The sequence below is a fragment of the Pinus tabuliformis genome, chromosome 5_1 (assembly GCF_031772625.1).
Source record: "Pinus tabuliformis cultivar Carrire ecotype Pingquan chromosome 5_1, CPIR1, whole genome shotgun sequence".
Lineage (NCBI taxonomy): Eukaryota > Viridiplantae > Streptophyta > Pinopsida > Pinales > Pinaceae > Pinus > Pinus tabuliformis.
This window is the reverse complement of record NC_142305.1, coordinates 545,920,079-545,992,167: the sequence shown is the minus strand read 5'-3', so window position 1 is coordinate 545,992,167 and position 72,089 is coordinate 545,920,079. Positions and strand designations below refer to the sequence as shown.

General features: G+C 38.1%; 1 pseudogene; it reads right to left on the bottom strand.

Annotated features, from left to right (window-relative positions):
- Positions 1 to 22,233: 22,233 nt before the first annotated feature.
- Positions 22,234 to 67,108, bottom strand: LOC149165958 (3-ketoacyl-CoA thiolase 2, peroxisomal-like; annotated as a pseudogene).
- Between the last annotated feature and the right edge of the window lie 4,981 nt (positions 67,109 to 72,089).

Below are 72,089 nucleotides of genomic sequence, written 5' to 3'. Positions count from 1 at the left end.
CTTCAAACTCTAGGTGTAAGGCAAGCAAAAAGAGTGAAATTTGCTACTGTGAGGGAATGAGGTGGTATGATGGACTTAGGAGTTCCCGAAATTTGTAAGGAAATTTAGGAGGGTAGGGGATGATGTCAATGAGTAGGGGAAAAAGTAATTTTGGAAATGAGTGAGGGGAGAGGGTGGAAAAGGCCAAAGCATAGGCCTATTCTAGAAAGAGATAAGGTAGATTAGGGTTTAGAGGCAAATGATAGAAAATGAGGGGATAAGGCTTTGTGATGGATGGAAATGGTGTATTAGCTACAAACAAAGGTGTAGGGGAAGGGAATCTAGGATTTAGGGTGGCAACGCATCATTTGAGGATCAAAACCTGAAAATCATGTAAACTGTAGAAGGAGTATTTGATCATTTTCTTGACATATGAGGCAAAGGACGGCATGAAAATGATTAGACTTAGTTGTTATAGAGCCTGGAGGACGAAATGACTGAAGAGGAGCTTTGAAAAATGAATTTTGGTTGTCAAACAACAATTTTGGACAACTATGCCTTGTGCGCAACGAAGGCTTCCTGTGAGTAGCGTGTTGTCTGGGTGCGCAATGAAGGTTCTCTGTGTGTAGCAAGAGTCAATTTTTGCTAGTGAGGGCTATGGAATCACAATTTTTTGCAAAAGAGAGGGGGAACCTAGATTATAGGATGGTGGATAAGTGAAAATGAGTGTGAATGAGCTCCTCCATGTGATTTTATAATTTGCTTTTGGTGTCTAGGTGATTAAAGAGGTAGGATGGCCCACCTCACCAAGTCACTTTCCTTTTGAGTTTTGTACCCTTAGGACCTCTTCTTGTAACTTTAGAACCTTAGGAGCATTATTACATCTAAAAACATAAATAAAATTGGAAATCAAGTGTTATTTCAAAAATTTACCTATTGCTACTCCTCATTTGCCGAATTTATACATGAAATCACTGATTTTGTGACCTTAACCCTAATGACCTAATGGTGTCACTGAGCTGAATCGAGACCATAATGATGTGACTAAAGTGATATTAATGATTTTTTCATGATGTTAGACTCAACTGAGTGATGAAAGCGACTGGCATATGAAATTCTTGAGAGAGTGGAAATAGCCCTAGACACACTAGCCAGTGACCAAATTTCTATTTGTAAGACTCAGCAAAATGATAAAAAATTGAATTCACACCCTAACAACACCTTGTAAGAGTTATTTGATCACTGGTGATAGGCTAAACTAACAGAAACTAACACACTCACAGATAACCTTACCTTTTCTTCAACTTGAGATCCCAACCAATTCATTAGCAAAACAATATTGTGCCCAACCCAAAGTCTCCCTTTCTCTAAAATTGTTTTGTCCATGCATTATCAAAACCATAGGCTTTCCTCCTGCAAGTCTTATTTTAAACTTCTCCTAAAACGCTTCATCCTCGGGACACCTGGAATTCACTTAGACTCCTTGGCACACACTCTTATTTGTTCATTTCCAATCATTTTGACCTAGTTATCCCTTGTGTTCCCCTGACTCTTCCTAACACTCCTCACCATCCATTGAAACTATCTACCATGTGTTAGCACACCTTTCCTTGGCATGCCCTGGCACTCCTTAGCTATCATGTCGTCACAACTACCCTCACTTCTTTTTAGACTTGGCTGGAACCCAACCAAGTCCTGCCCTGACTACAATAACTTAACCTAGTTATAGTTACTACAAATAGACTATGCCTTGTTCACCGAATAACTACCTATAACACATCTTAGGCTACTCATGTCTAATCTCAACTCATCCCACCTAACAAGTTACCAATTCAAGTCTCACATCCAACCATGGCCATAAAACAATTAAGAAACACAATTTATATCTTGGCATGCCATAACACATGGCACATCTAACAATTCGTTAGCCCTATGTGGCATGTGTTAGCATCCCCTACATTTGTTGGCATGCTTTGTACTCCCTAGCACACCCTAGCACTCTCTGACATGCCCTAGCACTCTAGAATGCTTTGGCACTGCCAAGCATATAACCTTGTCACTCCCTCAGAACGCTTGGAAGTCATTGACACTCCCTATCACACAAACATATCTCTTCATTTCCATGCATTTTGAACTAGTTCTCACTTGTGTTTCTTTGGCACTCCCTAACATTCACTGGCATGCATTGACACACCATGGGACATGGCACATCTTGGTATGTTGCCTTGGAACTCTAGAACTCCTTGGAACTACCTAACATATCTTGTCACTCCGTCCTTACCACACCTAGAAACCATTAACACTCAATGTCACACACTTCATGGCAATGCCTAGAAGACCTTGGCACTCCCTAGTTATCATGCCCTCATAAATAGCCTTACTTTTTTTCCGACTTGGGAACGTAACCAAGTCATCGACAAAACAATGTTATGCCCAACCCAAATTCTCCCTTTGTCTGAAACTACTTTTTACACACCTTATCAAAACCATAGGCTTACCTCCTTCATGTAATATTATGAACCTATCCTTACACACTTTGTCCTTGGGACACCTGGAATTCATTGACGCTCCTTGGCACACTGCACTCTCATTTGTTCATTTCCAAGCATTTTGACCTAGTTCTCCCTTGCGATGCCTTGGCTCCGGCTAGTACAACTTTTCACTCCCTCCTTATCACACTTGGAACTCACTCAAAATTAATTTCCATGCATTTGAAATTAGTTCTCCCTTTTGTTTCCTTGGAACTTGGCCCTCACACTCCCTAGCATGCATGGATAAAATATTTTCAAAATTTTCCCATATCCTAATATACAAGGTTTGGTTTTTGACTAACTAAAAATGTTATAACTAAATATCTAATCATGGTACATAATAGAAAAATCCTCCAAATTCATTATCCAAATATATTTAAGGTCAACCATTTCAAGTTGGAGGTCCACCGAGTCAAATTTCAAAAAGTTCTAGAACCATGTCAGCAATTCTAGCCTAGAGAAATTGTGAAAAATGGGTCTCAAAGTGCCACCTGTAACTCCAAGACATTAACTATTGTGTAAGAAATGAGTGGGGATTTTTTTTTTCGGTATGTTATGAGTGAAAACCTCTTCCCTTTCTCAAAAATACTTTCCCATTTGTTCAAAATCCAATCTTGAAGTTGGTCACACAAAAAAGCAACAAATCCCAGCAGAAACACAACAAAAAATTGACTTGAAATTTTGATGACTGGAATGGGGTTTTCAGTGTTGTTGAATACCTATGAGTCAACTTGGAGATTTACAATACACCATGAAACCTTTAAACCATGAAAAAACATCATTTTACCCTCTTCAAACCTGATTCCAAAACTGACCATCCAGAAGTGCAGGGAAAAGAGCAGCAAGGAAGACAAACTCATATCTCTTTAACCATACCACATGTGAAAAAACTGAAGTAGGTTATTGTGCCTGGTTCCATGATCAGCAAAAATCTCCTTTTGTTTTCCAAAATTCATCTCCATTGGGTCATAAATAGCTTTTGAAAATGATGATAAAAACAGAGTGAAAAACACAACAACTCTCCTGTAGTAATTGTATTTTGGGAATATCTCCCAAACAATAAATCGCAATGGGATGTAATTTTTACAAAAAGTTAATACAATCATAATTAACCTCGAAAAATACTTTAGGCCCAATTAGATTCACAAATATTGACAAAAGCCGAAAATGGTTGCAGATGATGATGCCTTGTTTCTCGAAAACCGTGCATCATTTTGAGCTGAAATTGAGTGGGTGTTTTCATTTCATCCCCATGCATTTCCTGTAATAATTGAATGTAAAAATAGTATGAGGTTTAATAGATATGATGAGAACATGGCAACCAGGTAAAAGCGTCAGGTAAAAGAGCAACAACTTAGGGGAAGGGAATTAGACTGAAGGAAGGTAGGAAAAATTATGGGAAAAATATGGGGGATAGGTATGGGTGTTAGGAAAATACTTGAAGTGGAATTTGTCAAAATTAGTGAGAAAAAGGGGGGAAAGGGTCGAAACATAGACCTAGGGTAAAAGTGCAACAAATTTCTAGGGTTTTTTTTTAAAAGAAAGAAATGAAAATATTTTGATGAGGGGAGTGATGGAGAATGGTAAGTGAAGGATGATGAAGGATTTATAAGATTAAAATGAAGGCCTTTGACTCCTAAATGAAGCTATGAACCATGGAAAAGGGAAAGCACAGCAAAAACCCTAGTAACAGAATTTTGACTCAATCTCTGAGGAAAGAAGGTGCCAGTATGATTGGTAGGGTTTGATTGACCATGATTAATTAAAAGACTCATGAAATATGGAGATGACCTACCATGATGAAATGATCTTCATTTTTGGAGTGGCAGTAGCAACGACACCTATATAGTGACTCATACTCTTTTCTTTATAACTTGGCAATTTTTTCTAGTATAGGACAAAATTTGACTTTTGACCTTGATTGACTTGAAAGATTAAAAGAATTGATTACTATGGAACATAGGACCCTAACAGAGACCATATCAAATGTTGATCAATATCACCAGGTTTTATGCACAACTATCATGCTTTTATACTTCGAGTACCCATATGGAAGAGTCCTTATTTCATCTAGTATTTAACCAAGACATACCAAGCACATGATTACAAATATATTTCTTCATCTAACTCTTGCTACCATATCTCTGAATACATGAACTCTACTTTCTAAAGAAGAGCGCTTATCTAAATATGTGGATACCTCTTTCCTTCATTTTGTCATCTAGTCAACTTCTTTCATGAATTGCCTCTTTCTTTGAAGAAAATATTATGAAACCAACTCACAAAAAGATAGAAAAGATAGATCAACACCTTATAAATAAGCCTCTTCGAGGGGGCAACCTCATTTACATTACACAAATGAACAATTCTTGGATGATACAAATGACAAGACCTCCTTTCTATATATAGGAGTCTAAGGGGTCATAATATAATTAGAGCCAACATAACAATAATAATGTAAGGGCACAATAATAACATTAGTGGGCTTCTATGGGGCACGCTAATAACAATATGGGGACTACATGGGCACAACAATATAATAAGGGGGTTGTACTAATAACAATAAGGGGTTATACTAGTAGTATAGGGACCTAACATGCCCCTCTCCTTCAAAAAGTGTTATCCTCAATGCTTGAGTAGTTCTCGATGCTTATGTATAAAATTCTTGTCCTCCCATGTGGAATATTCAGTGGGTCAGTTCTTCCACTTGATGAGATACTTTGAAATTGATTGATTTTGTAGCTATAAGTTTCTTCTTTCTGTGACTGCTCCAGGCTCCAATATGATTTTTCCCTCCTCGTAAAGTTTTGGAAATATTGTGTGAACTGGGATCTTCTGCAACTTTTGAAAGTGTGGCCACACTTCTTCATCCTTCTTCCATTCATCCCTTGCTTCGTTTATCGAATCTGGTTGGATGATAGAAATATTACAAAACAATGCTTCCACATCGTCATCCTTGCTTGAGAGTGCATCTGTGACAACATTTTGCTTCCCTTTTTTGTAGATGATTTCAAAGTCATAACCCAACATATTTGTGACCCATTTTTTCTGTTCTTCTAAAGATAATCTTTGTTCTAAAAACTATTTAAGACTATCATGATCCATTTTTACCTTTAAGTGTCTTCCCATTAGGTAAGGTCGCCATTTCTTAAGTGCATGTAGTATTGCGAACATTTCCTTCTCATAAATAGCTTTCTTGAGATGTAGCCATAAAAATACACAATCGCCTACATCAAAACTTCTTTCACTACGACGTTGATTTTCCTATTGTTTCATTTGATTCTAGACCAATGTGGCATTATCCTTTAAAATTTGGAGAACTTGTTGTTGATGTTGGATGTGATCTTTCACTACTTGAATATTTTTCTTCTTGATATGTCCTTCTATATTGAGAGTTTGAGAAGTTGTCATTTCTTCCAATGCATTACAAGATATGGCTGGATTCATTTCTTGATGCTCGATGTGATCTTTCACTTCTTCAACATTTTTCTTCTTAATATGTCCTTCTATCTTAATAGTTTTAGGAGTGATAATTCTGGCCAATGAGTTACAAGATATTGTCGGATTCATTTCTTCTTTCTCGATGTGATATTTGACTTCTTGAACCTTTTTATTCTTGATATGTCCTTCTATCTTGCGAGTTTGAGTGGTAATTCTTGCAACTGCTTTACAAGATATGGTCAGATTCATTTCTTCTTTCTCTAGGGTTGGTTCCTAGTCTATATCCTCTTCTTTTGATGTTTCTTGACCCTTTTCTTCCTCCTCTTCATAATCTATGTAAAATAATTTCTTCTCAGCAAACTTATGACCTTTAGTGTATTTGCTATCACTAATGTAACAAATCCCTCTTTCTCTTTTTTCTTCAAATTGTTATGCTCTAAACCTTGTAGGTTGTGGAAAGCTAGGACAAAAAACACTTCCATATTTATAGTTGTGAGAGGTGGGCTTCCTTGTTTCCATAATTTCGCTTTCAATTTTTGTTGCCAACCTGAATGCCTTCTCTAATGAGTCAGGTTCCCAAAGATGAACCTCATGTTGAATGTTATCCTTTAAAGTCGCTATGAAGACATCAATCCCTTGCTTCTCCGGAATATGATTTACCATTATATTCAATTTTTCAAAGTCCTCAATGTGCTCTTCCATTGAACCATTTTGTTTGAGATTTATCAATTGGCTAAAGAAGGTGTTTCTCTTTATATCCTCATAATGTGCTATCATTTCCTCCGTGAAAATTGACCATGTAACAAGTGGTTTACGAGAACAAAGCCCTTTATAACATAAAAATTGATTCACTTCTAAATAATTAGATTCAATATGTACCTTTTGTAACAGTGGTACACCATGTAGATCAAAATATTTCTCCATCTGTAGTATCCAATTTACCGGATCCTTGCCATCAAAGTTCCTCATCTCGTTTTTTCTTGATTTTAGGAAATCGATCTTGAAAAAACTAACTCTGTAATTTTCGATCTTTAAGTTCTAAAATTTCAACTTGTAATAGCCCTCTGAGGCCTCTTTCTAACTCTGCAAGTCTGATTTCAATTGGATTCCCGAAGGAAGATTTATTCCCAATATCCAGCGATGACCTAATTATATACTAGTTTAGTAGAGTGAACTTGTACGATGTTACACGTGTCATTGTTTCAACCTTAGGTTATTAACATTATACCCAAACATAATACAGTCCATCCTCTTTTTGTAAATTCTTATGAAATTTCAATCTGATTCTCAGAGAGAAATTTATGACGATTTTCCGAAGGTCACATGTTTACGATGTAATTGAAGAGTCTGCAAGAACCCTAACTTCAAAAGATCATATATCTGAAACTATAGCGAGACAATATCTAAAACTCGGATGTGAGCTTTATACCGATTTCATCTCAAATGGGTTTTTTCTTTAGCTTCTGAAACATCGTAGCAAAAAACGTATAGCAAATATTCCACAATGACCTGTTTTAGATGAAATTCTGGAGCTTGCAAAAACCCTAACTTCTGCAGATCATATATCTGAAAATATAGTGAGACAAAACCCAAAATTCAAACGAGAGACTCAGTATGACTTCTTCTCAAATGGGTTGTTTTTATAGATTTTGCAACATCGCAGAAGAGAAGTTATAGCAAAAATTCCATGCTACTATGTTTTGGAGTAGCAAAACCCTGGAATCCAAAGCTCTGATACCAAATGTTATCAAACCAACTCATAAAAGACAGAAAAGATAGATCAATGCCTTATAAATAAGTCTCTTCAAGGGGGAAACCTCCTTTAAATTACACAAATGAACAATTCTTGGATGATACAAATGGCAAGACCTCCTTTCTATATATAGGAGTCTAAGGGGTCATAATATAATCAGAGCTGACATAACAATAATAATGTAAGGGAACAATAATAACATTAGTGGGCTTCTATGGGGCACACTAATAACAATATGGGGACTACATGGGCATAACAATAGAATAAGGGGGTCGTACTAATAACAATAAGGGGTTACACTAGTAGTAGAGGGACCTAACAGAAAATGTCTATGATGAGGCTCCTTTCTCAAGATGATAAAATAATTCAATTATGCCTTCATGCTGCAACTAAACTAGTAAACTTATTTGATGGTTTCTTCCATAATATGCCAAACTACATCCACAAACATCTAGTGGAATATACTCTTTCCAAGATTCTTCCATATATTGAAGAACCTTCTCATTAAGGATCATTGTGATCCTTTCCTACTAGAAGACTATTTCTATAACATGCCATGACTACAAGAGGACATCTCTGAGGTAAAAAATATTTGTCAATGTATCACCAGTGAGCAATTCAGCTTGTTGTAAACAAGATAACATGCTTGTCACTGCTACAATATTCTTTTATGCCCAATGTTAATGTTAGATATTTCTTAGTTGGAATTATGAGTTTTCAACATGGAGGATATAATCATGTTGTAGACATAATAGAGAGTTTTTGGAATTTCACCCAAGAGCATGTTAATGATATTCCTTGTGGTAGCGATAGAGATTGGTTGGAGATGGATAAACAAGGTAAACCTTTTATTATATTGAATCAAAACCAAGATCACATGGAAAGATGAATCACATCATATATTTGGAGGAATTCTAACATGTTGTGTGTAGATTATGTATATTGGTCATTGATGTTTTTGAGATTGATCTTAGCTAGAGTTGGTACTTGGGAGGAGTGTTGTAATAATATGCGACATTATAAAAGCTTCTACTCATTTCCTGCATGATATGGAGCATGTAAATAGTATGTAACCATATATATCTATGTATTATGTAAAGTGCATACCATTGTATGGCTCCTATAAGAAGGCATACCCATTATCCATGTGTCCCTGATGATCGGGATAACTCTTTTAGCACAACCTCTTATAGAGTATGGGTCATGTGTCAATTGAATTCTCTATCAGTGGATTATGTCAGTTGTAAACTCTATGGGGAATGATAGGTATAAAAACCTGAAGTTTCCTATACATTTAGGTGGAGTTCATTGAGAATATGAATGAACCATGTACTCGAGGGAGATCTTAGTGGGTTAGTTGTTGCAATAGTTAGGCACCCATGTATTTTGGTGGATTGTCACTCCCTTACGTGGATGCTAACAATTTGGTAATCTATACATGATCAAGGAATGAGATGAAAATTTCTTGTTAGATCATATATATACTTTATTGATCAAGACTGCCTTTGATGCATTGAACCAATGGAAGATGATGGTGAAGACTTACGTAACAAAGATAAAGACATGTGCAACTCACTAAGGGTGAATGTTGGGATTATTAACTCCTCCCTATTATATAGAATATTATGTGATGCTTATGATCGTACATGAAAGGGTTGTGGTTTGTTAATGTATTCATCATTGTGATGTCGAGTTGGTCTCAACATGTGTATTCTTCTTATGTGTTTTTAGGAGGTTGTTGGATCATGGCTTGATGAAATTTTTTTGTCAACAATTTTTTTTTAGTTGGTGCCTAATTGAAATTTCCTCAGCAAGTTTTTAATCTATGAAGATAACACATCTATCTCAAATCAAACTCTTATTTATTTATATATTGGCTATTAAATTGTTAAATAAACTGAGCACACACAATTTTGGTGTATACAATATGTTAAATCTTTTATTATTTGGATTAAAATTTCAACTTTTTATTTTTAAATATATATAAAGTAAAAGGAGACAAATTAATCCTACATGAATTATATTCTATCACATGTATCCATAGGTTATTCATCCATAATACCTATACAAACCCATGAAAAGAGAACTTTATGGTTAGATATATCATGATCTAGATAATTTTCCTCGTTAATGCTCAAACAAGCCATGTTGGGAGAAATAATTGGGAAATAATTAGGGTAGGCCCACAATCCATATGGATCCATATGTTTAGTGATTTGGTTCACTTTAACATCTTGATGTCACTTTTAGAGATCGTGTACGAACTACCCTCTATAGAATAAAGTTTAAAAATTTAACCACCCATAGGTTTTTTATGGTTTTATCTAGATGGGAAAAGAGAATTACTTTTTTTGTGGCTTGAGAACCCAACCAAGCCATTGGAAAAATAGTATTATGCCCAACCCAAAGTCTCCCTTTGTTTGAAACTACTTTCTCTAGCCCCTTATCACAAACATAGGCTCACCTCCTGCAAGTCCTATTATTAACTTCTCCTAAAATAATTCATTCTTGGGACACCTATAATTCACTAACATTCCTTCACACACACTCTTATTCATTCATTTCCATGCATTTTGATATAGTTCTCCCTTGTGATGCCTTGGCACTCTCTACCACTCCTCAATATGCATTGACAATGTTCGACATGTGTTAGCATGCCTTTTCATTTCAGGAACGCCTTGACACTCCTTAGCTATCATGCCCTCATAACTACCCTTACTCTTTTTTGGACTTGGGAACCCAACCAAGTCCTTCCTTAACTACAACAACTTGACGAAGTTACGATTACTACAGCTAGACTATGCCTTGTTCACCTAAGCGTTGGGAATCACTATTTCCGTTAGACCAAAACCTACAGGCATTAGTCAACGATCGCATCGCCAAAGATAAGGATCCACAAGAGGCGGTTAGTCCATGTCGTGAAACACACGGGGATCATTATTTTATCCGATGTCCAACAATATGCCCCCCAACATGATTCAGGTGTGTATTGAACTCATGACCTTCACTCTAATACCACATGTTGGGAATCACGATTGTCGTTAGACCAAAATCCGCAAGCATTAGTAACAGTCGCATCTCCAGATATAAGTATCCACAAGAGGTGGTTAGTCAATGTCACAAAACACACGGGGAACATTGGTTTATCTAATGTGCAACACTATGAATTGCCTATAACTCATCTTAGACCACTCATGTCCAATCTCAACTCATCCCACTTAACAAGTTATCGAGTTAAGCCTCACATCTAACCGTGGCCATAGAACAACCAAGCAACATAGTTTACATCTTGACATGCCATAACACCTAGCATGTCTAACAATCCCTTGGTTGTGGCATGTGTTAGCATCTATTGCATTTCTTTGCATGCTTTGACACTCCCTAGCACACCCTAGCAATCCTTGACACGCCATGGCACTCTACCATGTCTTAGCACTACCTAGCATATAACCTTGTCACTCCCTCCTTAGCACATGTGGAACTCGTTGACACTCCCTATCACACACTCTTATTCATTCATTTCCATGCATTTTGAACTAGTTCTCCCTTATGTTTCTATGGCACTCCCTAGCATGCATTGGCACATCTTAACACCTGGCACATCTTGGCACGTTGGCCTGGAACTCTAGGATTCCTTGGTACTACCTAGCATACCTTGTCACTCCCTCTTTACCACACCTGGAACTCGATGACACTCTCTATCACACACTCTTATTCATTCATTTCCATTCATTTTGACCTAGTGCTCCCTTGTGTTTCTCTGACACTTGCTAACACTCTCTTGAACACGTTGGCACACCCTAGCACATCTTGGAATGCCTTAGTAGTTGGCATGTCTTAGCATGCCTAACATGCCTTTGAACTATCTAGCATGTGTTAACACTTCCTGGGATTCCCTAGCACACCTTCGCACTCCCTAGCTATCATGCCCTTATAGATAGCCTTACCTTTTTTCATGACTTGAAAATCCAACCAAATCATTGACAAAACAATGTTCTGCCCAACCCAAATCCTCCCTTTGTTCGAAACTACTATGTCTACCTCCTTGTTGCAACCACAGACTAGCTTCTTGTCATTCCTATTTTGAACTTCTCTTAGGACACTCAATCCTTGACACACTTGGAACTCATTGACACTCCCTACAACACACTCTTGTTCATTCATTTCTATGAATTTTGACATAGTGCTCCCTTTTGTGGTGCTAACTGTTATAGACATTTTTGTGCCTTACAGCATTGAGCATAAAATGTCAATAATCTAAGGGATCCAAAGTCACTAAACATGTTGTTCCTACCCCTAGAGGAACAAGGCTAACAAACCACAGCAATTCACAGAAGTTCTCCACCTGAAACTGCTCAAAAACAAGTCAATTCTGGATCATGTCAACTGCTCCACTGAGCATCTGCGCTGAATGTCAACTGCTCCACTATCTACCTGCGTTGAATGTCAACTGCAACAAAGGCTACCTGCGCTGAGCGAGTTTGGACAAGTGGTAGGCTCATTCCTCAAGGTGTCAATGCTCAGGAAGCTTCCAAAATGACACTTGCCTCAGGGAATTCGACTAGTGATGAGTAAGAGGTTCCAAATCTCCAAGTGGAAGCAAGAACCTCCAAGTGGACTCAAGAACTGAGAGTGGGAGAGGACACTAGTCAGATCTCAAGCTGACTCATCCTCTCTCCAAAATAACTATATATAGATCTCTCCTCCATGAGATCTAGAAGCTGGAATTTTGTTATTGCAAAGAATTACTGTTGGTTTGAGACTGGAATCATTGGGTGCTTAATGCTTTGAAGGGAGGTGAAGATAGGAATTCCATTCTGCTGGGAAGGAGATGCTGGATTGGAGCCCTCTGGGTTGTATCTCTTCCTGAACCTTCTTATTTATCAATAAAGCTATCTTGGTTTTCTCCTATATACTAATGTATCTTTGATGTATGATTGCATTAGTGTATTTGATTTATCCTCTAATCCTGAATCTTTTATGAATATGAATATCTGCCTTTGTGTTGTGTTCTTCTCTTGTCTCAAGTAGCTGTTCTCTTGTGATCTCGCAGGAATCAAGTAGCTGTTCTCTTGGACGAGCGAGGAGGCAAGTAGCTGTGAACACCCGAAGGAGAAGAGGATCTAGATCGAGGGACAAACGGAAGACACCGGTAAGTCCATTGATCTCTCTTCTTTCCCATTTCATAAAGGAAGAAACCAGAATAGCTGTCTCTGTTTGTTGCTAAGGCACTGTCACACCTTAGGTGGATAGGATCGTCCTGCATAGGCATTTTTCCCCACACAAATTGGCGACTCCACTGGGGAGATCTGTTTTAGTCATTTTATTTGTGTTTACATCATTGTTTGTTTCATAGACTCAACAACAACGATCGAACTACTTTTGCAAAGTAGACAGTTGTTGCCTTGATCCTTCACTGGATTTTGTCTATGATCTGAAAAATGGACTCACAAATGATTTGATGATCCTTTGTGATAGATCTTAGTACCCTTCCAAACCATCCCTTTGATTATACCTTGCTTGTGTTTCTGATTTGGCCTGAAACAGTTAATTTTTGAGCATTTTGTGACCCAGAACCCAGGGGAAATGAGAGTTTCTCCTTCAGCGCAACTGCTGTGAAGGCAGTCTGCATTTCAACACAGGTCCCGTGAAGGCTACCTGCGCTGAATGTCAAACCCACAGTGTTGGAGTTGCGTTGAACCAGTTTAGCCTTGTGCAGCTGGGGTTCTCTGCTCTCTGTTGCCCTATTTTGATCTCTGTTTTTTGCAGCCTGTAACCAGCATAGGTACCAGTCTGATAACTCCTTTTCTCTGCTTAAATTCCGCCTCCTTTTTGACAAAAAGACTGTGAGTGTTTTTATGTGTTTGTGGCATCATTTACAGTTTTCCTTTGCATGAGTGAAATAATCATCCTGTAGCCCTTGGTTCAGATCTGTTGATAGTGATCTTAGGAGAGAGTTCATTGGCTGTTTGCAGATTGATTATACATTTACTTTTGCTTATTGGTTTGAATTTGTCTCTTTTAAAGTGTCGAAACAAAAGTTTATTTCGAAAATCGTTAAGTGTTGTAATCTCTTCTACCCTTTCTGATTTCGAGAAAGTAAACTTGTTTGTATCTGTCATTTAAAAGCAAATTCAAAGTTGTACAAAAAGCTTTCTTTGTAGGCATCAATACTAAGAAAGCGGAAAACAAACACCTGCATTGTGCATTTGCATTTTGATAAGTTTGCACGCTTGATTTAGAAACAGTGCATTAGAGTGTGGTGATTGCTCTTTGAGAAAAGATGGTGTCTTTCTTTTCCCTTAGTAGCTAGGATTTTCAAAGTTGAAAAGATATAAAGCTTGCTTATCATCTTTAGACTGCATTTAGGAATTTGTATCATACATCTCGTGGTGAACCTTGAAAGGCAAACTTCTAAAAAGATCAACTTAAAATAAACTAAATGAACCTAACAACGCTTTGCAACATAACGCACAACATAGAGGTCTAGGCTAGAGACGTGTTCCGGCATCGTTAAGCCTAGTGACTGTCGATCTCGTGGAAGGTGGGTGATTCCTCCTGAGGGACGATAGCGCTAGTACGGATTGTGCTCCCACGTACCATCTCGTATATATTGGGAGACCCCTATAGGCATATATTCTTTATCCTTAGGAAGCCGTGTCGGCCGCCCTACTGATCGCAATGCAGTGAACACAGCATTCACGAAGATCGACCGCCCGTACCCTAAAAAGTATTCTGCGGTTTTGCGAAAGGTTTGGCACACCCTCTGCCTAGATCTCCAGAGCAGTTTCTTTTGGCCTTTTTCAGACTCTATAACAGAAAAGGTCCATCCGAGCATTTGTCACTTCGGGCTCGTTAAAACATCGGAGGAGACTAGAGTCATCTTTAGCTTTTTCTCGACTCTTTAAAAGTGAAAAAGCAAGTTGTGTCTAAAGCGTCTAAAAAATTCATTCAATTCGGAAACACACTTTCCCCTTTTGTATTTTAGTTGATCGAGTAATCTGCAATCGTGGAAGAAAGTCAATTGAAACCCCGTCGTTCGCGGAGGCTTGCGAGTCAACCGTCTTTGTCTCCGGAATCGAAAACAGTACAGACAAAGCGAACTCGTTTAACCGGTTCGAAATCTCCTATCAAAGTTAGAACAAGTGTTCCGATGACATCTGAGATTCCGGTTACTCCAAACATTTCTGGAAACCCTGCCTCTATTGAAGAAGTTCAACAGCCACAGAGGGACAGTGACACTGATCCTAGTCTGAGAACAAGTACTTGTGTAACTGAACCAGTTCCGTCTGTGACCGGTCCAGAGAGTCTTGTTCCTCAAACAATTGTCGCTGTCGATTCAACCACTTCTTCGGCACCCGAAATATTTTACGGACCTGACGGTCTTCCTCTTCCACCTGGTCTGATTGCGATAGAGGAAATTGTAGAGGATCCGCAAGCAAGTACTCCAACCCATTTTGGAGTAGGGGTCACTCTATTTCCTTCTACATCAGAAGTTAGTCCATCACCAGTGGAAGTTCCTGTAGAATCACTAGGCAATCTATTGGATAGACTCAAAATGTCTAAGCAACCATCAACATCTAGGACTGTGTCAAATGACACAACGACAGCAGAACTCCCTGCTGTCACTCCGACGATGTTTGCTGGTGTACCATCTGTCCCAACTAGCTCGCAACCGCTAGAAGGAGTCCACTCAGGGACTATTTCGACAGTGTGGTCTGTTCCAGTTTGTTCCTCCGGAGTAATATCCGGTAACTCTTATGTCGAGACTCGACAAATTGATCCCTATGGAGGTCAATTTGGGCCATCCAATCCCCAAGGGCAAACAATCCCCTTGAGTTCTGGGTTGCTACCGTATGGGGGGCAGTATGCCCTTTCATTACCCCCTTCGGGAGGATATCCATACGGAAGTTCTCAACAATACTCAGGTTATACTGGAGTTACGACAAGTGGTTGGGTACCTATGCTACCCCAACAGCCAAGAGTTGTGTATTCTATGCAACAATGTGTACCTGTGTCGAACATCCCGACAACGCCAGCTATTGTAACAGTGTCGCAAGTTCAAACGATGCCTGTCGTGTGTCAACCTCAGATTTCTCAGGTTGTAATGCAACAGCCCCTTGACCCTGTGACACAACCATAATCGCCAACTGGTGGGGCAACGCAGGTCCAAACGGGTACAATTACCCCACATCTTGGTCCGTCGGTTAGAATAGCACAACAGAGCATGGCTTCACAACCATGGCTGGTGCAATACCAACAACCACAATTCCAGCAAGTGTACCAAGGTTCTGAGCAGCAGATCTTTGCGAATAGTGGACAACCGTATATTCAAAACGGTCAAAACCAACCACTTTACAGTGGTCAAGTCCACCAACCATATCAGTCATACCAACATCAATTACATTATGCTGGTATGCAAAGACCAACTGTTCAGGTGATTCCATCGTATCCTGGGTACGCCTCACCTAACCTGAATCAACAGTTACCATTTGTGGAAACTTTAGAATTACCGGATTTACACCGATTAACGAACGATCCAATTGCTTACGCCCCTTGGTGGCCAGCGATTCCTCACAAACTTCCATCGGACATTCCTAAATTTAATGGAAATCCAAGCGAAGATCCATCGAATCACGTGATGACATTTCATCTGTGGTGTTCATCAAACACCCTGAATGATGATTCGATAAGGCTTCGCCTTTTTCAGAGGACATTGACAGGTCCAGCGGCTAAATGGTATATTGAATTACCTAGAGCCTCTTTCGACAATTTCAGTTCCCTAGCCACGACTTTCTTAACCCATTTTCAATTACCAATAAGGTATGAAACGGGAACGGAAATATTAACCAACTTCAAGCAGATGACGGCAACTCATATATCCGATCATATACATGAGTGGCGTCGTCGTCGCAGGATGGTGAAGACTTACGTTCCCGATCAGCTATTAGCTGAATGGTTTATAAAGTCGTTACTTCCTGCCATAACGGAAGATGTGGCCAAGGGGGGAGTCGTAACAGAGGAGCAAGTCATTGCTCGTGCACAATATCTAGACTTAGTATACACTCAGTCTGGCACGCTTTACGACAAAATACCTGACGCCACTAGATCGGAATTTTCAATTCCTCCTCCTCCTAAATCAAATAGTGACTCTCATGCCGGCGACGGTGTGATTGGCACAGCAAACGCAAAGTCGACAAAGGCTTCGTCTAAGAAAGCCCGTAAGACTTCGGATCAAAATGCAAATCAAGAAATTCTTGCTTCGGAAGTAAATGCCATATCAGCAGATAAAGGCAAAGAACCCAATCAACCAGGAAGCAAGAAGAAGCAAAACAAAGGGAAGAAGAAGAAACAAGGCGAGTCATCCCCTCAAAAAACTTCTTCAAACCCTCCTGCGAAAGGGAAACCAAATTATCCATGTCAAATATGTGATGAGGATCATCGGACAAGAGAATGTCCGTACAAAGCTGAGATTAAAAGATTTTTTAAGAGTCCGAAAACTTCAGCTGTGTTAACTGATCCGTTTTCCAATCTAGGTCAAAATCTGGTTGATGGTGGAAATGCTTCCCCGTTGCAAGTGCTAATGTTGTCGATCTCCAAGCAACAAAATGATGCTTTGATTTCGACAAGGAACAAAGATTATGGGAATCTGCAGCTGTCGAACGACAAAGGTAAAGATCAACCAAATAGTTCGACAACAACTTCGACAGAAGTTGTCCCACCAATAATTCCTGAATTAACAATAAAACCGCCGAAGGGAGTAGTACACAAGTCGACATTTAATTCTCGCGCCAGAGCGGCGCAGCATTATAACATAGTGGAAGATTTGGCACAATCGCCATCCGCTATGTCGACTCTTGAGGTACTACAAAATTGTCCATCCCAAAGGCAGGCATTGTTATCGACTATTGGTGGGGTTGATCCTAAGGATTCCAATCTTGTATCCTTCGACCACAAAGGATACGATCCTCAGTTACCAGCTCAACTAGCTTTCCTTATTCAAGTGAAAGCCCTCAACAAAACTGTTCACCGAACAATTATTGATGAGGGGGCATCTACATGTATCATGTCGATGAGTTGCTGGAAAACTCTAGGATCTCCAACCTTGTCACGATCTTCGACAACACTGAAAGCATTCGACGGAAGGACGTACACCCCGTACGACATCCTAAATAACTTGGAGATTGAACTAGGAGGAAAAACAGTGGAGATAGATGTCGAAGTCATCGATGGGAATCTTGACTACAACATCCTACTGGGAAGACCGTGGATATATGCCATGCAAGCTGTAGTGTCGACTTATTTTAGGAAGATTGCATTCCCTTTTCAAGGAGGGATTACGGTCGTCGACCAACAGAACTTCCTCCTTAACGGTTCACAAGTTACTGAAAGCATTCCCATGATCCATGAGAGCAACCATTCGCTTCAAGATATCGGAGTAGGCCTATTGAAAGACCCCACATTGATGGGAACTTTCGTGCTTCCACCTCCTATTTATATAGGAAATATAGCGTTGGTAGCAACCTGCAACATGATATCTTCCACGAAGGTAGCAGAAAAACAAGACATGGATCATACAATGGTTTTGCCCCCAAGCCCTATAGAAATATTGTAGCAATCAATGTTTCAGGCATGGGAGGTAGACCCAAGTCAACGCTCGTCAAGCGTTTGGGTAGATAGGTCTAGAGAATATGGTACCCCATTAGATCCTTGGTCGAAAGTGCATGGGACTGACGAAGGAATCTTACAATCAATGTTGATTGAGGGGGCACCATGGAATGATCACCACCATCGTTCCCTTCTTCCGAAATACGAAGAAGATACTCAACAAGACCTTTATCACCCTTCAGTTTTTGAATTCCTATCAAATACTGTAAAGACGGTGGATTCCGAGCGAAACTTATCCAATATTGAAGAGACTATAGCCATAAATATCTCGACTAAAACAAATGTTGTAGAGAATATTTATGTCGGCAAAGGATGTTCTCCTTCAGAACTGGAAATATATAACGCTCTTTTCTGCGAATTCAGAGATGTCTTTGCTTGGTCATATGATGAAGTGCCAGGCATTGACTCGAGTATAGTTGAACATGAAATTAAAATGTATCCTGATGTCAAACCAGTAAGACAACGGCTTCGGCAGGTGCACCCCAAGAAAGCCGCTGCCATTAAAGCAGAAGTTGAAAAGTTTCTCCATGCTGGTTTCATCTACCCGGTTCCTTTAACCGATTGGGTATCGAATATTGTCCCTATTATGAAGAAACAAGGGACGATTAGAGTGTGTGTCGACTATAGGGATGTAAACCAAGCTTGTCCGAAGGACAACTACCCTACACCCTTCATCGACCAGATAATTGATGAATGCGCCGGATGTGAAATCTTTTCATTTATGGATGGATTTTCCGGGTATAATCAAATAAATATCCGCCCACAGGACCAGTCAAAGACTGCATTCATTTGTCTGTGGGGCACGTTCGCTTATCGAAAATTACCCTTTGGTTTAAAGAACGTAGTGGCGACGTTTCAGAGGGCAATGAATTATGCCTTCCATGACATCAAGAACATCGTTCAACCATATGTCGACGACCTTTCGGCTCATTCGCGAAAGCGGACTGATCATCCGCAACATTTAAGAGCGATATTTCTACGTTGCCGACACTACAAGATAAGACTCAATCCACATAAATGTGTGTTTTGCATCAGTTCTGGTCGTTTACTTGGCTTTGTAGTCTCCAACGATGGGATTCGTCTCGACCCTTGCAAGGTTCAGGCAATCATTAATTTGCGTCCACCTTCAAATTTGCTTCAGATTCAGAAACTCCAAGGGAAAGCAAACTTTCTGAGGAGGTTCATTCCAAATTATGCAGAACTTGCTAAAGGTTATACTCGTCTTTTGAAAAAGGATGTACCTTTTGTCTGGGATCAGGTAGCGCAAGCTTCCTTTGATGCTCTAAAAGATTCTCTAGTAAAAGCATCATTAATGTATGCCCCGGACTATCAAAGAGATTTTAACCTGTATCTGGCTGCAGCAGATACAACCATTGCGATGGTTTTAGTTCAAGAAGTCGATGGAATTGAACATCCTATATATTATTTGAGTAAGAACTTAAATGATACAGAAAGCAAATATTCTTATGTTGAAAAACTAGCGCTTGCAGCTGTTCAAGCGATTCAAAGATTTCGACATTATGTCCTCTTTCGGAAAACTACCATTTTATCAGATTGCAACCCCATGACTTATATACTGTCGCGACAGTTGCTGGGGGGCAAATATTCAAAATGGATAGCGATCCTTCAAGAGTTTGATCTGGAATTTGTAAAATCCAAATCAAAGAAAGCTCTAGTTTTCGCAGAATTATTGTGCGATCTCCCATCGTCGTCCAACGATGAAACATCCGAAGAATCAATCGTGGACGAGAGTTTGTTTCTGATATCTACAAGCAATGAATGGTATGGAGATATCATAATTTATCTCCAAACCCAAAAGTTCAGGCCTAACACCTCTAACTCTGAACAGAAACGTATACGATACAAAGCGAAAGACTACATGATCGTCGGTGATACACTTTACCGTCGTGGTATCGATACAGTTCTGAGGAGGTGCCTTACCCATGAGGAGGCCGAAAAAGCCCTGAATGAGTGTCATTCAGGTGCGTGTGGGGGGCATCAATCTGGATATGCAACAACACAAAAAATATTACGAGCAGGATACTTCTGGCCAACCATGTTCAAAGATTGCATAATCGCAGTCAGGAGTTGCCATGCTTGTCAAATGTTTGATAGCAAAACCAGAAGACCACCCGCACCTTTACAGCCAATAGTTGTTGTTGGGCCTTTCTCCAAATGGGGCATCGATTTCATGCAATGTAACCCCACCTCGACCGGGGGGCATGGGTATATTATAGTCGCCGTTGACTATTTTACCAAATGGGCCGAGGCAATGCCTACATTGGATAACACTGGTGAAACAGCTGCCCTTTTCTTTTTCAATCATGTAGTCGCCAGGTTCGGCGTTCCACAGGATATAGTTACAGATCATGGATCGCATTTTCGCAATCACATGATGGTTGAATTAGCTGCCAAGCTAGGGCTATCTCATAACAGCTCTACCCCGTATTATCCGCAAGCCAATGGATAAGTTGAAGCGATCAACAAGGTCCTGAAGCGTATGTTGCAAAGGATGATCGGAGTTCACGAAAGAAGGTGGCACCTAATCCTGTACTCAGCCTTGTGGGCTTACTGAACATCGGTAAAGAATGCGACTGGGTTCACACCTTTCCAACTGGTGTATGGCCTGGAGGCAGTCTTACCAGTCCAGTGTGAAATTTCGTCCCTTAAACTCGCAATCGACCTCCTCCCCGGAACTTCAGAAGAAGAGGCCCATTTCTTGGAATTAATCGAATTGGATGAAACCCGTCGTGACACTGGTTTGGCTAACGAATCCCATAAGAAACGAGTCAAGGCGCAGTTCGACAAAAATGTCAAACCCCGTGTCTTCTCAGAAGGTGACTTGGTCTTGCTTTATGACCAAGAATCCGACAAATTGGGAGAAGGTAAATTTAATTCTTTATGGATGGGTCCCTATATTGTTAAACAAGTGTTAGCAAAAGGAGCCTACGAGTTAATGGATTATGACGGAATTCCATTGGCGCAACCCTACAATGGGTTATACCTCAAGCGTTACTATGCCTAAATAGTAACCTGTGTGCTTTTGTTGTATTTTGTTTTCGCTAAAGTGTTTGTTTTGGTCGAGTAATCCACCTTTTTACATTTATTGCAGATGTCAAACCTTTCCGAGACATGTGTGGGATATGCCGACAGAGCGAGTCGTAGTTCGCGGAACCTGTCCTCCGCGGCCTGGGCCATTTTTGATCCGAGCGGCGAGTTAGTGAGTTTCAGAGGTGTGTGTATTGGGCAATCAACGAATAATATCGCTGAGTATAGCGCATTGATAGAACTCCTCTCTGATGCCATCACCCATGGTATACGCCGACTAATCGTCAGGCTAGACTCACAACTCGTGATACTACAACTCAATGGTATATATTCTGTCCGCAATCCAGCTATTTATCGCATGTTTCTAAGGGTTAAGATTTTGGAAAGACAGTTTGATTTAATTCAATACCAACATATTTCCAGGAACTTAAACACATTAACCGACTCATTAGCAAACTATGTGTTAGATAGACATTTGCGACATTTATAAAAAGAGACACATCATCAATGTTGTACATATGGATCATATAACTCAACCAGAATAAACCCCGAAAATCAAAATATATATATAAGCTGTTTATCGTTCATACATAATGTTCTATAACCAAGACAAAAATCGGTCGCATGACCCAAAAACCCAAAAATGCTAGGGGGCACCCTAGCCTAGTGATGCTCATGATAGCACGTCACGGCCTGTGCAATCATGCGCAAGAGACAAGTCCATCATCTAGGCACACCAGTAGTATGCCACTGCAACTGTAAAGGTAACCCATCAATCCTCACATCGAGAATGCCGAGAGTAAGGCTCTCAACCTACTCCTGCACAACTGTAAGGGTCTCGGTCACGTCAAGATCGCGGAGAATAACCCTCCCAGCAGTCTCTCCTGTTGGGGCAGCGACTGGCACTCTCGGGCGAATTGCTGGACGAACAGGACCAACATCTGCATGCACACATGAGCTTGATTAAAGTCTTGATAGAATAAAGCACAAGAACATTATAAATAAGAACAGTAAACAGTAATATGGTCGAAGATTTTACCAATAGCGCCCCACTGTTCGCCATCCGGCAGTACCAAGTTCGGATCACCTCGGAAATCCATACCAACGTATGGATACTCGGAATAGACCATCTCCTGACGCTCGAACCACCTGAAGAAGGTATCAGTGAAAGAAATCTGAGATTGACCAGCATGCCTAGACATGTGATCAACCCATCTCTGCATGCGTGGCTCGGTAGGAGAAGGCAAGTCGAGTGCGATATACTGAGGTTGCATCAGTGGTATTTTCTCCAAGGCAAAGGCAGTCAGAATAGAACCAAATCCAAAGTTCTTCAGCTTCCCGTCCTTTACCTTGTTCAACTAAATTTTCATCTGAAGAAGTACTGCATCACACCAGTTGAATACTTTCGGTTGAAGACACTCCAAAGCGTGCTGCACATAAGATCTGTTGGCAACATGAAGAGATGCACTGTCGGCCATCCTACCAATAGTATACAGAATGGACCTGAGAGACCTGTCGGTAATCTCACAGATAACAACCTTGCCGTCTCTGCTTGGCTGGGAACCTTCCCTGCAATACTGGCGGACATAGTCTCTCACGGAGTCATTCCCTCGAGCCGAACCTGACAAAGAAATGGGGGCACCCCGCCTTGACAACCTAGTCAAGAAGTAAATGTCTACGATGGTCAAGGGGATGGATTTGCCCCTAATCTGAAATACTTGGTTGATAGGATCCCAAGCATCAAGCATATACTGCAATAAGGAGATCTGTGCTCTCATACTAGAGATACGGAAGAACTTCAGCAAGCCACAGTTCCGCAGCGCGTTCACCGTGACAGGGTCATGGAGGGCAATCATGTCCTCCTCTTCATGTTCTCGTTCTCGCCATGTGAGGGTCATTTTGCTTAAAAGTCCCTGCAAAACAAACAAGAGAAAGAGTAAGCTCCTGGATTTGATGAGAAACTGGCAAAATTTCATCAAAAACTGTGCAATAGAACTTCTTTTCTATGATCAACGCAATTGGCAAGTGTCCTACCTGCGTTGAAGGTCAAACTGCCTTAAGGCAGCTTGACATTCAACGCAGGTTTCGAATGGACTGCCTGCGCTGATGGCAGAGCGCCCTAGCAAAACCCTAGGGGCTCAGGAGAACAAGAAAACAGGCACAAAATGGGAAAAGGAAACCATGAAAAGAAAGAGCTAGAGTTTAGCTCCTACCTGGTCCAGACGGCGCCAAGAATCGTCCACAGAATCTCCCGAAATCAGCTGGTGAAAATCAAGGGGGAAGAGGCACCTCCAAAGCTCCAACAAGCCAAGTTCAAATGAAATGGTAAAATGAGAGGTAAAAACACTTTTTAATTGCTTTTTACATAGTTCAAAGCGAAATATTAGGGTTTTAATCTCATTTTCAAGCAAATGTCATTCATTTCTAACTAAGTTTGATGCAGCAATTGAGAATGCAGTACTATCCTTGAAAAGAGGAAAAACTAGTTATGGTAAAAAATCAAAATTTGACCATATAAACGAGCAGTTTTAGCATAAAGTTCATGCTCGTTAAAAAATAAATGCAAGATCCGAGCAGTTTTAGCGCATAGTTCATGCTCGTTAAAAAATAAACATAAGTTTGAGCAGTTTTAACGCGGAATTCATGCTCGTTGAAAAATATACATAAGCACCACCCGGTAAATAACCACTATGAATGTTAACCTTATCAGCCATTAAAGCCTTGGTCGTGTTTGCACCGTCACCTCCACTTTTCATTTGGCCGTTCGTTCACCTCCATATGATTGTTTACCCATTTTGAGGAACAGCTGCGAAGAGTGATTTCACCTAGCCATCCTTGTGACACTGCCATGATTGGAAAATTCCAACCTATCCCTGGAATCAGCTGCTAACCCTGTTTATCACTCGTTCCTCAAAAGACGAGTGTTCTTTAAGCTCTTTTCAACTGACTCGTAAAATATGAAAAGATTGCCGAGTTTTGGCCTTCCAGCTCGTTAAAGCGACCGGAAGTGCTATCCCTCCTCTAGATTTTAATCTTTTTGGGCCTGAGGGATTATTGCACAAAAAGATCGAGCGCTTGTTTTATTCGGCTCGTTAAAACAATCGAAAACTCATCCCTTCTGTATTGTTTTATACTTTTTCGGACTTAAGGGATTAGATGACGAAAAAGGAATTTCGGAGTTAACTTTATGTACCTTTTCAGACTCTCTAAAAATGAAAAGGACCGAGTTATCCTTGTCGTTAGACTCGTTAAAATCATTAAATAGCGACAAACTTGTCTTTAGACGAGAACGAGTTTCACTATCACTAGACTCGTTAAAACATAGCGATGGGCTTGCCCGAAGGGCAGGTTATAGAACAAGCATATGTTATCCTCCTCAAGCTTGAAAAAAATAAAGAGGTACTGGTCAGCAATGATTGGGGAAAATTGGGAGAAAACTAAAGAGAACTTTGATGGTAGCAGGTCGCTCTTGAACATGACACTTTTCCTCCGTACCACAATCGGGTTGGGTTGTTTCATTCACCGGTCACATCACCATGGTCTCGCCATACCATCCATATTTGGGGTAATGCTACCGATCCATCGCATCAGTGTCGCCATATGTTCAAGAGAAGTCGTTCAGAAAGAGTCAACCGGGTCCCATCCACTGCCATACATTATCCTTCATCCATTCATAATCGCCACCCTGAATCATATGTCACAGATCGTTTTCACCTCCATCAAAATCATTAGCTCTGTTCCGTGTCACTGATGTGGGATTCATTAAGGCCCTCCTTTGACGGATCGCTTCTTGTGAACATCAGCTCATTATCCAAGAAGTTGATCTAGGAACACCCCCTCAGTACTTTGAAGCTTGCATGCCTCAATGGCAATTTTCTCACTTCCGGCGACAAGTATACATCAATGACCTTCGACCAGAAGATTTTGCGTGGTGTTCGACGCCAAGTCCTTTATTCACACCACGTGAATTTTACTGCAGTACCTTGAGGGTCATTGTCATTATCGGTGATTCCTCTCGCGCTTGTTAACGGTTTACATCATTGACCGGTAATCAAGCGATGTCTTTCCATGTTCGACTTCAGCGCAATTCTCACATGGATCGACTTGTACTTAGAGTGAAGATCGAACGAGTTTGAAGACCCCGAATCTAGTTTCATCCATCCGGGCTGCGATATATATTCAGGAAAGATAAAGACATTTGTCATGTACATCATTGCAGCAGATGATCATCCTACTCAAAGGATGATAATTTCGCCAAAATTATCAGTCTACCATCAGACGATTGTCTGTGCTATGTACAAAAATGAATTTATAAAGCTGAGCATGGGAATGCCCGCCTCAGCTAGATCATGAAAGCAGTATGAATCATAATGTATTGTATTGTATCTTATTACAGGTCTCCTCCCAGCAAATGGATGAACTTCGGACCCTCTTGGATAAAGCATTTCACCCGATAAACGGCCTCATACTTTAGGGGGCAACTGTTATAGACATTTTTGTGCCTTACAGCATTGACCATAAAATGTCAATAATCTAAGGGATCCAAAGTCCCTAAACATGTTGTTCCTACCCCTAGAGGAACAAGGCTAACAAACCACAGCAATTCACAGAAGTTCTCCACCTGAAACTGCTCAAAAACAAGTCAATTCTGGATCATGTCAACTGCTCCACTGAGCATCTGCGCTGAATGTCAACTGCTCCACTGTCTACCTGCGTTGAATGTCAACTGCAACAAAGGCTACCTGCGCTGAGCGAGTTTGGACAAGTGGCAGGCTCATTCCTCAAGGTGTCAATGCTCAGGAAGCTTCCAAAATGACACTTGCCTCAGGGAATTCGACTGGTGATGAGTAAGAGATTCCAAATCTCCTAGTGAAAGCAAGAACCTCCAAGTGGACTCAAGAACTGAGAGTGGGAGAGGACACTAGTCAGATCTCAAGCTGACTCATCCTCTCTCCAAAATAACTATATATAGATCTCTCCTCCATGAGATCCAGAAGCTGGAATTTTGTTATTGCAAAGAATTGCTGTTGGTTTGAGACTGGAATCATTGGGTGCTTAATGCTTTGAAGGGAGGTGAAGATAGGAATTCCATTTTGCTGGGAAGGAGATGCTGGATTGGAGCCCTCTGGGTTGTATCTCTTCCTGAACCTTCTTATTTATCAATAAAGCTATCTTGGTTTTCTCCTATATACTGATGTATCTTTGATGTATGATTGCATTAGTTTATTTGATTTATCCTCTAATCCTGAATCTTTTATGAATATGAATATCTGCCTTTGTGTTGTGTTCTTCTCTTGTCTCAAGTAGCTGTTCTCTTGTCGCAAGTAGTTGTTCTCTTGTGATCTCGCAGGAATCAAGTAGTTGTTCTCTTGGATGAGAGAGGAGGCAAGTAGCTGTGAACACCCGAAGGAGAAGAGGATCTAGATCGAGGGACAAACGGAAGACACCGGTAAGTCCATTGATCTCTCTTCTTTCCCATTTCATAAAGGAAGAAACCAGAATAGCTGTCTCTGTTTGTTGCTAAGGCACTGTCACACCTTAGGTGGATATGATCGTTCTGCATAGGCATTTTTCCCCACAACACTAACATTCCCTAACATGCATTGATAGTCTCTAGCACACATTTTCACTCTTCAACGTGTCCTATACACTCCATAGCATTCTATATAACTCCCTGACACATATTGGCTCTTCGCACTTGGTGGAACTTGACAATTCTTTGCATACATTGGGATTCCCTAGAATGCATTGGCATGGCTTAAGATAAAATTCATTTGAGGTCAATTATTCAGAATTAATAGAGAAGTAATAGAGGATGATTTGGCACTTAAGACACACTAACACTTGGCCCTTGGCATATATTAACACTAGTGTTGGTATGCCTAGCATGCCCCTCTTGAAAAGGTAAGGTGCCAACTTATTTACCCTCTTATGTGTTCATTTCATTGCATTTTAACTTGGTTTTCCCTTTTGTTTCCCTAACATTCCTTGACACACGTTCACATACCCTAACACCTGGCACATCTTGTCATGCCTTAGCACATGGCATGTCTTGGCATGCCTTGGAACTATCTGACACATGTTAGTAGACCCTGACACTTCTTGACATGCCTTAGCATTCCTTGGCACTACCTAACATGCCTTGTCACTCCCTCCTTGGCATGCCTGGCACTCACTAACACTGCTCGATACACCCTCTTATTCATTCATTTCCATTCATTTTGACTCGATGATTTATGTTTAATGGTGCACATCTCTAGAAAGAGTTACTTTAAGAGAATACAAAAATTATCACACCATTAGTGACATAAGTAATTGTGATATTTTACTTGAATGAAATTAGGAAACTACACAAGAGATTTTAAGAACTAGATTTTTAGGGTTTGTTTTATGGTGTGGGAATGGTAAGAAGTGAGTGGTTAAGATTGTGATTTTCTTTCTCATTAATGTTCTTATCCTTATGAGAGACTTGTCCTGAGAAAACGACACCCTTGTCATGCTTACCCTCCAACTCCTAATCTTCTCAAAATAAAGGCCAACTTACATAGTGAGGGAAGGCATGTTAGTCTTCGGTGTGCTAAATGACTGGGTGAGAGTGTTAATGTAGTATGAGAGGGACAAAACAATTTACTTTCTGTCCTCTATGGATGATATGTTTTAGGAGTTTGTCATGGGACTACAGGGCCACTAGAATGATTTTATAAGATATAACCCAACATAATCAATGCCTTGAGAGAAATCTAAGGAGAGGTAACAAAATAAATTATATTGGTGAGTCCACCAAAAAATATTTACAAGAGAGATGCCATGTTGATCAATGCCACACATGGAGTCTTTTGATCTAGGCTTTTCTTTTTCTAAAAATGTGTTTGGAGTGTCACCGAATTGGTCAAATTTTCAAATTCATGACATTGTAGATTATTTAGGAACTTTGTTACTTTTGTTATAAAGGCTAAGGTTTGTAAGGATAATATAGGGTTTGTAGGGTCTTAAGGGAAAAGAAGCATCAATTTCAAGCTCTTTGATATACTAGAGAGTTTCTAATAATAATATTTGGTCAAGTCTTCCATGGCACTAACTAAGGATGACAGATAGCACCCTAAGTTGTACTACTCAATTTCCTTGTATGCAATATTGATCTCCTCAGATGTTTTTCTTGATGTATTATAATAATATGGTTTATAGGATTATGTTATGCGAGTTTCATGTCTTCTTCAAGGTCTTCCACTATCCTTAAGGACATGCGTAAGACAACTCTATATACAAGTGTTGTTTGATGGAAGACTACTTTAACACACACCAGCAAAGGTTAAAAGGGTGTCCAACCAAGTGACGCCAACAAGATGGATGATATGATTGTGTTTTGTTGGTTTCAAGTGCTCCTAGGTGAATTCCGATTTTCTTGACGATATGTGGAATACAACTTCATATGCAAGTGTTTTCCGATATGATACTATGCAAAGGGGTACTAATAGAGCTTAGAAAGGTGTCCAACCAAGTCATGTCACTTGTATTTTCTATGTGTATTTTTCCCCAACAACCGTTTTACTTATTAAAAAACAACACCATGATATTTAGAGACATCAAAAAACATCCTTGGTCTTTTTCTTTCTCTAAACTAAGAATGCATGCTAGCAAAACAAAGTGCTATGATACCACTTGTGGCGTTCCTTTTTTGTTGAAATATAATAGTTAGAGAAAAATATACATAATATAATTGCAATAAGTAAGTAAACAAAACCAAAATTTGGAGATAAAAATATTAAGAAAACCTTTATTAATATTAAAAATTGAGTGCAATGTTCAATTTCCTCCTATAGGGGGAAATCCCAAACATAATTAGAGCTCCAAATACAATAGCATTCACATGGAAATTACTTACATAGCTTCTACTAATATATATACTTTCTAATTTAGCAAAACCCCAACCACTAAGTGGAATTCTCTTAGTGAGGCCTCAACCACTAACTAGTGGACCTTCTTTAATGAGACCACTTACAATTATTTATTTTAGACTCTATTACCTCATGGGAATTATTCAATAAATATTACCCTAATACATTAACTGATATTCTATTCCCCTAATTAGGGGAGTTAGCGTGGGACGCTAAACATGTTCTAATCAACAAGTCAAAATTTCCCAATGCATAAACAATATATATTCTTTAACTTTTCAACAACTATTGTACATATGCTTCATGCTATTTATTACTTTGGTTCATAATCAAAATGCCAAGAAAAAACAGATAGCCAAACATAAGAACATCCACACATCACATTACACAATATATAATCTTTTCACTGGAGATCTCTCATAGGTAGGAAACTCTAGAACATATTATGAGTTTGTCAATCCAATGATTGGAAATTAATAAGAACAATTTCATTGATCTTTAATTTGTTGTGGATATTCTATTGGAAAAGTTTGTCACACTATTTCTTATAATGTTTTGAAATATTTATTATTTAGTTTATTATCTTAGATCTTAGATTAAATATTACTAGTGTAGCACTCCAAATTATGGATATATTTGAAATCAAAATGGAAGAAATGAGAAAATAAACAAACCATCCACACAAATGAATATAACATATTACTTGGGAAACCTAATACGAGAGAAATCCTAGCTTGAAGGTGAGGCATATGCTCTAGTATCTCTTTTTCAATTATGAAATATAAGTACAAAGAAAGGGGCACTCGCTATAGAGTGGGCATGGACATTGGGGCATGAAAAGGTTACTACAAAAATCTTCTACCTCCTATGTTATGCTCAATATCTCATTCTTTGATGGCATGCTCTACTATGGAATAATAATAATGCCAAAAGAATGGACTCCCGTCCTTTCCTAGTAACCTGGTACAATATAACCTATCGTCATTCAACATCAATGTTAAGGTTTTTGCATGATTCAACCCTTAAATTTTTTTATATTTTTGAACACCTCCACATGTGTGAGTAATGGGGGTTGACATGGCATCCACTTAGTTCCATGTTGGTCAATAAGGTAGGTAAACTTGTGAGAGGCATAAATTCCGAATACGAACTTCGCTTGGGGTGATTTTCAGATAGTTGGAAAGATTCCAGTGTCTTGAGTAACATCAAATGGATGGAGCTATGCAAGAAAAATGGGCTCTCAATTGAATCTACAAGACCCCAAATCAATAATGTGGAACCTAACTCTAAAGTGGGCCCTATCGGCCATTTCCTCCATTTTTTCCACCTAGAAAGTATCAAGATATATAACAAAATATATCATGATCCATTTTGGATTATGAGTTCCATGGTACATAGGAAGAGTTTGCAATGTTTTACACTATAGACAATGGAGTTAGAAGGATTTTAAGCAACAACCCTCTTATTCTCCTTCTCCATAGATTACATTAATAATATCTATATCAACCAGTTTCTTAATGTTTAACAACTCTACCTTATATCTTATTTGTCCAAGAATAGGTGCTATAAATGTTAGTGATGTTGTTCCTCGTATACTTTGGGTTCCAAATCATTACTTGGATTATTCGAAAACAATTTAATCTACTAGTTGTTAGATGTATGTCCTACACTAACATTCCAACTCAATTTCGTGCCTTGCCCCTTTGATTAAATTCCAATAGTAAGCAAAGGATCATGTCTTGAGAGTCTTAAATTCCTAAGAAAATTCCTAACACAATACTCAAGAATTTGTTGTTATTGATCGAAGAAGGGAAGTAGTTGTGTTTGTGTCCCCTCCTTTAAAAAATATGTCCATCGACCATGTGACATAACCTATTATCACCACATTAAGAAAAGTTTGTCTAGGTGGTAAAAGGGCCAAGGGGCTCCTTACTTGTGTTGCAAGGGGAAACACCCTATAATTATAGTATTTTCCATAAAACCCCCCTTTTATCTAAATCCTTTGGACTTGCATTATAATCTGCAAGAGTAGGTTCATACAAATCAATGTGTTATCATACCATGAGAATGTTTATGAAGGATGTTTATCATAAACTAAGATTTCATTGCATTTCATTCACAAAAATAAAAACACTTTGAAATGAACAAAAATCCAAGAAGAATGAAACTCTGTGTCCTAAGGATGATGTTTGCCTAACAATATTGCATTCCATCTATATTGGAAAGGGTGACTGGAAACACAAAGACTTTTCCCAAGCCCATGTAGATTTAGCCAAGGGACAAAACTAGAACATATATTTTAGGGTTTTAACTCATCTATAATGGAAACACCATGAGTTCCAAACTCTCAAGTATATTAATATTCTATTTAAAAGTATATCCCCATCATTAACAATCATACAAAAAGCACTCTCTATTGCCTTACCATAGACTTTCATAGGCTTCACCAAAGGGAGGCCTAGGTTTTTTCTTTGGACATAATAGTTTTTTCAAATAACCCTAAAGGATAAAATTAAAATTAAGCCACATGCAATACATATTAGGTTCATGTTTCATGAACATTATAAAACTACCCCATTTTCAATCTCACCACCAATATTTAGGTGATTGAATTATTAACATGAAAATGAGATCAATTAAATCAATTTATGAACTTGTTCAAGATAATATTATTAGGGTTAGCTAACATGTATGTAAGATTAAACCACTACTATGGAAGCCAAACACTTAGATGCTAATTCAAGTACACACCAACATTTATTTTAAAAGAATAATAGCCAATAATTGGTTTGTAAAAAATTTTAGTGGAAATCAAATGACATTGGTTTATTCAAGATTAAGTGAAAGTCTTGGTGCCAATTGATTCCTTAAAAATTCTAGTTGAACTCATAACATTGGATATAGTTTAGCTATTATCAAAAATCCAATAATATTTTCACCAAAATTTCAATGAGGTTTTGAGTCTCTTAATTAAATAAAAAAATTAACCTTAAACGATACTAAGTAAATGAAAAATATGTCATATACTAAGTAAATGAAAAGTATGTCATATTTCGAAGAGGATGAGATTTTCTAATTTATATGAAATAATATTTATTTTAGATAAAAATTTAATAAAATGCATCATCTTATTCCATATTTTTTAATTAAAACTTAATTAAATTTAGTTATACATTATTGGATGAATTTTGTATTTGTAGGTTTTAATAGTAGATTCATTATTTAGGCAACATGATTTCAACTAACCCAACATAAAAGGTCACATGAAAACCCAAGTGACTGAGGGAAAACAAAATTTCCTCAGCCCAAAACGTAAACCCTCATACTTAGTTCAGTCATTCTAAAGTTCATCTCTGAACAAAATCATGTCCTGGAAATTTTTTGACAAAGGTTCCTTCCAAAGCTTGGCATCATCAAGCGAAGACTTAGCACCGTCATCTTCAATGATCTCTTGATTTTCATCTTAAGCTTCCTTACAATGCTCCCAGAGTACCCTACATGCCTCTGAGCATGCCCTCTTTCTCCGTGCGCTCAGTCACGACTACCTTCTCCTCATCTTGGCCACCTATTTCTTGTTGTTCTCCAACTTCATCTATCATATCATCGTCGAGCTACCTGGCATCAAAAGCACATAGGATCCTATCATAGGGAACATAAAACTGGTGGTCTTTCTCTCTGGAAGAGTGAACGAGAAATATATTATGATCGGGGTTTATGTTCTTGCTTGGTGATGTGGGGATAATTTTTCTAGACTTAGCCCTGGACAAACATAGAGCGAGGAATTTCAAGGTCTCTTTTGCGATGGCAAGGGTTTCTTCTTTTGCGATCGTTTATATCATGAGTATGATACTCGTTCACATCAAAATTATATTTTATTTGAGTTAATCAGGGTTTTGAATAGCAGATATAGATGTTTTAGGTCCATTGCGGTTTTACTAAAGCATCTGTACTATTATTTTGATTTTATGTTGTAGACTATGAGACCTCTTCATCCCTCACCATGTTCTTATTTATTAGTTGACCTTCCTCTATTAGGTAGGTTTTATTATGAGACTTGGGAATTATAATAATAAAGAAGTGTTGGGGAATGATAAGCTTAAATCGTTGATTAATTTATCATTTGATTCAAGTTTTCTGTAGGAATCTGCCAATACCACCTTGACCTCGAGTGTCTAATTCTCCATTTTTTCGACTACTTCCCGTCCCCTCCATATGTCGTCACACTGTATGTTTTCACCCCGTATATGGTGTTGTTGTTGTTCTTCACAATCTATAGCACCGATCATGCACCTATCTTCCTCCTCTCAATCTTTCATAACCTCTTCTTTCTCGGGTTCCATTTTTGATAATTCAGGAGTACCACTATTTTGGTTAGTGTGGGAATGAGAATCCATTTCAGGGATATTCTCATGATTTTTCTACAATTATGGCATCGACTGTCTCTTCTAGCTGAAACACTAGAGGTATACAGCCTTCCTTGACTCCTGCACAAATGAATTCACACCCTATATGGAAAGAAGAGCATATATTATTTAGTTAAACACAATGGTAAATCTCATGTAATAATTAAGGTTTCATGCCCCATTATTAAGGGCAAAGGTAGTCAAAATAAATACCTGAATCGCATCAAGTCTGAGCAGCAGAGACATGATCTGGGAATTATAATGATCGAGATATTCTCTCAGTTTCTTTAATTGTGTTCAGAGTTTTCTTTTTTGGGCGAAGCCCCACCTACCAGATATATAAATGTAATTTTGAGTTTTATAAAATTCAAATGAACATTTATCCTCTGGATGAGTATGATTTTAAAATATTTATGAGATCTTGTCATCCCCAAAACCCCATAAATTTCTCGCCAAGATGGTAGATAAAATTTGCAAGGTCCTTTTTAAAGTATCATGATATGGCCCTCACCTACATGCTCTTAAGATGCCACTAGAAATATGCATATTTTCTGTAGCACATGTCACTCTATCAGATAGTGTCCAATATCCAGAAAGCATAGTACCCAAATAAAGAAAAAGTAAGCTGAAAAAGATTGCCTCCATCAATCCTCAAAAAACTAATAATTTATATTACAAATAAGAGTAACAGAGGACTGATAACTCTGGAAAAATGATGACAACAAGGTTGCATCAATATGATAACTACGTAAGGTAAACATAGATACTAAAAATAGCATATATCTTGTCTAGGTTAGAGCTAGTTTGTTTGTTAAAAAATGTCTTACAATAACAAAATCCAAATAGAGACTAATGCTTAGATACATACAAGAATTATTTATTGTGAACCCTGTAAGTTCTAACTCAACTAGAGAATCAAAGCATTATGGCTTAACACTTGATAAGAGGAGCTAAAACATTTTTTCAGATGAAATGAATAGAATTCACATTCATTTAGGATTTCGATCACTGAATAGATTCAATGTTGCTCAATTGTTTTTCTTTCTTCTCCAAGGAAGCCATGTCTCGATAATCAAGAACAATCCATATAAGACATCAACAAAGTAGGATTTGGTTCATCCAAAAAAATCAGAATCTTCTTTTTCACTGTGGATATATGACTTCCCCATCCAAACAGCTTCTCATCACAATCTCTAGGCTATTGTTCACGGAAGATGGTAGAACATCACAACAATGTCTCCTAGGACACTGCAAACACAGATCCACATTTTATTAATTCTTATAAAAAGGAGTAGAAAATTCCTAATTTACTCACTCGAGCTAGAAGTTAAGACAAATCATAAAAACAAGGATGTAAAAGTTCACATACTTTCTTCCAATTCAATTGTGACTTCCATGACAGAACTCTAATCTATTACAGAGCCTATAATGTAGTTTTACCCAGTTGGAAACTAGACCCAGTTTTTCTTGTATAGGTAGTGGTGATTCCCCTAGATCTAGTGCTAACACTTTCCAAAAATAAGATAGCAGGCCTCAGGTAAGAATTTCTGAAAACATTATGAGTGTTGAACATAAAATGATATGTCATCATTTTCCTCCAATGCTTGAAATTATGCTGAGGAGATTCGAGTTCATGTGGGAATTACAAGCTATAAAAAACATGTACAGTGTATCCTTGGCACAGTCTAGCATAGTAGATAGTCTGTTGAATAATCCTACTAGAATCAACCTTCACTGCCTCAGAGAGATATCCAAAGGCCTGTGTTTGATTCATATTAGGGAATATGGGTGTCATTGCATCTAAATGATGAATTGATACCAAGGGTGTCAGTGTGTGAGTGGAAAACTAGCCTAACAAGTTTTTATGAACATCGACCTATTGATTGCAGAAAAATATAACTCAAAATCCATGACCATGTATTAAGTTTTTGGTTGCAAGTTTTGAACATAAACTGCTCTGTCATAGTTTTACTCCAATGCATGAAATTATGTTGAGGAGATTTGAGTTCACACGGGAATTGGAGGCTATCAAAAACATGTAAATTGTAGCCCCATGACACATACAATGACCCCCGTCATAATCTATCATAGGAGATAATTTGCTAAAGAAACCTACTAGAATCAACCTTCACTGCCTCAAAGTGATGTCCAAAAGCCTGTGTTTGATTCATATGAGGGAATATGGGCACCATTGCATCTAAATGATGAAGTGATACCAATGGTGTTAGTGGGTGAGCAGACAACCAACCTAACAAGTTTCCACGAAAATGAACCTAATGATTGCAGAAAAATATAAGTCAAAATACATGACCATATATTAAGTTTCTGATTGCATAAACTGTCACATGGTTAATTTTTCTCACTTATAACTTCTCACTTATGTGCTCAGATATGCCAGATGGGCTTTCCTCCTTCGGAATCTTTCTTCATCTATGTCAACTCCAAACTCAAATATGGATACTGTTATTTTGATTTTTTATTTTTTTTTCAACCTGAAGAAACCAAATATATTTTATTAATATGCAAAAGGTAGTTGCATTCCATAGATAGGTGTAACTTAGGTCTTTAAGAACTTTTTCAAGAAATGCATGATGCTACTCCAACTGGCAGAGTTCGAATAAGGAGATGTTAGCCCTTGTTCTCTTCATGTCCTTAGCCAAATTATAATTCATACCCAGTGAGAGCTCAGGACTAGAAGCTTTATTCTACATGATCATCTTTGGTGCAGGAGTGGGACTTGAATGGTTTGGAGAAAAGAGCATGCGATTTTGATTGATTTAAAGGACCCATTTGCATAAGCTTGTACTACTCCCTCATTAGCATAACATAAAATTCTCAAGGAATGGCATCTTATAAGCAGTTTTGAGTGCAGTCTTGGTACCGTGGAAGGTAGAAATGAAAACAAAGTAATCAGGTATAAGTTCGGTAAGAATGGACAAAACCAATTGGCTTTCCTCCTTTTCAATCCAACATAGCTTAAAATGTAGCCTTAGATACTTTAACATGGTGAGAAATTCCTATATAGAGTTATAGCTACCCAGGCTCAAGTTGCTGAGCTCATTCTCTAGTTGGTGACCTCGGCTAATGATCGTATAAGTGCGTATAAGCCCTGACCTGTACTTCATCAAAACAAATGTAGGTTTTAAACTCATACAAAAATTACCTGCATGCAACTTCTAAAACATAGAAAATAAACAATGTGAGGGAAGAACACATAAAACACATATACACAAAGATTTCCCCTAGATCCCAAAACTAGGACTACCAACTTGAATTTTCATTATATTCCTTTCAATGTTATAATACATATTTATACATGACGAAGCATCCAATACCATGGAATGAAAACCATCGCATCCGAAGCCATGGACCAAAAACCATCGTGTCCAAAAACATGTGCGAAAATCATGAACAAAACCATAGGTGGGTCCGTCTAACCTAACATTGGTTCCAAAACCAAAATTTTCCAAGGCGCTACCCTAGAACCCATAGAGTGGGGTTACCTGCACCCCTCAAACCCCCTGCAACCCCTCCGCTACGCAATCGGTGCAATGAAAGGGGGCCTCCGCCCCACCTCTAACCACCCAGTTAACTACATGGGCTAGTCGTGGAAAGAATATAACACAACCCAACATTCTCCCACTTGTTGTTTTCCTTCCACAGGGGGCCACAAGAGAGCTTGGTCATTTATCGAGCCCTATAATGCCCATTGTTTCTCTACACCCTTAGATCTCATAGATTTTTTCAATGTATCTGCAGTATTCTTCAAAGTGTCCACCTTTACCAATAACACCTTTGGTTCTTCTATCATATCCCTCACAAAGTGATACTGAACATCAATGTTCTTTGTCTTTGAATGATACATAAGGTTCTTTGCCAAGAAAATTGCACTTTGGTTGTCACAATCTATCCTTATAGCTCCCTGTACTAACCCCATACTTGAACACAATCTCTGCAACCAAACTGCTTCCTTGCTTGCATAAGTGGTTTCCATGTACTCTGCCTCTATAGTTGATAGTGCCACTACAAATTGTTTCTTACTCATCCAACTAACTATACCTCCAAATAGGTTAAACGCATACCCACTTGTATATCTTCTCTAATCTAGATTTGCAGTCCAGTCTGCATCAACAAAGCCACGGATATCCAACATTTTGTCCAATCCTGGTCTTCTTTGGTAGCAAAAACCATAATCACTAGTGCCACAAAAATACCTGAAAACCTGCTTCACTGCTATCCAATGCTCCTTTCCTAGTTTTGACATAAACCTACTCAATACTGCCACTGCATGTGCAATGTCTGGTCTAGTACAGGCCATTGCATACATCAGGATATCGACTGCACTTGCATATGGAACACGGGACATGTCCTCTTCCTCTTCTTATGTCTTGGGACACTGTTTAGCATATAACTTTACACCTACAGGAATAGAAACCTTCACCGGTTTACTATCCTGCATATTAAATCTCAACAATATTGTCTCAACATACTTCCTCTGGTTTAACCAGAGCTTCCTCTTTGCCTGATCTCTTTTAATTTCCCTGCCGAAAATATAGTTTGCAGCACTAAGATCTTTCATGTTGAATTTGGAGGACAATTGGGTCTTCAAATCTTGCATAATTTCTTTATCATTTCCAACCAGCAACATATCATCCACATACAAGACCAAATAAATAACACGGTCACCAATTAATTTAAAATACACAGTGCAATGATCTACTTTGCTTCTGGTGAAGCCAAGTCCCCATATAAATGTATCAAATTTCTAATACCACATCCTTGGTGACTGTTTTAACCCATACAAACACTTCTTTAAATTGCATACCAGTTCTTTCTTACCCTTCACCGCAAAGACTTCACGTTGCTTCATGTAGATCGCCTCTTCCAAATCCTCATGAAGAAATGTTTTTAGATAGAGGAGGAATAACCTGTTGAAGAGTTTTGTGAACATCCATCTGTTCTACCTCAAAATCAAAAGTAGTAGCAACAGATAAAAGTAATCTATTAGAAGCTACCTTGGCAACATGAGAAAAAATATTACCAAAATCAATTCTCGACACCTGGGAATAACCTTTTGCTACCAACCGAGCTTTGTATTTCTCTACCTTTCCTTCTGCATTTGTCTTCTTCTTGAACACCCATTTGCTACCAATGGGTTTCCTTCCAGCCGGAAACTCCACCAGATCCCAAGCCTCATTTTTGTGCAAAGATGCCATTTCATCAACCATGGCCTCTTTCCGGAGTTTTCCATCCTTTGAATCTAGTGCTTCCTTCACAGTTCTCGGATCATCATGAGTAATAGATAAAGCAAAATTTGAATAGAAAGAAGATGGACTATACCTTTCTGGCTGCTTTATTTCTCGATCTGATTTTCTCACACCCAGAGTTTGGAGCTTTTCATCTTCATATTTGTCCTCTGCTGTAGAGTCTGATTCTTCCTCCTTTAGCTCAAACTCTATCTTCTTAGGTTTCTTTGGTTGGACTTCATGTTTAATAACTTCTTTCACCTCTCTGAACACCACATCTCGGATGTACAGAACCTTCCTTGTCACTGGGTTCCAAATCTTATAACCCTTTAAACCATCCTTATACCCAATAAAGATGCACTTTTTAGATTTACTATCCAACTCGGTTTGTTTCTCCTTTGGAACATGTACATATGCATCACATCCAAATAAACTTAGATGTGAAAGAGATGGTTTCTCACCAGTCCATACCTCTTGTGGAGTTTTATCCTCCAATGCTGATGAAGGTGATCTGTTGAACAAGTAACATGTTGTCTCCACCGCCTCTTCCCAGAATTCTTGTCCTAACTCGGCACCACTGAGAATGCTTCTTGCCCTTTCCATCAACGTCTTGTTCATTCTTTCTGCAACTCCATTTTGCTGAGGTGTATATGGAGTAGTCTTCTACCATGCTACACCACACTTTTTACAAAATTCTTCAAATTCCTTATTGCAAAACTCTCCACTATTATTTGTCCTCACCACCTTTATCTTCTTCTCTGTCTACTTTTCCACCAGAGCCTTGAATTCTTTAAACCTGTCAAAGACTTCAGATTTATTCTTAAGGAAATATATCCATGTATTCCTTGAGAAGTCATCTATAAATGATACATAGTAAATAGACTTACCCAATGATGGAACCTTCATAGGTCCAAACTCATCACTATGCACAAGCTCTAATATATGTTTTTCCTTCTTATTACCAAGGGGGAAACTCACCCAATTCTACTTCCCATATACACAATTTTCATAGAAATCAAAATCCAGAGAGCTATTACTCACACCTTCTACCATACCTTTACCATGAAGTATTTGAAGGCCCTTCTCTCTAATATGTCCATGCCTTTGATGCCACAACATGGTCTTCTCTCTAGAGACCACTAGATTTTCTGGTCCACTTTCAGGAACCATAGAACTGTTGCACCCGTCAACAACCATGCTACCTTGGAGCTTGTAGAGAGTTCTAATCCGAACTCCCTGCATCAATACTAGTGCTCCTCGAACCATCTTGCATGTATCCTTCTTGAACACTATTTTTACACCTTCGTCATCCAACTTGCTTACAGAAATTAGATTTCTAGCCAATGCAGGAATATGAAGAACACCTAGAAGTGTTCTAACCCTTCCACCTTGCAACTTCAACTTTGCTTTTCCACGACCAACGATTATATCCTTCCTATCATCCATTAAGAACACATCACCACCATCATATTTCTCATACTCGCAGAACCACTCTCTATGAGGAGTGAAGTGAAAGGATGCACTTGAGTCAATCAACCATGCCTCATGATCTACATGTGTACTTAAAGAAGCCAAGTACACATCCCCACCTTCATCTGAGGTGGTTCTTGCCAATGTAGAAGGAGCATCATCAAATCCCTTTCCTTTATCAAGAGCTTTAGATTTACAGTCCCTTTTATAGTGCCCTTCCTTTCTGCATTTCCAGCACACCACCTTTACAGGTTTTCCTAGAGGTTTAGATCTCCCTCTAGATTTATATTTCCCACTCGATGACTTATTTTTATTTTTGTTCTAGGACCACCCTCATACAAACAAGGCATCACCATTCTGGCTCTCCATATTTTTCCGTCTCATCTCCTCCGTCAAGAAGGATGACACTATTTCATCAAACTGCAAGGCAGTTGTATTGCTACCTATTGCAATAACTAGACTATCCCACAAATCTGGTAGAGAACACAACAAACTGATGCACTTATATTCAACTGAAATTTTAATATCAACAGATGCTAACTGACATACCATAGTATTAAATGCGTTTAGATGCTCTGTCACCGAATCTCCATCTTTCATCCTTAGGTTATGCAGCCTTTTCCACAGGAATAGTTTATTCACCAGAGACTTAGATTGGTACAAAGTCCCTAACTTGTCCCACAAAGCCTTCCCTGTAGCTTCCCCTGATACATTCAACAATACTGAATCTGAGACACACAATCGTATTGTGCTCTTTGCCTTCTGATCTAACTTCTTCCATTCTTTGCCGAACACTCCCGTTGGTTTAGTACCCAGATCTACCACAATCCACTAATCTTTATCCACCAACAGATCCTCCATCTTGAGTTTCCACAACTCAGAACTCTAACCATTAAATTTCTCGATCTCTATCTTTCCACTGCTCGCCATCTTCTTTCACAACCAGAATCGATCTCACAGATCTCCCACTGAACAGGGTTTACCACAAGCCCGAGCGAAACCCCTCAGCAACAAAGGCATCCCCTTGAAGCCAAAACAACTCTGATACTGAATGTAGGTTTTAACCCTGTACAAAAATTACCTGCATACGAATTCTAAAACATAGAAAATAAATAATGTGAGAGCATAACACATATACATAGAGATTTTCCCCTGCATCCCAAAACTGGGACTACCAGCTTGATTTTTCATTATATTCCTTTCAATGTTATAATACATATCTATACATGCTGAAGAATCAAATACCATGGACTGGAAACCATCGCGTCTAAAACCATGTACCGAAAAGCATCGCGTCCAAAAACATGTGCAAAAATCATGCACAAAACCATAGGTGGTTCCGCCCAACCTAACATAGGTTCCAAAACCAAAATTTTCTAAGGTGCTACCTTGGACCCCATAGAGTGAGGTTACTTGCACCCCTCAAACCCCCTGTGACCCCTCCGCTACGCAATCAGCGCAACGAAGGGGGGGCTCCGCCCCCCCTCTAACCCCCTGATTAACTACATGGGCTAGTTGTGGAAAGAATATAACACAACCCAACACCAACTGTGTGTGAGACTTGTTCTTTGCCTTGATCGACAAACCAAAGTATGTATGATATTTCTTTTTCTTTACCTTGATTGACCAACCAAAGTATGTATGAGATTTTATGCCCATAATGAGAGGTATTTTTTGTGTTTGCCTTGCTTCCATGCATGGGTCTTGCCTTCCTCCTTATTATGATAGGTCTCATTTGAATGATGGTAGATTCATTGGCCCCAGCCTCTAGGGCCAACCTCCTAGCTTCTAAGAAATGATGGACTGCGTCCTTTACATAATTATTTGCTTATTTCACTGTCATATGTTTCCCAAACTGAAAATAGTTTTTGAGCATGTCATCCCCAATCAACTGTGTAGCAAGTATAACAATCTCCTCCTGAAACTCTGAACTCTCCTTGTGTTCACTTGTTATAGTAGGCCTCAATGAATATTTGATCTGAATACGAAAGTGTTTCCACACAAAGTGGTTGTTTTTGTTAGCTCTTTTATGCGATATATTAGGGTAATCCAACAAATTTCTCCAAGAACCAAAGAAAGGAATCAATCCTACCACCAACATTCACAAATGAGGAAATTCTAAGGATGCAAAGACATTTTCTGATGCACAAAAATTATTTTCACAAGGGGAGAATAAGTGAAATCCAAATCATGATGGCCCCTAGATAGTTGCCAAATCACAGGCATCTGACATTTTTTGATGCACAAAAAATATTGTAACAAGGGGAGAATAAGTGAAATCCAAAACATGATGGCCCATAGAAGCCCTAGATTCCAAATCACAGGCATCAGGTTCTACATGCACAAAGTCATTTAGATTGAACAATTAGTAGGTGATGGTCTCTTGAACCTGGTAAAATTACCCATTATCTGCGTGGTTAGAAGTTTCAAACTTTGAACACAATGCTTTCTTTGCCACTAAGAGAAATTCTACATTATTCATGATGATATTTGATCTGCAGATCAAATAATAATTGTACATGTACATATTATGCATGTTTCTGAGTGACTAAGTATGCAAAAAAAGGTTTCACAAATAAGTTTGTATTAAAGTTCTAGAAGCATGTAGAACTGAATCTACAACTTGTAGCCAATTACATCTACGATATGTAAATGATAAGAACAGTTGCAAAGAATTTAAAACGATGTTCTTGTGCATAGTAAAATGAGATAGGAATAAAAAAAAAAAATCTTAAATCCAAACTATAATCAAGTAGGATCAATGGAAAAGCATCCCTTCATGAAGAGTCTTTGGAAATACCCTTAACATATAGCTTGAGCATATATCCAAACAGACCTTGTTTATAATGCGTTGTCTAGAAAGAAATTATAATCAAATAAGAACTATGAAAATTGTATTTTCACTGACACTTTCTTTGGAAAGACCTCTAACATATAGCTTGACTGTATGCCCAACCAGATCTTATCCAAAGATGATTAACTAGGAAAGCATTGAAAACTTTAAAATATTACACGAGCCAATAAATGGAAGCATGCCAAATAATAATTTCCATAAAATAAAGGTTGTGAAAATCAATTTGACAACATAAAATGGAAGGAACATTTATTCAGGCATAAGAAATTTAATCGACACATCCTTGGCTTAGCAGTATTAATAGTACCAGTCAAGAAGCTATGAATATTTACGTATGAGCTTTCCTACCCATAATGAGAGGTCTTTTATGCATTTTCCTTGCTTCCATCCATGTGTTAGGTACCAATCAATTGTGGAATTAAGTGGGAGAATGACTAAATGAAAAATAATGGATTTTTGAGTTTATTCTTATAACATTCATTGTACATTATAATGTGTCTATTGTGAAGTATTGTTCTATTGGATCCAGAAGTCTTATTCACTGTAGATCAATTTTGCTAAAAGAAAACAAAAAATAAAACTCCCAACAACTTGTAAAACTTTATTCCCTTATCTAATTGCCAACATGAAAATAGAGTGTCAGATCAATTTTTCTTAAAAAAAAAAACGAAACTCCCAACATTTTCTAAAACTTTATTCCCTTATCTAATTTCCAACATGAAAATAGAGTGTCGACAGACAATTGCTGTGACTGAGCTATTTTGACCAAAAATAAACAAAAATGTTACTGTTTGACTTTATTCATTCTATCCTTCATAATAATGTGTATTTTTTTCATTCAAAAGAGCCATGATGATAGCAAGGAAAAATCCCTAAGATTTTGTAGTAGTTTGAGTATCTCAGTTCAGTGTCTGAGCCCTATCCTGAAAGGTAACAATGCTAACCTAAGATAGCTCTCTATCTATTTTAACTGATTGATTAAACATTCTATCTCCAATAACGTTTAGATTCCTTGTAATGTCTTTGTACTTATTTCATGAAAAACAAATGAAATCCTTGCCTTCTTCTGTTAAACTCAAAAGGTTCCAATAATTTGTTTTCTATTTGAAAAATCTTGTTCTCTGTTTTGTTATTAATATCTAGGACATTTTAAACCACAAGTAAATATTATCATACCCTTGTCATCTTCAGTCACTGCTACTCCACTAGTTACCTAAATTTCCTTCGAAGATCCATAATTCTTTATTCAATGCACATGTCCAAGAAAAACCTAGTATGTATTTTGTGAAGTTGCAATCGTGATGTCATATTTTGTAAGTTTAGGTAAATGGATGGAGACACATAATTTCAAAATTAGCTACAAGTCACTGTAATTTTGAAGTTTAAACATCATATAATCATATCTACAGGTTAGAATTTTTTAGGTCCTTCAAGTGTATCACTTCATCAATTGATGACATTTCTCGGCTGAACAAGGTTTATATGTAATTTGTTTTCTAAATTGTGTTCTAATTTAAATTATTCAACGATAACATATTGATTGTGCATATCTTATTCAAATTCAATGACGATGACATTGGGAGTTTTTACTCATAGTGATATCATCTATATCAAATGGATATTTTGTTCAAGGCCTAGAGTTTCCACCTATTAATCCTTTTTTCCAAATCCATGTAATTAATATTATGTGAAATTTCATTTTTTAATTTCATTTTTTTTGGCAAGTTTGAAGTCTAAAATGTAGAAATTTCGAATAATTTAACACATATTCACAGAGATTATCCTGATCATACAATTATAAGCAGAACATGTATAATACATAATCTCCTCTACGTTGATCATCAATTTACAGAAGTAGAAACATTCATAGGCATACATAGAAGCATCAACCACACATATCAACACAGTATTTTCCCGGGGAAAGCATCTCGCTAAAAACCCCACACTATCTGTATATTATATTGATTGAATCATGTAACATTGCAAAGTACAATGCTTATCACAAGCAATCCAGTACTAGCTCCACCTGTTACACACAATACAGCTCAGATCTGATCTCCAAATCTATTCCACTGCTTGCCTGCCTCTCCAGCTCAATACCTGCTCAAGAACTGATGAGAATGGCTTACCAAACTCGTATTTGACCTGAAATAATCACTCACACTCTGTTGGACGTGAGCACAAGCTAAAATTCTTGATATTGGCCAATTCATTGGCATACTCAACCCCTCTGATTGTGCAAATCATCATGCACAGCTATAGTCACAACTGATAGCAATCTGATCCTCTAACACCTGTCCCTGCTGAACTGAACATGCACTGACATGCAACTAAGTTAATTGATGTATTCTATAGTTGCATTATGAGTTAATAACTTGCAAATTAATTAATAACTAATTCACCCAACTCATCTCTAGTCTATTGATCAGTTAGACTAAATACAACCAGTTTAACAAAGCTAAATTGAACACAACTCCATCAACTGCACCTCCAGTCCACTAAACTCAACTCACTTGAGTTCTAACTGAAGTCCTACATGAAAATATTAGTCATCCCATAGGTAACCACGTATTTCCCTCTGGGATCTGCATGTACCACATCCATAGCTCATCCTGAAGTGCTCCAAGAGAATAAGATCAAGTTTATAGTCCAAATATTATTATGAGACAATAATATTTGACTTTTCTATTTTTGACAGCCAGTCTAAAAGTAGACTTTGATCACTCACACTGTGATCACTCACACTGTGGTCACCCACACTGTGATCACTCATATTGTGATCACCCACACTATGATCATCCACACTGTGATCATCCACACTGTGATCAAAAATAGAACTTGCGCCATAATTTGCCTGCGGGCCCACTTAGTGAAGGCGACTCTTTTCACTAAGCTCCATCATCTTGTTGCATTCTCAACAAGCATTTCTTGTTGCACACTTTTCAACACTCCCTCTCAATAAGAAAGGCTTCCTCTCAAACCCGATCCTGTAACTCTGGAATGTTCTCCATGAAACACATCTGGCCGGTCCACTTGCTCTGTCATCAAAGTCTCTGACTGCTATTACCTCTGTCAACTAAAGACTTTGCATCTATGTGCTCTTCAGTATCTGACTGCTCTAGCCTCTGTCACTTTGATCTCTGACTGCATCTGTGCTGCTGCTGGTTCTATCTCCCAGCATTGCATCCGCACTGCACCTCCCAACTGACCTCCCTGTTGGGATAGAAACACCCTCTGATGCTGAAGCTCTACCTGCTACTGACAAGTGCTCCCTCTCTGACATCTGTGCTACTGCAACATCTCCATGCATCTCGCACCATTACACACCTCTCTGTGCCACCTAGCACTATGCAAAACACTTGTGCCTCTCACATTGCTACAGCTTGCTAGCTATGCGCTGTCCTGGGATTCCCTGCACTGTCGCTCTTTCTACCGCTCCATCCACATCTGTCTCTACCCAATCAATCAGTTCCTGCTACTACACATTTGGGGCTCCCATAGCAGGGTCTCATCCAAGAGGTTGGGTACCTCAAGTATCCTGCCCCTCCTCCTTGGGATGATCAATCCACATCACCCCACCTCCTACCTGGAGGTATGGCTGCATGCGATCCCTCAGTCCACCTGGCTTGAAGTTTCCCCCTACTGGAGGTCTCTGAATGAGTAGATGTCTCTACTCGATCTCCTCTCATCTTCCCCTGTTGTGGCTCCTCCACAACCTCTGAAGCTGCTGAACCAATCGTGGCTCCTCCACAATCATCTGAGACCTCTTCTGGCTCTGCATGTTGAGAGGTAATATACGCTCCCTCTCAACCACCAAGTCTCCATCAGTTGCCTCGCTGCTCAAGGCTTTGCATGCATATTGAACCTCAAGAGCATACATGTTCTTGACCCGTGAACCAATCTGCTTCACCTATCTGGTGATGATGTGTCTAAGGAAAACCTTTCCCTTACTGAAGACTACATCATAGCCTCTGTCTTCCAGCATCGCGATCGACACCAAGTTTCTCTTCAGTCCGGGTACATACTTGACATCAGTCAAGGTAAGGCGAGCTCCATGCTCCCTCTGAAAAATAACTGTGCCTACACCTGAGACACTATACTTCTCATCATTACCCATCCCTATGAGTATCTGGAGATCTTTCTCCTCCAAAGAACTGAACAAACCTTTGTCACCGGTCATGTGAAAAGAAGCTCCACTGTCAAGAAACCAACCACTTCCCATCATGGATGAAACCATGCATGCGAAGAGTGTGAAATCCAACTCAAACTATGAAGCAAGTGAGGTTGCCTCACCTTCAGATCCCTCCCCGGATCCCTTCTTGGACTTCTTCTTTGGGCAATTAGTAGCATAATGACCCAACTCATGACAACGAAAGCATCTCACCTTCGCCTTGTCAACCTTCTTCCCATCATTGGAAGAATTGGATTCAGAAAGAGAAACCTTTTCCTTCCCCTTCTTTGCCTTACTCGCTAAGGCACAGTTCTCCTCATCCTGCATGGATGAAGAACCGTCTCTGGTGCTCCGTCTAATCTCCTCCTGCATCAAATCCGACCATAGTCGTTCCCAATCTGGCAGTTTCTCCCTTCCATTCACCGAGTCCTGGTAGCTATGCCAACTCTTAGGAAGGTCAAGGAGTGCTAGACTCACCATCCTCATCCGACAGTCACCCCCACACTTCCCAGCTCATCCCGACATTGGGTGAACTTCGTGAGATACCTGGGCATACTGTCTCCATTCTCAAACTTAATGTTTTTGAGTTTTATCTATTGCTTTGGAATTAAATTCGAATTCCACCAGCACAAAAAACTCAACCGCTTCTGATCTAGAATTCGTGAGAAAAAAGTATTTCTTGTACAGAGATCGACTGTATGGGCATTCACCAGATATCTCACCTTCCAAAAGAAGGATGAATCCAGAGGCTAGCTGGCCCAATTACAGACTCTGCCTAAAGAAATAGAATGTAAACACTTCCTGAATAGTAGATCAGATGATCAATCCTCGCTTGATATCCTGTAAAAATCTCTTTTACAAATCAAGCAGCTCTGATACCATGTAGAAATTTTTCTACAAATCAGCTAGCTCTGATACCATGTGGAAATTTTGAATAATTTAACACATATTCACAGAGATTATCCTGATCATACAATTATAAGCGTAGCATGTATAATACATAATCTCCTCTACGTTGACCATCAATTTACAGAAGTAGAAACATTCACAGGCATACATAGAAGCATCAATTGCACATATCAACACAGTATTTTCCCGGGGAAAGCATCTCGCTAAAAACCCCACACTATCTGTATATTATATTGATTGAATCATGTAACATTACAAAGTAAAATTCTTATCACAAGAAATCCAGTACCAGCTCCACCTGTTACACACAATACAGCTCAGATCTGATCTCCAAATCTATTCCACTGCTTGCCTGCCTCTCTGGCTCAATACTTGCTCAAGAACTGATGAGAATGGCTTACCAAACTCGCATTTTACCTGCAAATAATCACTCACACTCTGTTGGACGTGAGCACAGGCTACAATTCTTGATATTGGCCAATTCATTGGCATACTCAATCCCTCTGATTGTGCAAATCATCATGCACAACTATAGTCACAACTGATAGCAATTTGATCCTCTAACACCTGTCCCTGCTGAACTGAACATGCACTGACATGCAACTAAGTTAACTGATGTATTCTATAGTTGCATTATGAGTTAATAACTTTTGAATTAATTAATAACTAATTCACCCAACTCATCTCTAGTCCATTGATCAGTTAGACTAAATACAACCAGTTTAACAAAGCTAAACTGAACACAAACTCCATCAACTACACCTCCAGTCCACTAAACTCAACTCACTTGAGTTCTAACTGAAGCCCTGCATGCAAATATTAGTCATCCCATAGGTAACCATGTATTTCCCTCTGGGGTTTGCATGTACCACATCCGTAGCTCATCCTGAAGTGCTCCAAGAGAATAAGATCAAGTTTATAGTCCAAATGTTATTATGAGACAATAATATTTGACTTTTCTATTTTTGACAGCCAGTCTAAAAATAGACTTTTATCACTCACACTGTGATCACTCGCACTGTGGTCACCCACACTGTGATCACTCATACTGTGATCACCCACACTGTGATCATCCACACTGTGATAAAAAATAGAACTTGCGCCATAATTTGCCTGCGGGCCCACTTAGTGAAGACGACTCTTTTCACTAAGCTCCATCATCTTGTTGCATTCTCAACAAGCATTTCTTGTTGCACACTTTTCAACATAAAAACTATTTTTTTGGGTAGATCTTACCGAGCATTTTGGTAATCCTAAAAAGTTAATCATACAATGAATAATTTCACACTTGATTTCAACATAGAATATTCACAACTAATATATCGAGCACATATAGAGCCTATTGTTGTCAGTAATTCATCTTGGAATCACCATCATATTCCGTGGTGATTTCCCTCTCTCTGCAACAATCATTTTTTATTTTTTTGTTTGAAATAAATAATGCCATTCTCCTTTAGGATTGAGATTTATTGGTTGGAGATTGTTTTTATAACTAACTTATATAGGAAATTTTGGTTATTTTCACCATGTATTATGATTGTTGTCTAATATAATAATCAATTCATCTTGTGAATTGAGTCCATCTCAAGTTGTTAAGAAGAACTTGTTATTCACCTAAACCATTTTCAATCTTTGTGATTTGTTCACTCTTCATGAGCCAGTGGTTGATTGAGACTCTTTATGATCTATTAGGACTATCCCTTTATTATTCATTGGCTAGAGGATGGGTGGCTTGAAGGTGGGGTTGTAAGTTACATGTGAAAAAAAATAAACATCTCATTTTGCATAGCTTACTACTAAAACATGTCTTATGCTAGTCTTCGATGAGATGCAGTTTTGAAGTAATATGTTATTCTCTTGTTTTTTCATATAGGTAGAATTTCTTTTTCCTAGGAAAAAAAATCCAATAATTTTATATTGATAATAATATTACATCCATATATGCTAGTAGGCATTCCTAAAGGCCAAGTAGCCTCAAAAACTATTTGTCGAGAAGAGTCCAGATCTACAAAACCTTAAAAGCATTTGTAGCCATGTGATTTTTCAAGTGACCACCCTCTCAAAAGGATACATATGTACTCCTATTATCTATAAAGACCCTTTATCCATGATCCAAAATTTAATCATTTTCCTACCCCAATTTATATAATTTACATTCCTATTATAGTCAAAATGACCATATAGAACTGCTGAAAACACTGATAAGATCGTTTGTCATATTTGAGAAAAAACATAGAGAGTAAGAATATTATTTAGTGCCAAGTTTCCTAAAGAAATTATGTTTTCTGGCCATCCTTCAATTTGTGACTTTCAATGACGCTGGGTCCATTTCTAAGCCGACTTTTGACAATCTACCTGCTTCTTGATTCCTGTTCTTGGTCAATGGAAACATAAAAATAGAATGTAAGTTGTATGTTTTGAATAAAAGGCTACAAGTGGTAGCTCAAAAGTTTAGAGGCTCTTTTCAAGCAATTTATGACTGGCTTTCAGTCTCGATACACATGAAGGTGGGAAATCTTATATTCTCGAGCTAAGATGAAACAAAAGTTTTAGAGACATTAGGTCTGCATAGTTGTTTGAGGCATGATTGATACAAGCTGAAAGGGATATGGGTACCTAATACTCTTTTTGTCTCAGTCTGTAAAATTTTTTGTACAAATTCGTTTTTTTTCCTATTATTAGGTTTGCATGTGTAGAAGTCTACAAGTACAACACAACCTTTTAAGTGGTGCACTTATGCATTTGGATTTGATCCCAACAATGTTATAGTTGGAGATGAAATTTTTCATCATTGGGATTTTAGTTCAGAACATTTTGCAGAAGGTGGAGGCAAGAGACATGGGAAATAGATGGTTCAACAAGAGGAGGATTTGCACTCATCCATTAAGAATATTTATGGTTATAATGAAACTTCACGCATTGATCAACTTGTTTTCTATTGTTCATTGTGCACCCTTTTGCATGGTCACCGCCTTCTTCATCAATAGTACAACACCAACTCCATCACTTACTTGGATTGATTTTCCTTTGTGAGATTGAAACATAACATAGACATAATTGACATATATTGAATACTTAACATTCAGTACTTTACAATGGTAGAAAATCTAGCATGCTATAACATTTTTTATAAAATCAACAACATAAAAAAAATGCTTATCATGTATGTGGGAAAGAAACTCTATACCAATAGTGGTGCTTCCCCTCTTCTTAAATGCATGTCTGAGTTTCCCTAAATCATAAAGATAAGCATTAGGATGAAATCCATCATCCACATATATCATCATGGGCTTCTCATCTCCAATTTTAGGATCAACAATATTCACAAAAAAACAAGAAACACATTAAGTACCATTGCGGAAACTCTCTAGTGACTCCAACTTTGGAAATTATAGAACATGGGTGTTTTGTACATTTTCTTAAACTGGGATGATCTCATATTTGAACTTCCTTGCAGCTATTGTTGCTATTGTGCGCCTATGAGATTCAACCTGAAAAACAATTCTAGCAAATAATATTCAACTCCCATTCCTTACCTTCGCTGATTAATTCATATGAACTACACCAACATTGACTTCACTCAAATCAGAATCTTAAAATATCATCCATATACCACTACTTGATCTTGGCCTTGTCGTGAAATTCCATAGTGATCAACTAGATTTGCTGAGATGATACCCATCAACAAAAGACAATCTTGTGCTTTTCTGAAAAATTCAACCTATTGCAAGTGGCAGCAAAAGCCATCAGTTCCTTTCACACAGATCTTTAATGAAGTCCTTATATATCTATCATTGTGTAGGTGTGTGTGTGTATGTGTGCATAAATATGAAGGATATATTAAAGATATCGAAGAGTATGGACAAAAACATTAAATTGAAACTATTGACAAAATTGAAAGCCTTATGTTTACAACATCATTAAATTTTACTCATGCCTACCTTTGAATTGACAGAGCCTTCCCACACCATAGGATTGATAGTCAATAACTCCACTGCTGCATTGATGCCTGAAGAAAACAAATTGAAATCATAAACTTATCTAAACTCAAACCTGATATGATAATCCAGTGGTAGCAAACCTATATTGACATACCAATGTCATAAAACCCAACTTGAATTGCAACTGCAACATATACAATTGCTTGTAGGTCTAAAGATCATTGTCTATTGATAGTGTTCACATGTAAAGTCTCTGGAGAGATGAAGTGGTAAGCAACATGCAGTTATCACAAAAGCTCAAGTATCCAACAATAAAATAATTCATTTGACACATGAAATGGTAGGATATACACTTGGGAATCCAGCATAAAAAGCAGCCATCCTAAAATCATTGGCATGTTGAGAGCCAAGTGCAAGAACAATACCCACTACAATATCACCAACTTCAACTGGATTAAGTCCAGTCTTTTCAATCAATTTCTATAGGAAGCTAGAGAACATTCAAAGACAAATTTGTGCACTCATGCTTCATGGACCATAATGGTTAGGGGGAGAATTTTCAAACTGCATAAAAAAATCATGAATCAATTTATCGGTGTAACCACTGATCCATACCTTAAAAATAGGAGAAATCAAGTCATCAATAAGAGTATCCTTAAATACTCCACATTTAACCTTGAAAATAGAGGTATGATAAGCCTTGCAAAAGTGACAATCAAATAGAGAAAAACTAGCTATTGATTAGCTAATCAACAAGAATTAGGAAAAGTCTGAACTCAATCAACCATATATGATAAAATGAAAAGTGTTCAAAGAGATTTCCTGAAAAACCATCAATTAAGCTGGAGAAAAATGGAAACTTATGCAAAAATGACAACATCATCACCAAACTCAACAACTCTTTCATAGGAAGCATTGTCTCCAGTAGCGTAAACTGAAGCCTAGTAAAAAAAAATAATGGTTGATACTTATATTCTCGCTAGAAGATCCATGTGTTAAATATACTCAACACAGTCTTGTCTCTCTTCTAATGTAAAGAAGATAAAATACATTTTTAATAATATATTTATGGAAAAACCAAATTAACAATGGCCTAAAACAAGGGTACAACAAATGTAGTTAAGGGGATTCAATTGTTAGGATTCCCCTTGACTAAGGAATGAAACTATATAGCTAGTGGATTTGGGCCGATGGTATTATGCTAGTTATATTTGGATGGAAATAAGCTTATAAATAGGCTTATTAGTCTCCATTGTAATGTGCCAAAGGTTGAGAAACTATGGGCTCCCCACCCATTGTAAGGGGCCAAGGGTTTATTAGCTTGGATAGGCTTTCATGGAATTCTGGTAGTTGGGTTATCCCCATAGTTGGGGTTTTCCTAGGGTATTTATGGGGTTGTTAGTGTGCGTGATTGCTTCTATATTGTGTTGATGATTATTTTTATTTACCTTTCCTTTTACACATGACACCAATTAAGTCGAATTTAACACAAGCATCCATTAACCCCCATACAATAGTACCTCAAGCATTCTAAATCCATCAACATATTTGAGCATATAACATTGAATTTATCATTTCATCACAGTATCAAATACAATACCCATTGCACAGAAAGTTATGAATAATAGCTTTCACCTAAAAAATCAACATAACACAACACTCACAACCCTTGCCCCAATCCCCACCCAGACTAATTTCAAAAAAGAAAACAAAAATAGGAAGGTTGATATGTAAGCATAGAGTATATTTCACCATTATTTTTTTTATTTCAAAGAATTCTTAGTGAGTATCCATTTATATGGATTAATTTAACTTTATTTCTAGTGTTACAATTCCCTTTAGGCTTTGACACTAGACCATTGTGTGGGTTGGGGTTGCCCATTCTTCAGGGAACACAAAGAGTCGAGTTGTTTCTTTTCACTCCCCTCCATTCTATTATTTTTGAGGAATTATTTTAGGCAGTGCCAAACATGGTCCATTAAACCAAAATCATAGATAATAATAAAGGTTAAATGTAACACTTAATAATTCCCAAAAACTATAGCCTCAAATTGCACCCAATAACCAAAATAAAAAGGAAACAGAGTAGAAGGATCTAGGTCCATTTTGAAAAAAAAAACGTCTTGTATGAAGTTAAGTTCTACTGTAATTTTTAAAACCTACGTGGGAAAACTCATTAAAGTTCAAAGAACAATAATCTTGTGATTAAATTTAAAAAAAAAGAAACCTCTTCATATTTTGGTTCTGAATACAATGACCTGCAACCTTCGCTCTCATCCATCATCACTAAAGAGTCTAGGCCTGATGTTTGCTACATCCCAACAACTCTCTTAGATAGTTGAACTGCCAATACCTTGGTCCTCATTTAAATGGTTCCATCTATTATTATTATGCAGGTTGTCATCTGTGATGCTGTCCTCCAAGTCTGTGACTTTCCATCTGTGAATTTTGCATCATTATCCTGTAGGAGCTTCAATAGAATTTTAAATTTAAACTTAATGTTTTTAAAAACCTTAACTTCATGATGCCAATCTTCCTTGTTCAACTCCATTAATTGTCAATCCACTACATTCTCTAACTGTTTTCTCCACCTTTTATAACATTAAGTCACGTCACATGATACAATCTCTTCCTGGTGGTTGTATCATGGAAGTGATGCCACCATGGCTTGGTGAGCTAACAAGTTTGAAGGACCTTGGCCTGCCTGCTTCCTAAACTTTGGAAAGTATTTCTAGACAACACTAATGTCATCTGGTCTCATGGCCAAGAGGAGTTAGATCTCTTCTTCAAGCATCTCAACAGTCAGTCCTCCGCCATTAAGTTCACCATGGAAGAAGAAGTTAATGATTGCCTCCCTTTCCTTGATATTCTTATTTCAAGGAATATTGACAGTTCCCTCTCCCACCAAGTGTTTCGTAAGAAAACACATACGGAGAAATATCTTCATGCCAGTTCCCATCATTTTCTAGCTCAAAAGTTGGGCGTTCTCAACACCCTCGCTACTCATGCCCATAGGATATTTGATGAAAATAGCTTCGAGAAAGAGAAATCCCATCTCCTTAATGTCTTCGTTGAGAATAGTTATAGTAGACACCTTGGTTAGAAGGATTTCCTTAAAGCTTCCAAGAATTCGGTCGTTAAAAAAGAACCTAATGAACGAATCCTAGGGGTCCACCTACCCTTTGTTCAAGGGACGAATGATAAGATCGCTAGGATTCTTAAGAAGCATATTATTCCCTCAACCTTTAGACCCCTTAACACAATTCGTAAATCCCTCTGTTCTGTGAAGGATCCTATCGACCCTAAGGACATGGCGGGTGTCTATATTATTCCTTGTTCCTGTGGGACCCCCTATATTGGTGAAACTGGATGCATGCTCTATTAATCAAAGGATTAATGAGCACGCAACAGACCTAAAACACAGGAGAACCAAGTCTTCCGCACTAGTAGAGCATCCGAAGAAGACCAAACATCATGTGTGTATTGAGAAGGCCAATATTATTGCTAAAGTTGCACAGTTCCATCACCAAAAATTTACGGAAGCCATTGAGATCAAGAGAAGACCAAGTAATATCAATAGGGATGATGGTTGGAAGATCAGTAGTTGCTGGATTCCAGCTGTCTCTTCCTAATCATTCCTTCCCCTTCCTCCCCTCCCTCTATTTATAGCTGGTTATAATTTTCTTATATAAATATGTTCTTAACCTTCTCTCTTTAGCCTTAATCCTTTTATCCTCTTTAGGAATCCCCCTTGATTTCTTATTTTTGAGTGACAATCATTTTCCTAACTATCTATATTCATATAGCTAAATTAGACAACTTTACCAATAAATCCATATAATTTAGTTACCTTTAAAAATAATACTATTATTATAACACTATTATAGTAATAATAATAATACAATAAATCCTTATTATTACTAATTTCCCTAGAACTGTTAGTTACCCTAACCATTAATTATTAGAATAATACTTCAACAAGAATATAATGGTATCTATTATTACCTGACTAGTCGAGTATATATAGTATAACAATAATTAATATTATTTTTGTTAATATTAAATACTTACAATTGCTAATATCCCTAGATCTATTAATACTCTTACCCATCAAATAACATTTCTATTAAATTTATTGATTAGTTACACTTGCCATTAATAATAAATTAACCTTATTATAATAATAATATTTTATGAATTATTATTTTAATTAATATCAAATCCTTTTGATTAATAACTGTTAATTTCCCTAGTTCCATTATTTTAGGTGATCATTTCTATCAATTTTATAAATATTCCCCAGTAGTATCTGGGTATTAAAATAAAATTTTTTAGCATAATAATAGTATAATTAATCAATTTGAATAGTCAAGTCTAGCCATTTCTTGGTCAAAATTTTAGTCGTTTTTTCCAGTATGATCTATTATAGCCGTTTTTCTAGCCGTTGGAAGATATGCTCTCCCTATTTAATTCTGTAGCCATGATCTGATTCTTCAACTTGTCCTAGCGATGAACCACACTCGTTGGTTCGAAACGCATCAACAAATGTACTACCATGTGATTTACGCCGAAAATTTTCTCTTAAAGTTTGAAGGAATTGTACATTTAACATGAGTAGAGGTTCCAGTATTCCCATACATCCACATGTGTTGCACATTCTCTTAATTTCTTCCAACAAGGAGGGGTCAGAATTCTCACTTAAATTTTCTTTAGTCCCAAATGATATCCTTTGTTACCTATCTGTTTCCTCATTTTTTGAACCATCTTGTTACATAGGAAAACCTTATTACACGAATCTTCACAACGAGACACCTAATTTCCTACAAGATATCTTGAATACTCCTATATTTGATACTCGGTTTATTTGAAACTTGATTACTGTAGAGTAGAGCCTCTTTCAATATTGAGCATATCATTACCTTATTTAGTACATAAATTGATCCCTGAATTGGAGCCTCAAATTCGTCCTTTTCTTTATATGCCAATGGAGAAGGAAAAAATGACATTATCTTTGTGATTCATTATTACCCCATCATTCCCAGATCTTCCTGCTTGGACCCTAATTTCCTCATCAAGATTTAATATGAACTGACTCTCAAGTGGTACTTCTCTAGGCAAGGGGTTTAGTTTGCTGGAAAATTGTATCAATTTGTGGATGTATGTATATATTTGCTCTTGTTTTGAGTATTTTGAATTTTCTTTTCTTTGTTGATAGACCTTGCTATTTTTCTTTGTGTATCTTGTTTTTACCTTATTTATACTGTGTTTGATTTTGACATGTTTGGGAAGATTTGTGACACAAAAAAATATGATTGAATGGTAAGATAATATTCTTCACACTCTATGAATTATTACTTTTCTTTTGGTATGCCTATTGTAGCATTTGGTGAGAATTTTTTGGTTGTCCCTTTGAAGAGGAAAAGTTCTGATCTGCATATGCTAAGTCTCTAAACTTATGGAATTGATAATATGTGTACTTGAAGAGGAAAATAAAAGTGTATCCATTATGTGTGTACTTATATCATTGTTTCATAGTTCCATGCATTACACAAAATCTACAAATAGCTAGTTGCTCTTTAGACAAGAAATCTCATGATTTTGCCTTCTTGAGTAGTCCATCATGAACAACTTTGTAAAATAATACTACATTGTGTCACATGTTTATTTTTCAGTTTAACTCTTAGTTTCATTGTGAGTAGACATTCTTGGGCCCCTCGCCAAGTTTTCCAGTCACTGTCTTTGACAATATCTTCTCAAAATATATAAAAATTGTTTAGAAACTACATCAGAATCTAGATCATATTAGATTTGTTGCTTGTAGAATATTCATAATTATGCTTGTATTTGTATCAAAAAGAGCGTTATGTTCTTCATTCATTTTAGCTATTCTACAGATAGCTAAAGTAGAGTAAAATTTTGAATGTTGAATGGCTAACAAATTTCATTTGGATATATTTGTGTGCATCAACAATTTGATTGCAAATTTACTGATAAAATTGTGATTATTGAAGCACTGAATTTTTTAGATATCCAGATCCCTTTTAATTCTAATAATCATTTCAAGGAATCGTTGTTGCATGATTTTGATAAATTTTCAACTATATTAACTTGGACTAGATTGTGTCTTGCATGAGTTACACTAGTCTTCTTCCATATGCTATCCACTTATGACATTCCTTTGCAATATTTTGTGCATCTCTAGTTATAGTTCATTTATAAGTTAGAAACATCTTCAAATTTTCACTTCTAATTGAGTATTCAAATGAGCATATTGATTCTCTTACACATAATTATTTTTCCTTCCACCCACTTTTCATAACTTTCATAACCATTAGGTAGGGACCTGCAGCTTCGATGCTTCTTTGCTTGTTTAGTAAAATATTGTCGAGACTTTAATTTAGTGAAAGTTGTAGAATTTAAAATTTATGAAGTTTCAAGGTATAATTTTTAAAAGTATAATTCTTTAAAGGGTGCTATCTCAATGGAAGAGCACCTGCTTTACAAGAAGGATGTTGGTGGTTCGATTCCATCGTGCCCTGACATCTATGTGGAATGACGACGACCAATTTTTGGTAACGAAGGCTCTTTGACAATCACCAATAAGCTTTGGTGACATTTTTCAACCCTCACCAAAATATGAAATGGTGATGGTCAACAAATTCCACCATATATATGCATCAATAGTGATGACCCTCAAAGGTCCATAACCATAAATCGTTGTTTTTGATATGAAATGGTGATGGTCATTGTCCATCATTATAGTCATTATTCGTGACAGAGATTGAATGTTGCTACAACACCTATACTTCTGGCAATCCGGCTTTTGGTGACAGTCAACGAACATCATCATATATATCACTACAAGAAAAAAGGTCATTAGTGAGGTTCATGCCTGTGACGGACCTTTAAAGTCCGTCACTAATGTCGCATATGGTGACGATCTTTAAAAAGGCATTGTTGTAAGTGTATATAGTAACGGTCCTTTAAGGTTTGTCACCAAAGCCATTTTCAATGACACTTTTGGTGAGGGTTGTTAAAGGCTTGTCACTAATTCTCTCTTTAATGACACTTCTAGTGACGATATTTTATTGACCATCACTAATGATCTTTTTGGTTACTCTTGGTGACGGTCAATAAATGTTCGTCATCATTGATCATTCCAATGAGTTTTTGATGATGCTTCATGTCTGTGGCAGACCGTTAAGGTCTATCACCAATGTTGCATATGATGATGGTCTTTAAAAAATTGTTTTTGTAAGTGTATATAATAATGGTCCTTTAAGGTTTGTCACCAAAGGCATTTTCAATGACACTTTTGGTGAAGGTTGTTAAAGGCCCGTCACTAATTCTCTCTTTGGTGACAATTTTGGTGAGAGTCATTAAAGGCCCATCACTAATTCTCTCTTTGGTGACACTTCTAGTGACAACCTTTTATTTACACTCACCAATGCTCTTTTTGGTTACTTTTGGTGACGGTAAAAAAATGTTCATCGACATTGATCATTCCAATGAGTTTTTGATGACACTATGTACCTGTTACTATATTCTTTCTCAAAAGATAATGATTTAAGACCATTTTTGTGGAGTCTTTTATGTGTCCAAGGTCATAGTGGTTATAACAGTCAGTCAATTTGTTAATAAGTAATTAGTTTGTATCATTTCCCTCAAGTCATAAGAATATAGTTTTCCTATGAGTCGACACATGATTCATCTCTATTAGGTTTATTATGTAGAAAATTTTCTTTAAATAAAGTTCCACTACTGTGTGTAGGAACTATATTATTTAATACATAATCAAGCCCTATTAATTCTATTAATGAGAGATACCTATCACTCCTCAACACTCATGTCTCACCTTAACATGATTTGCAAAAGTACACTAGCATTTCTTGGCACCTCGCATGTCTTGGAAAATATTTGTACCTCAGACATCTTTGTACCTAGAACATCTTGCCACGAGTAGGACGCCAAAGCAAATGTTGGCATGCCCTAGCATAGCATGGAACTCCCCTATATATCATGTGTGGTCCCTAGCATGCCCTGGAACACCTTGGCATAATATTGCATTAACAAACATTAACACTTGGCACACATTGGCACTTGGCATGTATTGGAACATATTATCAGTGTGCCTAGCATGCCCCTTTTGAAAAAGATAAAGTCCCCACTTATTAACCCTCTTATGTGTTAATTTCCTTCCATTTTAGCTTGTTTATTCCTTGTGTTTCCTTGAAACTCCTTGAATGCATATTGGCATAGTTTGGCACCGTACACATGCTAGCATGTCCTAGCACCTAGCATTCCTTGGCACCATTTGGCACATGTTAGCACACCCTGGAACTACCTAGCACTTCTTGACACTCCCTGATATTCCCTGCCATGCCTTACCCATGCTTAGCATACCTTGTCACTTCCTCATTAGCATGACAACTAGAACTCATTAACACTCCCCGACACACCTTCATATTCGTTCACTTCCATGCATTTTGACCTAGTGCTCCCTTCTGTTTTCCTAGTACTCTCTAACACTCCTCAACATGCATTGGCACTCTCTAGAACACCTTAGCACTCTTCGATATGCTCTGCCACTTCATAGCATGCATCATACACCCTGACGCATATTAGCACTTGGCACATGTTGTCACTTGGAAAGTCTTAGCATGTTTGGCATGCATTGATGTGACTTGGTATGCTTTGGCATGGTTCAATATTAAAGTTATTTGAGATCAATTATTGGAAACTAGATGAGAAGAAAGAAAGGAATATTTGGCACTTAGGAGGCATTGACACTTGGCACTTGGCACCTATTGGTGCCTAGTGTTGGTGTGCCTAGCATTCCCCTGATGGAAAAGGTAAATTGATGACTTATTAACCCTATTATTTGCTCATTTCCTTGTAGTTTAACTTTTTCCTCCCTTTTGTTGCCTTGATAGTGCCTAGCATGCATTGTCACACCCTTGTACATCTTGTCATGCCTTAACACTTGGCACATCTTAGTTTGTTTGACATGTCTTCGTACTATCTAGCACATGTTAGCATGCCCTAGAATTCCCTAACGCACCTTGGCAGTCATGACCTCACAACTAGCATTACATTTTTCCATGACTTGGGAACCTTACATTCACTAGAACACCTTGGCACTCCCTAGTTGCCATGCCCTCTGTTATCCTGCACAATGTCCCATGTTGATGAGGAGATCGACGGAGGTAACCAAAAACCAAGATTCTTCTTTGGTAGCTAGCCCTACCAAACCAGAGAGGACTTTCTCTATGAAATCACAGTGAAGAGATGGTTGGAATGTAAAGGATTCTAGGGGAGTTAAAAACAACTTCTACAATTAACTTTCACTCCACCCTCTCTCATAAATGAGGTCAAATTTACATCAAAACAACTTACAAATACTAAACACCCATTATTTACATTTACTTTTACACCTTACATTAATCTACTTCACCCTTTTGACTTTTACCAAAGTCAAATAGGAATTACAAAAAATTACACAATGAAAACTTTACAAAATTCTCATAAATTTCCAGGCGTGCACCGAGTTGTTGGAGGCCATTTTTTAGTGCCTTTCTGAATGCAAAACTAAAGCCTTTTTTTGAAATATGGGAGTGTGTAGATGTATTTAGAGTATTTGTGCACTAAAAATGACACATTTTTTGCTAAGATATGGCCATTCTGCCAATGTGTCTCTAGGTACATAGGGAAATGGAAAAAAAGGGGCATAAAGGTGATTTTTGGCCTATTCTTTGAAAATTTCTCCAAAAATGAGCCCCAAACTAGGAAAGTGGGAAAAATGGTTTTGAGAGGGGGTCATAATATTTCCAAAAATTATGAGTTTCCATCAGTTGGAGGCATGAGGAAGAAGCACAGCGTGAGCTTGCTGTACTCCTAGACAAAAAATTGACAAAAAATTGCAAGTCTGCATGAGTTTGCATCAAAACACAAAATTTTCTCCAAATCCTCCCAAAATTTGTCGAGAGATGCCTAATGAGGTATTTTATGCAATCATGGATACATCAACAAAAAAATATAACTTACCCTTATCCTCTTAGCTGGTTAGGGTTTCCTTGAGTTTTTACTTCAACTGCTTAATTTTGACCTTGGCAACCTAATTCCTTGTGTAATAATGGATGCCCATTTTATTTTGCAACTTGTTATCCCTGTTGGCCTTGTCACGAAGATTCTCAAGGTGGCAATTGACTTTGTGAAGCCAAAATTCCCTGTCCTCATTTATTTACATGGCAATCCTCTCTTCAAAGGTTAATTCTTCCATTGGTGGCTTTTGTCCTCTTTCCCTCTGAAGTGCCTTCCTAAGACCCATTGTCCTTGGTCTCTTCCTTGCCACATGTCCTTCATGCTACTCAGTGTCCTCATGGTCCATCACTACCTTGCCTTTTATCTCTTGTTTCTTGGCTTTGAATTGCTCTTTCTCCATGACTAGTTATTTTGCCTTAAGTTGATTGTTTTCTTGATCAAGGAATGAAACGATGAATTTGGCCCTTTGCAAATTGTCCTTGAGCTCCATGATATGAGAATCATTCTCTTTGATTACTTGTTGCTAGGTTTGATGCTCATCATGTGCCTCCAAGTCAGCTAGGTCAAAGTCATGCTCAATGGGCTCCTCATCATGCAAAGAAGCCTCAAGATGTGATGGTCATCCTTATTCCGCTGATATTGTAGGCTTGGCCCCTTCCTCAATTTGAGGAAGAAACACAAGGATTCTACCTCTCTGATGTGTCTTGGTCACCTCAGGCCTAGGTGCCTTGGAAACCTCATCATGTTTTCTTGATGACCCCACCTCCATGGGTTGTACTGACATGGTTTGGTGCTGGCTGGGTGAAGTGGTTATACGCATTTTCAAGGTTGCCTCAATGAAGGTGTCCCATGTCATGTTCTTCTCTTTCAACCGATGGAGTGTTATAACCTTTATTAGACTACGGTGAAAGAGGCTGGCACAATACACTTTGCGTTTCAATTGCACCCTTTCAGACATTTTGTTTAGGCTCCTATACAAGTAGCTAGACCAATTTAGAGACTTGGCAGTTGTAAAATGCATGAGAAGTCTTATGTAATATTGATATAGCCTAGAAAACATGCCCTCACATGTGAATAAATTCATGATAGCGTTCATCAATGGTGTAATATATCTCTCCAACAAGTATTTGAATGGGAAAACATGTGAGTGAGCTCCTTTGTATTGTGATTTCAAGTATCGTTTGTACTCTTCCAGGTCTAGGTTCATGCCTTTGAACCCGTTTTCACCATGGTTTAGTATGCCTGTAGCTTGAGAGGTGGAATCCACTAAAACATGAAATAATTCCTTCCAATGGTTATCTTGTCTTCCTTCAAGGTGAGGGCAAATATACGTGTGAGATGCTCATGGTAACCTACTTCCTGCACTCTTTGACAAAACCCTAAACAATTGACATCTTCAAAGCATTTCATGACAAATGGGGAGGAGGTGATTTCGTTACAATTAGAGGGCTCAAACCTCAGTATCTTCCCCCCTTGTTGTAATTCCTCTTCCCTGATGGTGATGAGTGAGGCTCCATACTTCAAACCCTAGGTGAAAGGCAAGCAAAAATAGTGAAATTTACTGTTGTGAGGGAATGATGTGGTATGATGGACTTAGGAGTTGCCTAAATTTGTAACGAAATTTAAGAGGGTAGGGGATGATGTCAGTGAGTAGGGGAAAAAGGAATTTTGGGAAATTAGTCAGGGGAGGGGGTGGAAAAGGGCAAAGCACAGGCCTATCCTGGAAAGAGATAAGGTAGATTAGGGTTTAAAGGAAAATGATAGAAAATGAGGGGATAAGGCTTTGTGATGGATGGAAATGGTGTATTAGCTAAAAAGGGAGGTGTAGGGATAAGATATCTAGGGTTTAGCACAACAACTCATGATTTTAGGATCAAAACCATGAAATTCATGTAAACCTTAGAAGAAGAAATATTTGATATTTTTCTTGACATATGAGGCAAAGGAGGGCATGAAAATGATTAAAATCACTTGTTATAGATTCTGGAGGATGAAATGACTAAAGAGGAGCTTCGAAAATTTAATTTTGGTGGTCAAACAACAATTTTGGGCAACTCTGCCCCGTGCACAACATGCTATCCAGGTGTGCAGCGAAGGCTCTTTGTGTGCATTAAGAGTCAATTTTTATCAGTGAGGGCTATGGAATCACAATTTTTTGCAAAGGAGAGGGAGGAGCTTGATTCTGGGATGGAAGAAAAGTGCAAATGAGTGTGAATGAGCTCCTCCATGTGCCTTTATAATTTGCTTTTGGTGTTTAAGTGATTAATGAGGTAGGGTGGCCCACCTCACCAATTCACTTTCTTTTTGCGTTTTGTAGCCTTAGGACCCCTTCTTGTAAATTTAGAACCTTATGAACATTATTACATCGAAACACATAAATTTCATTTGAAATCAAGTGTTATTGAACAAATTTACCTATTTCTACTCCTCATTTGCTGGATTTATACATGAAATGATTGATTTTGTGACCTTAACCCTAATGACCTAGTGGTGACATTGCGCTAAATGGAGACCACGATGGTGTGACTAAAGTGATATTTATTATGTTTTCATGATGGTAGACTCAACTGAGTGGTGAAAGTGACTGGCATATGAAATTCTTGAGAGAGTGGAAATAGCCCTAGACACACTAGCAAGTGACCAAATTTTTATTTGAAGACTCACTGAAATGACAAGAATTTTACTTGACGCCCTAAAAACACCTTGTAAGAGCATATTTGATCACTGGTGATAGACTTAATTGGCTAACACTAACATCCTCACATATAACCTTACTTTTTTTGTGACTTGGGAACCCAACCAATTCATTAGCAAAACAATGTTGTGCCCAACCCAAAGTCTCCCTTTCTCTGAAATTGATTTTTCCACACCTTATTACAACCATAGGCTTGCCTCTTGCAAGTCCTATTTTCAACTTCTCCTAAAAATCTTCATCCTTGGGACATCTGGAATTCACTGACACTCCTTGGCACACACTATTATTTGTTCATTTCAAAGCATTTTGACCTAGTTATCCCTTGTCTTCCCTTGACTCTCCCTAGCACTCCTTAGCTATCATTCCTTCACAACTACCCTTACTTGTTTTTAGACTTGGCCGGAACCCAACCAGGTCTTGCCCCGACTACAACAACTTAATCCAGTTATAGTTACTACAACTAGACTATGCCTTGTTCACCTAAGAACTGCCTATAACACATCTTAGGCTACTCATGTCCAATGTCAACTCATCCTACTTAACAAGTTATCAATTCAAGGCTTACATCCAACCATGGCCATAAAACAAATAAGAAACATAATTTACATCTTGATATGCCATAGCACATGGCACGTCTAACGATCCCTTAGCCCTATGTTGTGTGCGTTACCCTATATCTCCTTTATGGAATAGGAAGAAGAGAAAAGATATGAATTACAATGCATCTGGTCACATGCAAGGAATATTATGTTTGACTATGGCTAATCTGAACTCTTGGTGTGCCCCAGTTGCATTGATAAAAGTGCCAGAAATGAAGTACCCCCACTGAAGATAACTAAGTCAAAGTACACAATAACTCAACCTCTGAATTGGATTTAAACTGCTTCAGCCAACCTGGAAAATTGTGCCCCTCCTACAATATAACCTTTCATGCAATGTGCCTTAGGAAACCTATGGATCTTCACCCTCAAAAAATTGGCCATGTATATAGTCTAAAACTGAAAGCTGAACTGAACACTAACAAATGCAAAACTAGAATTGCTAAATCTGAAACAGCCAGTAAACCAGAATTAACTGAAGGTGGAAAAACTGAAAATATACTAAGATTGGTGCAGCATGTTTAAGGCATGCATGCACCCTTTACTCTTGTACATAACTGTGCTCTCTTCACACTGCAAACTAGTTCTGCACCATCTCTCTACCAGGGACTGCTGCACAGAACCCAAGATGAGCTCTGCTAAAGTGCTGTACAGATCCGCATCACTGCTGCTGTGGTATGGACGTGTAATAAGTGTTTCCACTGCTCGAGAATACTGTCTCAGCTGAACCAGGTAAAAAATTATAACATCTATGAGAATGCACAAGAGATAGGCAGAGGGGGTTGTCACGGAAGTGGGTAGTAGCAATTAAACTGAATCAAATCTATTCAAATGTTTACAGAGGCAGCATAGTTTATGGGAATTTAGAAATGATAACACAATAATGAGATTGATATGGACTTCACCAGGAAATCCTAGTTGTAAAGAATAAATACTTAACAGTCCAACTTGAGGTTTAAGACGGGTGAAAATGGAAAGAGCTTTTTCATAGAAATGCTAATTGTTTTTCATTCTTTACCCTTTAATATTGTCTGTCATGTCAACAACCCCAGACACATGGTTCTGCTGCTAGTGTATTGTGCCAAGACATGTTACTTCTCCAAGTCCTCTGTTTTCAATCTATTGGAATACTTGACTTCTGTTGTTACAAGCATGCCCATGCAATTTAGAAAATTATACCTCGAACTCATCTTAAAACAACCTTCATCAAGCCTATCAACCTCTGTTTATTAAACTTCGACCTCTTCCACCTGCTAAGCCACTTGCTTCAAAAGTCAAAAATTTCCCACGTCATTTTACGTACTAACACTCGGCACGTAGTAGACATTGAGGAACATCAGCATATTCCCTCCAAAGGGAAATCTGGACATTTCATTTACCAACTACCATATACTCCTTCCCACCACCAAAGATCACGGAATCCTTGGGCGAACACGACACATACTCTCTGAACCAATCCGTCATGTCAGTGAAATTTCGTGAGGCCCCTGAATCAATATAGCAAGCAGATGACCTGGACTGATCATGACGGGTGTAGCTCTACGGGTCTATTTATATGCTTATCAATGTCTAGCCCTAGGCTGGTCGCCTTGTCTTTCATTGTGTAATCCCTGTTCGGTGTTAGCCCTTGTGATTGTATGATGAGCCCTCTGCCCCCTCTCACGGTAGTTATTCTATCTTCGATGCTTATGTGAAACCAAGTACTTGACAGATGTTGTTGTTTCTTGGTTCAGGTTGGCTACAATTATTAACTATAATTTCTGATTTGATTCCATTATTGTCCCTGTGTAGCCGGTCCAATTCTAATGGGAATTAATAATGATGACGTGAAAGTGACATTGAGAAGTGGTGATGGGCACATAATTTTGGTGGATAAATAGGTGGCATTTGAATCGAAGGTGTTAAAAAACATAATACAAATTGTTGGGGACAAAAAATTACCTCATCACGTCATGCCTATCAGTACTGTATTAAAACAAACTCTAGAAAAAATGTTTGAATACAGAGTATCACGTACGAAACTCATCTGAACCTGCCAACGTTATAAGGTAAGTATAAAGTTGCATTTGCATTGTAGGTGCCCAATCTTATTTGGAATTTAACACAAATTGTTTGTTTATTGATATGTTTGTAAATTCTTTCTGACAGATTGCATTGTAGGTAGCAGATTGGCTAGGTGTGGATAGTCTTCTGAATTTGGCAGTTGAAGAATTGACAATGGATTCTTTTCTAGGCCAAAGGATTGTTAAAGAAAACCGAATCATTTCATAATACCTCAGAGGATGGGCGCTGATCGATATGCTACTAATCTAATCATTAATTATTTGTTCACATTCCCAATTTAGGTCTTAGATATCTCAATCACTTATAACAACCAATTATGCATTCACATTGCAAGATTACAATCCTAATTGGAAATCAATCACAAAGTATATGCATTTATATATTGTTATGTTTATGGCTGGTGTACCAATTAATTTTTTGGTTAAAGTGAATATTATTTTTTCCTTATATTACTTTTGTTCTAATTTCCCCCCCCTGAAATAGTCATTTAATTGTACTTCTCTCATGTGTCAAGGTTAATCTATAACCTCTATGTAATCACTTAAATCTTCGTAGTTGAGGTCTCATAAGTGGCTGTGTATGGCAAGTGTGACATGGAAACTAGATGAATTATATACAAAGCTATGCAATGAGTATTCACTGTAACCTCATGAACTTACTAGTAGCCTAATCTTTAACTGCTTATTTCACCTAGAGCAAAACAAATATCCTGAAAAAGGAATAGTACATAAAAAGCATGCTGTAAAAGAGCTTAGCAGAAATAAGAGCTGCTAATAAGAGTCGGCACTATAATCTGTCATAGGTTGAATAATATTCTGCCTATACCGAGTACTTAAGTTCTAGCCAATCAGAAACAATATCAACCAATTATTTTTTGTTTCTGATCTTGCCCAGTACTTTCAGCCAAAGCAACCTTGTTTGCTTCCAAAGGATATGGTCACTTGTAATGTACATTCCACCACTCAAGCAGCTCCTTCCTTGCCTCCATCAGGGGTTTTCCTTTCTTTTTCTTCTTCAGAAATTCTTGCTGGAGACTGCTGAAATGTCCACTGTACTTACGAAGAAGTTGATCTTCCAAACCTAGTGTTTGGCAGCTTCGAGCTTGGAAAAAGCGCCCAGAGGTTGTTAAGGAAGAGAGTGCAAGTTTTTCTCTTTTGGAAAGACGAGTTTGCACTACAAAAAAAGGGTTGTATTGCTCGAAAGTAATTGTTGGTCGAATTGTTGGAACTAAGGACAGAGTTTACTAAAGCAAGGGGTCAAAGGTCATTCTCATTTTGGTGGGATGATTTATATGAACAAAATAGAGGCCGAGTTTCCCATTAAATATTAAATGAATTTTGCGTTCCTTTTAGTAGCTGGTTGAAAGTATAAATACTTGCTAAAGGTCAATTTGGGTGTAGGAGTTAAGTTCCCGAGCTATTGAATGCCAAGTATCTTACTACTTGTCTGCTGGACATGTATTGTTTATTGAGCGTGGTTTTGTAGCTTCTAATGGTTGTGGTACAGTTTGCAACGCTAAGAAAAGGAGAGGTTTCTCACTGAAATTTTCTCTTGCTGAAGTGTATAAAGGTTGTTTATTACAAAAAGCTCGAGTTTCCTTGCTGCTATATGTGTTATCAGCCTCCTGAAATATTTCTTCAACCTACAGTGAGCTGGTAAGAGGGTGGAAGAGCATAGATGCTGTTAAGCTTATTCTCTGACTCTAGGTTCCACAGTGTTAAAATAATAATTTCCACTACAAGTTTATTTGCGATGCGATCCATCGCAGATCGCAGATCGCAAATTCAAATTTCTGTGCGTTAAGTCCTCCGGAATGATGCGATGCGATCCGATCGTATATCGCAGATCGCATCATATGTGTGTGCCCCAAATTTTGTGTTTCGACCAAATGGGATTCTGCGATGCGATCTAATTAAAGTCAATGGGTGAAGTATGGGCCAGCATTAAATGAAATTTAACGTGAAGTAAAAGTTTTACTTTACCGCTAGTAAGTGTCAGTAAAACAGTAAATGCAATTTACTGTGGTTGGTAAGTTTTGATGAAGTTTTTAATTTTATTTCAGCGGGAGTATGGGCTCAAGTAATAGCTGGTAAAAACATTTAATTCTTTTACGGAAGCATGGCAGTGAAGACGTGAAGTAATTTCTTTTTGGGTTGTCATATATATGTAATGTTTTTTTTTGTTGTTGAGTTAGTGTGTGAGTGAAGAGGGGAGACGCAGCAGCGCCCATGTAATGAAATTGTGTTGTAATGCACAACAGTGCGAAGTAAAAATAGTATGCAGCAGCGTAGCATAGCAATGTGAGAGGAATGCACAGTAGTGCAGAAATGTTTATCATTGTTCTGTAACAGTTTGAATGTTTTGTTAAGCAGTCTCTTGGTGAATCCCTCTGTGAGAGAGGAAGAAATTTGTAACAGCAGTTACTCTTATTAATGAATAGAAATTTGTGGTGTGTGTGAAAACTCTGTCAGCTGTGAATAATTTTTTAAGTTTCCGCTGTGTTAAAGATCCTGTGTTTGAAACAGAGCATTGTCTCTGTGTTTTGTGATTTTGTTTTTGGGATTTTACTAGAAAAATCCCCAACAGTGGTATCAGAGCTAGTCTAGGATCTTTGAAGGGTTCAAAGAAGCTGAAAGAAAGATTCTTATTGCAGCAACTTCTCCAGCAGTGTGAAGACTCATGCAAAAGAATCCAAGGTATTTCTCAAGTTTTTTTTTGTGTTGCTGTTGAAGACAGTCTGTTATTTTAAATACACAGTGAAGTATTTGAAGCATAGTTGAGAGTGAAAAAAATGGCTGGCACCAGCACCAGCAATAGCATGGGTATGCAGCTCCCATTATTTGATGGTAAAAACTATGACTACTTGTCAATAACTATGAAAGCCCTGTTTGCCTCTCAAGACTTATGGGAAATAGTTGAGGAAGGTTTTGAACAACCAGCAGATGAAAATGAGTTTAATGCATTAACTCAGGGAGAGAAGGATTTGTTAAAGAGCTGCAAGAAGAAGGACTCAAAAGCCCTCTTCTTCTTGTATCAAGCAGTGCATGGAAGCGTGTTTCCAAGGTTAGCAGCAGCTAAGACATCCAAAGATGCATGGCAAACTCTTAAAACAGCCTATCAAGGCATGGAGAGAGTGAAGACAACAAAACTACAGTTGCTGAGGAAAGATTTTGAGAACCTGTGCATGAAGGAGTCAGACAATATTGACTCATTCTTCACTCAAGTAATTGGCCTGGTCACACAAATAAGATCTCATGGAGAGATACTTGAAGAAAGAAGGATTGTGGAGAAACTATTGAGGTGCCTACCCTCAAGGTTCCATGTGATTGTCACCACCATAGAAGAGACAAAGGATCTCTCAAACTTTTCAGTTGATGAGCTTCATGCATCACTGATCACACATGAGCAGAGGTTGAGTAGAAATGAAAACTCATCTCTAGAGCAAGCCTTCAAGACCCAGATGTCCTTTGGAAGAGGAAGAGGTCAAGGCAGAGGAAACAAAAGAGGAAGAGGCAGAAGCCAGAACAGAGGTGGAAGGAATAGCCCAGCAAGTGCACAAGGAAGAGGAAGCAATCCAAATCAGAACCAAGGCCAAGGCAGCAGCCAACAAAGAGGACAACAACATGCTCAAGGACAAAGGTATGAAAAATCCAATGTCCAATGCTATTATTGCAAAAAGTATGGGCATTATGCCAATGAATGTAGAAAGAAGCAGCATGATGTGAGTAATAGCTCTAGTGCAAATATTACTAGAGAAAATGTCAGCCAAGATAATGTTTTGATAGCTTGTAACATGGCTGAGACAAATAGTGAAGATATATGGTTTCTAGACTCTGGTTGTAGCAACCATATGACAGGAAACATAGCTTTGTTTTCTGCTTTAGATCAAAGTGTGAAGTCACAAGTCACACTTGGGACTGATAGTAAAATTTCTGTTATGGGTAAAGGAGAAGTTAAAATATTTACAAAGCAAGGTGAAAGGAAAACCATAGCAGATGTCTATTATGTTCCTGGAATGAGATGTAACCTCTTGAGTATTGGACAGCTTGTCCAAAAAGGTTACAATGTTTTCTTTGTGAATGATGTATGCACCATCATGGATATTCCACCCAGCAAAAGATGTATTGCTGAAGTGAAGATGACAAGGAACAGAATGTTCCCGCTCAGAATAAGGGCAGATTTGAAAAACAAAGATGCAATGGCAGCAGTTTCCCAAGAGGCTCTCCAAAGTGTGCCAAAGGATGAAAATTGGTTGTGGCACTTGAGATTTGGACATCTCAACTTTGGAGGTCTTAACTTGTTGAGCAGAAAAGGAATGGTAAGAGGATTACCATTGATAGAGAAACCGGACAGCCTTTGTGAAGGCTGCATATTGGGAAAA